The following is a 72,089-nucleotide window of genomic DNA, read 5'->3' as shown; positions in this document are numbered from 1 at the left end:
AAACTATTCACATATTCAAACTTGGTGGGACGTGGGAAAGAATAAAATAAAATTAATTACTCAACAGCATTGCGCATTCAAGCAATATAAACACAAACAAGCAAAACAAACATTGGAAAGGGACATCCGAGCTATGGAGCGCGATATCACCCAGAATTCGCCGCCCACAAAATCATACATAGAAAAAAAGAGACTCCTTTCAAACATGGTTCAACATGAGAATAAAGGTCTCATCACACGAGCGCGGCACCATTTTCTAAATGAAAATGATGTGTGTAATACTTTCTTTTTCCAAATAGAGAAAAAGAATGGAAACAAAAAAGCTATTTTTCAGCTCAGGCGTCATGACAACAGTCTCACACAAAATCAAGCTGAAATCCGCAAAATAGTACGCAACTTTTACACTAAGTTGTATACTACAGATAATATTGATATAGATGCACAGAATACCATCCTTGAGGGCCTGCCAAAGCTGAGTAATACCGACCGCGATGACCTTGATGAGCCTATTACGTATGGCGAACTTACTAACACCGTAAAGCAACTTGCGCATGGGCGAACTCCCGGCATTGACGGGATTCCGAACGAGTTTTATCAAAAATTTTGGAATCTTATTGGGAAAGACCTCTGTGACGTGTTCAGTAAAGCCACTGAAGAAAATGTGTTTCCACTTTCTTGCTCTAGAGCAGTTGTTACCCTACTCCCAAAGAAAGGTGATATTACACAACTAAAACACAGGCGACCTGTGAGTCTTCTTTGCAGTGATTATAAGATCTTCACTAAAACACTAGCAATACGTCTGCGCGGGATCATTGGTTCCATAATTCACCCAGATCAAACTTGTAGTATTCCAAACAGGCATATCCATGACAACATCAGTCTATTATGTGACAGCATTGACTGTGCTAATATGACTAACTCTCCCCTCGGCGGCATCGTGGCTCTAGATCAAGAAAAAGCATTTGACAGAGTAAATCACGCTTATCTATTCAACACACTTCATGCTTTTGGGTTTGGTGACAAGTTTATTTCTTACATTCATCTCATATATTCAAATGCTCAGTCCCTTATCTGTATAAATAGTGCTCTCACCCCTCCCGTCATGCTGTCACGTGGTATTAGGCAAGGTTGCTCATTGTCCACAGCCCTTTATGTTATTGCCATTGAGCCACTGCTCCATAAAATCAGAAATGATGGAAATATTAAAGGTTTAACAATACCGCATCTCAATAATGAACACTGTAAACTTACAGCTTATGCTGATGATATAGAATTTTTTATCACACATAAACAAGAATTCGCATCACTTGCTGCATGGTTGCGTATTTATGAACGCGCGTCAAATGCGAAAATCAACCTCGAAAAGTCGGAAGGTTTATGGGTTGGTAGCTGGCGCGACAACACGTTTTCTCCTCTCAATATTAAGTGGAACAACACCGGGTTAAAATTGTTGGGCGTTTTTCTCGGGAATGATAAAATGTATACCAAACAGAACTGGACTGAGTTGGTTTCAAAGATAAATAGAAAAATTGAATTCTGGAACCACTATGTTCACAGTATGTCCTATAGGGGGCGCTCTATGGTAATTAACAACATTATGTCATCCCAACTACTATACCGCTTTACTAGCCTAGTGCCACCCACTGATGTTGTTTTGAATATACAAAGGTCGTTACTTGACTTCTTTTGGCAAGGTCGCCATTGGGTTGCTGCTAAAACACTTTATCTTCCTCTGGAAAAGGGGGGACAAAATGTTACCCATCTCCCCACACGTATCAGCGCCACGCGACTTAATTATATTCAAAGATATCTTTATGGCAATACTGATCATTTCTGCTTTAAGTTCACTGACTACTTCTTCATCCAAGCAAGCAAAATGTCTTATACTAGGCAGCTGTTGTGCACCACGAATAGCCTTCCTTTAAAACTGAAGAGCATACCACCATTCTATCGTGAACTCCTTCAAAGCTGGAAGTCTGTAGATAAGGTGCGTAAATTTAATTACAATAATCCGATTGATATTTTTAATGAACCACTTTTTCACAATGCATTTATTAATCATCCTATTAGAAAGGAACCTTTTGCACTCCGTCACTTTGTGGACGCTGGTATAACCAAAGTCCGTGATCTGGTCCATGAAACAAATCGAACGAGGCTGGAAGCTTCAAACATCTCAGATAGAGTAAATATACATTCTGAACGCATTCTGCAGCTCAGTCTCAAGGTTATTCATGATTCCATGCCTACCAAATGGAAGGATACTGTGAACAATTATTTCAAACGAAAAAACAAGCGTGCTCATGCTCTCTCTCATCTCAGTTTTCATCTACACTTTTCTGATGAGCTAAATCTAGCGCTTTATAAACTTGAAAAAGGCGCAATATATAGTTCTCAGTACTAGTGGTCGTCAACAACAACCAAGAAACGTATGGTGTGACATACTTAGTCTGCCTGAAACAACTAAACCAAATTTTCAGGACTGTTATGCAGCACCAATTACGACGTATGACGGAGATATGCAGTGGCGCATATCCCATGGCGCCTTTGCAACTGGTAGTTTCCTTTTCAAAGCTCGGTTATCAAGCTCGGATAAGTGTATTTTTTGTGGCGAGGTGGATACACTTGAACACATCTTTATAGAATGCCCATCTAATAACGAGCTATTACATACTTTCAAAATAATCACATCTGGTCTGCTTCAAACAGGCTTTCATATGCCAATCTGGTGGTTTTTAATTCTGCCACCGCGTCGTTCTAAGGGTTTTCTTTCCCGACAGGCACAACAAATGTTTTGCCTATTAACGAGCATGGTGAAAGCTGCAATTCACACCAGTCGTCGAAACAAGAGGCAACAAAAAGGTGTCAGTGATTCTCTAGAAATTTTCAAAACGAGACTTATTTTGAGGATCAAAACGGAATATGAATACCACCGTTTTAAAAATCAGCTACCTAAATTCGAAACATTTTGGGCAGTGGACGGTGTGTTATGTGATATTCAGAATGATGCACTTCAAATTCATCTGTAAACCTAGGTTTTACTTGTCCACTTCGCTGTTTAGGGCTTTTGCCCTATTGAGTCATATCTAGTCTTCTTTTATCCGCTTTGGTAATTGTTGTGGTACTCCCTGGTTTCGTGATATTAGTCGTGTCAGAGGATTTTGTTCTCATGGTGGATATCAGTCTACACACACAAACACTGATTTGCCACCCTCTTGGCTTGTCATTTTCCTCAACACACTGATCGCGCAGGTGAACGCGGTGCTTTTCAGCGCTCCCGGTTTGTTACAGGTTTGGCCTCATGGCTTAGTAGTGTCGGTTTTCAGCTTTAAAACATATTTTTTATGTCCTGGGTACGACGTTAAAATTGCATCCGGTTGCGGAGTTTTTGTACTCGGGAGAATGAGGTTACCCTTTGCCGCAACTACCTCCAGGTCACCCTTGGGCAAGGTGTAGCACCTGTGAGCCTTGGGTGCCAACTTCCCACATAACAAGTTCGGTTGACGTCAGTAAGGGCATACGGTCGTAAAACTCCTGCATAAATAGATCCGCACAGGTGGACAATTTTTCATGTAAATATGTAGATAATAGTTTCAGTTGTACTTAGCATTTGGCAGGGGGGATCGTAACCTCTTGTGGTGAGAACCAGTGTGACTGGCCTGCCAACGGGGTGCTAAGGATTTCATTGGAAAAGTTATCAGTTACATCCGTTAATGTAATTTCGTTTTACATACCCGTAAATCAAAAATCACAATAACACTTTATTATCACCGTAAAGAAATTACAATCTTTTTTGGGCTCTGAGTAATAAAGTTAAATTAATATACATGAACACAAATTAATTATAATACGTATTAAAAAACAAAGAAAGTTACTAAATGCTTCTTTTCAAGTTTGCATTATCAATGTATTGGATTAGTGTTTTCAGTAAATGTTTATCTGATGCACTGATGATTGTCTTGAATTGTTTTGAATTTGGCTGTATATGTAATACGTATACGAATTTACGGCAGAATCCGCTATGATATTTCATGGATTATTTACTAGCTGCTAAATTGAAGGTGACTGAATGATTCTCAAAGACCAAACCGAACAAGAAGTCAATAAAAGACGAGAGATTTGCAGAGGAAAGCAGAAAAAATTCATTTACCATTATTGTATGTGATTGGTCTTGGCAACGTTTGGAAAATCGTGACGTAGCTCCGTCTTTGAGAATTAGTATACAATGGCTACAGTGTTTTGCCAGTATTGTACATTCTTAAGGGACAGTGGTCGTTTTGCCACATCTTGTTTAATATGCAGTCTGATTAAAATAAGATCTTTTTTTGTTTAATTATTTAGTCCCCGTTCGGACGAAGTCCGAAAACAGGGACTATTCTGGATATATAGTAGATTATATTTAGTAATCGTTGTTCTCTAAGTAACTAACAAAGGTTCTTTGTCTATAGCATAGAAGAAAATGTTTAAACATTTTATCGCCGACTTATTCATTAAATCATCGTATGATTCTTAATTTCTCCTATTTATATCAGCTTATTAATAATGCTAATAATATTGATATTTTGTATTTACCCACAAATAAATTCGCTCATTCTCTGTCTGTGTTGGTCTTACTCGTGACAGTGGCATGTTTATAGTCCCAGCTTGATCTATGTTAGATGCGTGAAGTTTTGGCGAGGGCTTGATAAATAGGATTTTCCGTAAATACGATATTCGCAACAATAAATTATGGCATTTTGTCATAAAGCTATTTAATCCACAGAAAAAAGCGTTAAACAACTGTCAGCATCCTTTATTTCATGTTTTTTGTCATATTACCTCAAACCCTGCAAATAGAAGTGTGCATGGAATCATGGGAAGAAACGATGATTGACAGGTCATATTTGTTTTCAACTCTGGAAGGACAGTTGAAATCTACCAGGTGTGCTTGTGATTTACATAACAACGGGTGTTTAAAACTTTGAAAGGACAATTGGAATCTACCAGGTGTGCTGTTATTTGAATAACAAAAGATGTTTATGAAACACTGAGTTGCATACATGACACACCAATATCTGTATCATATGGGTATTCTGATTGGCTCATGTGGAAACCCAAGTGGTGTCCCTGAATCTAGACCATTTAGGCCTATAAAAAGGCTACACTGAGGACAGTTTGGGTCCATCATTTCTACTGTGTACCCTGCGTGTAGCTACTGCGATATTGTGAGACAAATGAATTGAATAGAATAGAATATTGCTTTATTACAACGTTAAAGAAAATTTGACAATTCTTTTTTGGTTTCTACACATGTAGAAGGAAATAAAGTTAAAAAACAAACAAATACAGGCATCAATCATCATTTTGTGAGGCTTGTATGAACTGCTCTGCGATCTCCTGCTTTCAGCGGTGCCCTTTCAGAATAATAGCGTTCATCTGCAAGCAAAACTCCTGTATTTAGCCATTGACTGTCATCCATTTCTACATCCTGGAACTGTGAGTTATCACCAATGCACACTTCCCTAGGCAATCCCCTATTTTAGTGACTACATTCATTGTATTTTTCTCTGCTTATTTTGAGAGGTATCAAAGACAGGAGCTTTAACTCGATATTTTGGTGTATTTGTATTTCAATCCAGAACTATTGTCTTGTCTACCCATTCTAGCCTCTCAATTGCAATAAGCAGGCCTTACACTGTGACAGTATTTGACGAAAACAGCATGGTATTTTTTACCTGTAAATGCGAGGATACTTTGAGGTGGATAGAGCCAATAGAACAAATAGAATAACACAGCAAGCGACGGTCTATTTTTGCACACACACTTTCCTCCTTGAGTTGTGTCGCATACGACTTGTTTACCACTTCCGTGTCGCTGAGAATGTTCTAGAACCGTGCTGTGTCTGGGTGGAATATTCTAGATTTTTTTTTAGAAACTGGTTGAATAGGTAATAGAACACTGTAGGAGGCAATAGAAGGTAATGGAACATTCTAGAAATTTGTAGTAAGTACCAGACTCATTATGTATGCTGATGTAATGGTCTATTTATAGACAGTGTGAGTATATATAGGGGAGTTGTGCAGCACTGAGTTCAGATCAGAGATCTCGTTGAATTGTGTTGGAGTTTAAGTATCCAGTTATTGGAGGTTTGCAGAGTATAATAATACCAGTACCAGTTGAAACCTCATCTGTTGGCTCTGTGTTCGTATTTTATCATCGCCGCCAGGGAAGTCTTTCTGTTACTGTTGCCATTTTGGTATTTGAACCATCACACCTGTACTATACCAATTACGGTAATATTACGTTGCATGTGACATCTGGAGGCTCGTTCGGGAACAGTGAAGATATATAGAAGACAACATGGCCAGCGAGATGAAAGATATGTCGAAACAAGAGTTGATGGAATGGGCGGATGAACTGGGAATGACTGGAGAAGACAAAAGGAAATTTATTTTGGAGCAACTGAGTTCTCAGCGGGCTGACAGGCAAGCGGCGAGGGAAGAGAGAAAGGCAAAAATGGAAATAGAAGCAGAGGTGAGGAAAATGGAGATTGAGGAAAGAAAGGAAAAGTTCCGGCTGGAAGCGGAAGCAGAACAGCGAGAAAAGGAAAGGGAGATTGTGGAAAGAAGGGAAAAGTTACGATTGGAAGCGGAAGAAAAGAAAAGAGAATTTGAGTTGAGGAAATTAGAGCTGCAAGCAGCAATGCCGGGGTTTCAACAGGCTGATTTTGGTGGTCAACGAAATGTGGTCAGTGATGCACAGTCACCAAAGTTGCCTGCATTTGTTGATGGTAAGGACGAACTTGATAGTTATTTATTTCGTTTTGAGAGGTTTGCAACGAATGCGAGTTGGCATAGAGATGGATGGGCCACAAAATTGAGTGCGCTGTTGACTGGTAGAGCACTGGAAGTATATTCTAGGATGTCCGACACTGATGCAGTTGACTATGATCGGGTGAAGGTGTCGCTGTTGACAAGATACAATTTCACAGAGGATGGGTACAGGAAGCGATTCCGTGAAATTAAACCTGAAAGTTCTGAGAGTCCTGACCAGTTAATTGTGCGGCTTAAGAATTATTTTGCTAAATGGGTTGAGTTGTCAGGCACTGCAGCAACATATGTTGGTGTTACCGACTTGATGGTGAAGGAGCAGTTTATTGGTGCCTGTACAAGAGATCTTGCAGTTTATCTTAAAGAAAGAGCACCCAAAGATTTAGATGAGTTGGCAGTAATAGCAAAGCAGTACCTAGTGGCACATGATCGACAGTTATCCACGAAGGACCAGGTGAGGCATAATGATAAGACTGCCATTAGAAATACTGATGTGGGACAGGGTAGTAGTATCCGGTGTTTTGTATGTCAGCACAATGTCCATCCCGCGTTACTGATGTCAACCATGACAAAGGTAAACAGTGCCTTCAGTGTGGTGACATAGGACATGTTGCTAAGTTCTGCCGTAGTGGACAACACAAGGGTCAAGAAAGAAAGAGTGTCAAACCCAGCACTACTACTGGTGCAGCTGCAGTGGTTAAAGAGGAGTCTAATATCAGTGCTAGCTGTGCTGTTCAAATTGACAGTGATGTGCCTAAAACGATTGAGAAGGACCATTTGTTGTTAGCATCGGGGGAGCAGTTAAAGGTTTTGAATGGTGCATGTATGGAACGGAACGGAGTGGCGTTCTGGAGGACAGGACTTTGCCTGTGGGTCAAGGGAAGGTTGGTGACACAGTTGTGACCATGTTGAGAAACACTGGGTGTAATGGCATTATAGTCAAGAAGAGCTTGGTACCAGATAACCAGTATACAAAAAAGATGGGTCATATATTGATGGTTGATCGTACTGTAAGAAGGGTTCCAGTTGCCATGGTGGAAATTGATACGCCATATTTGAGAGGCACGGTTGAAGCATTATGTGTGCAGGACCCAATCTATGAGTTAATTGTTGGGAATGTGCCCGGAGCAAGACCACCAGATGACCCGGATCCAGTGTGGAATGTGAGTGGAGCAGTAACAACCAGAGCGCAAGCGAAGAAATCTGGTAAGGTGAAGCCGCTCAAAGTGTGTGATGTAAAGACTGGAGCACATGTAACAAAAGACAAATTAGTCGAGATGCAGCAAGCAGACACATCGTTGAAGAAGTATTATAGTAAGAGAGAACCAGAAGTGAGAGGGCACCATACAACCGAGTTCCAGGTATATGGAGGATTGCTATATCGTGTGTATCGGGATCGTTCAGTTCCAGGAGGCAAGACGGTACGTCAAGTGGTTGTGCCGAAACTGTTGAGGACTCGTGTTATGGAGATTGCACATGATTCAATATTTGGTGGACACATGGGGATAAAGAAGACAGAAGACCGGATTGTGACTAGCTTTTATTGGCTTGGGCTACATCAAGATGTTACCAGTTTTTGTAGGTCGTGTGATGTGTGCCAGAAGACTGTTTCAAAGGGATCAGTTGTGAAGGCCCCATTAGGTAAGATGCCTTTAATTGATATGCCATTCAAGCGTGTGGCTATAGATTTGGTTGGACCAATTACACCAGCCAGTGACGGGGGTCATCGATACATCTTAACTATGGTGGACTATGCTACACGGTATCCAGAGCCCGTTCCACTTAAAAATATAGATACAGAGACTGTAGCCGAGGCGTTGATTGACTTTTATAGCCGATTGGGGGTTCCAGAAGAAGTACTAAGTGACATGGGGATTAAGTTTGTGTCAGAATGCATGCAAAAAGTATCAAGATTGCTCAGCATTAAGAGACTGACGTCTACGCCCTATCACCCCATTTGTAATGGACTGGTGGAAAAGTTTAATGGTACTTTGAAGAAGATGTTGAAGCGGTTGTGCCATGAACAACCAAGGCAATGGCATCGGTATATTAGTGCTTACTCTTCGCATATAGAGAGGTACCACAGGAGTCAGCTGGTTTTTCCCCATTTGAGCTGTTATATGGTCGAACGGTTAGAGGCCCAATGAAGATCCTTAAAGAGTTATGGACCAAAGAAAGCGATACTCCTGAGATAGTTAATAGTTACCAGTATGTGTTTGAGTTGAGAGATCGGTTAGAACAGACTTTAGAGATTGCTCGAGAGGAATTACAAAAGGCACAGAACCGATACAAGAGTTACTATGATCGTAAAACGAAGAAGCGAGTGCTTAAGGAAGGAGATAAGGTGTTAATTTTGCTGCCAACTGACAACAACAAGCTATTGATGCAGTGGAAGGGTCCTTATGTCGTGGAGCAGGTAATAGGTGAAAACGATTATCGAGTGAGGGTAGGTGACAAAGTGAAGACGTATCATGTAAATATGTTAAAGTTGTATGTTGAGCTGGAGACGTCACCTCAACCAGATGGATGTGAGACAAGTTACTCACCAAATACGGTCATAGACTTGATGAATGCTGTGCGTGCAGCTACAGCGGGGTGCAACAAGTCAGATGAAGAGAATGCTGTAGACGAAGATGATCTTCTAGAGTTAGGAACTTGTAAACCCAAGGAGTCAGGTAAAGTTGTTCAAATTGGTACAGACCTGACAGAACACCAGAGAAAAGAACTGGTGGGTTTAGTCAATACTTATGATAAGGTGTTTACTGACCAAGATAATCAGTCATAAGATTGACCTGACAAATGATACACCAATACGATCTAAGCCATACTCACTACCATATGCAATAAGGGAGAACCTTAGGCAAGATATTGAAGATATGTTAAAAATGGGAGTAATCAGGAAGTCTACATCACCCTATGCTTCACCGGTGGTGATTGTAAAGAAGAAAGATGGATCGAATCGCATATGTGTAGACTATAGGAAATTAAATAAGGTCACTGTAACCGACCCTGAGCCAATGGTAACAACAGGGAACATATTTCAGAGGCTACATAATAGTAAGTTCCTGTCAAAAATTGATTTAAGTAAGGGTTATTGGCAGATACCAGTAGCTGAAGAAGATATACCAAAGACAGCATTTGTTACTCCCGATGGAACTTATGAATTTTTAAGGATGCCATTTGGAATGAAGAATTCGGGAGCTACTCTGGTGCGGGGAATCAGGAAATTATTGTCAGGTATGGAGGGGGGTTGGAAGCTATATAGATGACCTGATAGTTTATTCAAGCTGCTGGGATGAGCATGTTCAAGTATTATCTGAGTTGTTACGAAGACTGAGGGCAGCGGACATAACAGCTAGACCATCCAAGTGTGTTCTGGGTGCAACATCAGTAGAATTCCTGGTCATGAAATTGGACACAATTGGGTGAGTCCGAGTCACGACAACATGGAAAAAATTCGAGAAGCGCAAAGACCAGCGACCAAGAAAGGTGTCCGATCATTCTGTGGGCTGGTCAATTACTACAGAGACCACATCCCCTTATTCGCAACTATTGCAGCACCCCTGAGTGATCTACTAAGGAAAGGACAACCCAACAAAGTTGTATGGGGAGAGGCCCAGGAGAAAGCATATAACACTTTGCAGAATCATGGTGAGAAGCTTCATCCAGTTGCGTATGCAAGTAAGAAGTTATCCGATGCAGAAAAGAAATATTCAACTGTAGAAAGAGAATGTTTAGCCTTTGTATGGGGCGTGAATACATTTCGCCTATATTTAGCTGGTGTGGAGTTCATTTTGCAGACGGATCATAAACCATTGTCTTACCTGGATAAAGCCAAGTTTGCAAATGACCGAGTGATGAGATGGGCGATGACTCTGCAAGGATATAATTATCGTGTTGAGGATATTCCTGGACGGGACAATGTGGTAGCGGACTACCTGAGTAGATTGATGGACTGAGGAACTTTTGAACAGTATGGTAGAATGTTATTCGTTTATGATTATATTTCATATTTTATTATATTCTACTGTATGTGATTTTCGAATTTATGTACTCAGAGCTTTATTCAGTTCGATTTGATATATTGTATTGTTGTTTTATTTGAAATTGTTATCATATTCGTATTATTGACGTCGTTGCTAGTCATGTAATATTATATGTTATAATATTCTTGAGAGGGGAGGCATGTCGCATACGACTTGTTTACCACTTTCGTGTCGCTGAGAATGTTCTAGAACCGTGCTGTGTCTGGGTGGAATATTCTAGATTTTCTTTAGAAACTGGTTAATAGAACACTGTAGGAAGCAATAGAAGGTAATGGAACATTCTAGAAATTTGTAGTAAGTGCCGGACTCATTATGTATGCTGATGCAATGGTCTATTTATAGACAGTGGAGGTATATATAGGGGAGTTGTTCAGCACTGAGTTCAGATCGGAGATCTCGTTGAATTGTGTTGGAGTTTAAGTATCCCGTTATTGGAGGTTTGGAGTTTTACCGCGTTATTGTACTTGATGTTTGCAGAGTATAATAATATCAGTACCAGTTGAAACCTCATCTGTTGGCTCCGTGTTCGTATTTTATCATCGCCGCCAGGGAAGTCTTTCTGTTACTGTTGCCATTTTGGCATTTGAACCATCACACCTGTACTATACCAATTACGGTAATATTACGTTGCGTGTGACAATTTGTTTCTCGCTGTCACGTGACAATACATACACCAGAAATGTTCGATTTTCCTGTAGTATGTGGTAGATGTTCAGCCCGATCTACTAGACGACGTACTTTAGAAGCAATAAACATCTCCCTTATGGTACTTTATCTTATATAGCATTAAGTTCAACATGACTTATTTCCCTTTGGAAACAGAGGGCGCTGATCTAGTACGATGATCAGAGGTATATGTGGAGGTGATCAGACATCCCTGGTTCAAGAAGTGGGCTTTGGTTTCGACAATTAACGTTGTTGGTAATCGGAATAATTATGCTAGTGTTGCGTGTTGCCCCAATTACACGTGAACTATCCTGGTTGTGTTAAATTATATCGGGTAACGACCGTTGCCAGGTCGGGGATAAGTAATTAATGTCTGGTCCCCTCCCGTGTGATATAGATGAGTCATCATACCACAAGCGCGTGTGGTGACGTCATCTTATTAGTAACTACATCGATCCATGAGATGTTACAATGTCACGTCTAACACACACTACCATGTTCTAGAAACCAATCAACGATGAATTATTTTATTAAAACGTCATGAATATATATACACATTCATATATATATATATATATATGCGTGACTTGGATACGAAACTGGTCATAGGCAAATGTACGTTATAGATTATGTAACTTTCGTTTTCTGTTCACCGGGAGGAAAAATAAAGAATGGAATGTCCCGCTCTTCATTCTAATGGATAACCTTGATCTTTATGTACTCTGTTGTATTCACATTTTGGGAAGCTAAATACAACCATGGCAACTGTGAATGGAAGTCGTCTATTTCTTTTTCTTTTACAGAGAACTGAAATGTGATGCAGTGAAAAGAAAATGGAATGCAACTCGAATTTGTTAATGGCGCGCATATTGCGTGGCCAATTTATTGGTCAGATGCCAACACGTAAACTGTTGGATCATGTCGTTATTTGTGGGGGCGTTTACGGTTTATCAACCAGCATATATCCCGATTTATCCCTCCTCCATTCCGACAGCGCTCTTCTTTATTTATAAGACGAATATGCGAAATATCGAAAGAGCATTTATAGTTAATAGTGATTGTAACACGAAAACATTATATGACTATATGACCCACGAAGCATATTACTAAACCATTTTATATTACCATTCAGATGAACCTTCTGTATGGTTCAGAAGGATCATGTGACAAAATATGCAATTAAAAATTTGGTCTGAGGGGGAATAGAAATATTGAACTAGAAATAATAATAAACGAAAACGAAGTGTTCATTTATTACATGAATTGGGAACCACTTGACAACTAACTGGCTATTGGGGAAATTTAATTATGTTATGCCAGATCATATTTGTATTTACTTCATTTTTGTTTTTGTTTTTTATCTTTAAATACCGATATGTAATGTATTTTGGTGTATGCGTATATAAATAAATTAATAGATAAATAAATTAATAAAAAAAAACGAAATAAAAATATTATTCCAAAAATATGGATATTTTTAAATATTTCCATTATATAAGTCTCTCTCTTACCCGTCCATCGTTTTTTGAGGCCAATTGTATGCAGATATTTTAAAATAATTCAAAGTGTGATTTGCCCATCGCATGTCACAATCCTCAATTTTAATTGTAAAGATAGTGCATGAGTTTATGTACTGCGTGGTTCTGTCAATATCCATATTCAATAACCCACTAGTTCATTTATTCAAGAACGCGCGTATGACCGGCACCCGAACTACACGTCACCATGGTAACCAACTGATGTCATGCCCGGATTATGTACTGTTGTCAATATTGTTGATACCCACTGTACTAACTATAAAAATGGCGGGGCTCTTTGAGGCGGTTTTAAGACGGAAGCAATGCATTGAAAAAAATTTTCCACCTGCCTACATCCTTGTCGACGTCTGCATGAGTCATACGGCCGTCGCGACGGAGACAGTTTATAGCAATTCCTTCATCTCGTACATTATTAATCACGACGCCGCTGACGTCAATGTGACGTCATATGGCCACAGCCACGTGATAGGATCGATTACGTTGGCTGCGGATAATGACCCTTCGTTCACCTTCGCGTCAATTGAGTATCGGACAGTACTTGGCAGCCAGCCAATTTTCTCTACTCCAAGCGATATTTTGAGTATAAACACAGCTGAGCGGTGAGGCGTGTGTTTTTTTCTCCCAGTTTTAATTTGGTGCGCACGTGTAGAAGGGTGGCACGAGGTGCAATGAACTCGATGTCTAAGTCTATTTAAGTGTTACCAACATCCAACCTTTTGTTACCATGGTAACATATTTTGAAATATAAATTCGCTACTTTTGATAAAACCCTTGTCACGTAAAGCAAATGCATAATAACGTCTACGTGTACTGAATTTCTGTAAAAGCGCATGCGCTCTCTGTTCGGGCGGTTATATTTAGCCATAATCGTAGACTCATATCACACCGGGATCGTGTGCTATTAAATCCGAGCAACAACATATAACAATACAAACAAAATAATATCACACATCTGACAAAAGATAAACAATTGAACCCAAAGACATTATTCTAGCAAAAAAAACTCACATATAGTGTTTTCAAAAACACAATGAACCAAGAACGATATATAATGCCAACAAACGGTAAACAGCTCAGAATAATGGCACAATACACTGCTGTTATAAATAAGCCAATGACGGCATTACAAACTAGTACTGCAGTAGAGGTGTGGCAGGTCAAATTAAGAGAAATGTAAAAAAATTATCCAAACTGAAGTCATGGAAGTCAGGGCTTAGTGGAATTTCTCAAAAGCAAAACATTTTTTTTTGTAAATTACTAATTTGAAAATCAGATTACTTTGATTCATAGAATCACTGTGTACTTGACCTCTGACCTCGACTGCTGTAGTCAAATATAAATTGGAAATGCTACAAGAGATTGTTTATACAAAATTTATTAAAAAGTTATTCTTGCAGGATGAAGTTCTCGGGGAAATGTTTATCTTTTATAGTAAAACATTTAAGAATAAAAAAGGATTCAATCTTTTTTCGAAATATTGAGGTCACAATGTCATTTTGGTATGTTACTGGGGTTGTATAGTACCAATGATGTGAAGTATTAACTCAGGTGAGGTAGTATAGTACCAATGATGTGAAGTATTAACTCAAGTGAGGTAGTATAGTACCAATGATGTGTAGTATTAACTCAAGTGAGGTAGTATAGTACCAATGATGTGAAGTATTAACTCAAGTGAGGTAGTATAGTACCAATGATGTGTAGTATTAACTCAGGTGAGGTAGTATAGTACCAATGATGTGTAGTATTCCCTCAGGTTAGGTAGTATAGTACCAATGATGTGAAGTATTAACTCAGGTGAGGTAGTATAGTACCAATGATGTGAAGTATTAACTCAAGTGAGGTAGTATAGTACCAATGATGTGTAGTATTAACTCAAGTGAGGTAGTATAGTACCAATGATGTGAAGTATTAACTCAAGTGAGGTAGTATAGTACCAATGATGTGTAGTATTAACTCAGGTGAGGTAGTATAGTACCAATGATGTGTAGTATTAACTCGGGTGAAGTAGTATAGTACTAATGATGTGTAGTATTAACTCGGGTGAGGTAGTATAGTACCAATGATGCGTAGTATTAACTCAGGTGAGGTAGTATAGTACCAATGATGTGTAGTATTAAATTAGGTGAGGTAGTATAGTACAAATGAACTGTAGTATTAACTCAGGTAAGGTAGTATAGTACCAATGATGTGTAGTATTAACTCAGGTGAGGTAGTATAGTACCAATGATGTGTAGTATTAACTAGGGTGAGGTAGTATAGTACCAATGATGTGTAGTATTAACTCGGGTGAGGTAGTATAGTACCAATGATGTGAAGTATTAACTCAGGTGAGGTAGTATAGTACCAATGATGTGAAGTATTAACTCAAGTGAGGTAGTATAGTACCAATGATGTGAAGTATTAACTCAAGTGAGGTAGTATAGTACCAATGATGTGTAGTATTCCCTCAGGTTAGGTAGTATAGTACCAATGATGTGTAGTATTACCTCAGGTGAGGTAGTATAGTACCAATGGTGTGTAGTATTACCTCGGGTGAGGTAGTATAGTACCAATGACGTGTGGTATTACCTCAAGTGAGGTAGTATAGTACCAATGATGTGTAGTATTAACTCAAGTGAGGTAGTATAGTACCAATGATGTGTAGTATTAACTCAAGTGAGGTAGTATAGTACCAATGATGTGTAGTATTCCCTCAGGTGAGGTAGTATAGTACCAATGATGTGTAGTATTACCTCAGCTGAGGTAGTATAGTACCAATGATGTGTAGTATTACCTCAAGTGAGGTAGTATAGTACCAATGATGTGTAGTATTAACTCAGGTAAGGTAGTATAGTACCAATGATGTGTAGTATTAACTCAGGTGAGGTAGTATAGTACCAATGATGTGTAGTATTAACTCGGGTGAAGTAGTATAGTACTAATGATGTGTAGTATTAACTCGGGTGAGGTAGTATAGTACCAATGATGCGTAGTATTAACTCAGGTGAGGTAGTATAGTACCAATGATGTGTAGTATTAAATTAGGTGAGGTAGTATAGTACAAATGAACTGTAGTATTAACTCAGGTAAGGTAGTATAGTACCAATGATGTGTAGTATTAACTCAGGTGAGGTAGTATAGTACCAATGATGTGTAGTATTAACTCGGGTGAGGTAGTATAGTACCAATGATGTGTAGTATTAACTCGGGTGAGGTAGTATAGTACCAATGATGCGTAGTATTAACTCAGGTGAGGTAGTATAGTACCAATGATGTGTAGTATTAACTCAGGTGAGGTAGTATAGTACCAATAATGTGTAGTGATAACTCAGCTGAGGTTGTATAGTCCAATGCTTTGTAGTGTTAACTCAGACGAGGTCGTATAGAGAAGTATATTCAAATTTTAGGTTGTTGTTTGCTGAAGGGTGTCGATGGCCTTTCTAAGTACAGCCACGCACTCATTATTATATGTTGCAAACCATATCGAACAGTGCATGTGTTTAGTCACAGTGAACAGAAGGCATGTCATAGATCGTGTAGTATGTCATGAGTTATGCAGAGACTTGTGACCACAAACACAACTGTGTTATCCGCGTTTGTTAACAAATATAGGGTTTTCTTACGAGCGGCCTCAATTGGGCCTTTCCAGGAAGTAGGTCAATATCACGAGCTCTGCCTCTAGTGGCAGGGCAGAGAGAAATTACGAAGCTTTAGTCGTGAACTTGAGACGTTCCCTTATTTTAGGAATAGGGACAAACTTGATAAATCAGCGCCTATTGTTGTGTGTTATTGTGACTGTTGAAGCACACTCCCATGTCTCTGCTATGTGACCCACCCTCGACGATTATTATTTTTTTTTTATTCAACTGCCTTGGTATACTGCCAGTCACTCTAACATCGGAGTATAAGCTCTGTTGCTCATGCCTTGGTTCATGTTCTGTTGTTCAGCGAATCCGAAAGCACTCGCATACTAGTGTATTGTACGACTCGGCTAGAGACAAACGAGAAAATGTTCATAATATACACAACTGCCAACAAAACAAATTAATTCTTTAATTACAAGTGCCACACATGCAAGGAAAATTGAATTTTAAAAGGACAGACTTCTGTGTTGTTAACATATCTACGACTGAGAACACATTGATTATTCGTGGTGTTTCCAATTTTGCTGATTTGGGTTGTCCGCTGAAATGTATACACCATGGATGGAGGGTACTACCTTCCATGGATCCACGCAGACTTGTGAAATAACAGTGGAAACCATTGTGTTGTAAACAGTGCCAGTGGAAATAAATGATTTTCCAAACATCAAGAAATAATTATTATTAGACCATTTCATTGAGTGTTATCTGTGCTGTAACCCTTTTCCATATTTCTGAAATAAAAAAAAAATCAACGGAGGAGGATGCTAACTTGAATAAAACGATCATCGGGCACGTTAAAATGTAGAAATAAAATGTGAATAATTATTTTTACAAATCCAACCTATAGATACTAAATTGGTTTGAACATAAATGACATAACTGAAAAACGAGACCCCTCATATAACAACAATAGGGATAACATGACTAACGGTTCGACCTGTTTGACCATATTCAGATCGATTCGTACGCCATCGGTATATCACTCCAATTTTAATATTACGCATGAGGTAGACAACAGCGCTGTGATCGAAGACGAGCTGCCTCGCCACTATGGCACCACACTGCATTTTTCGATGGCAATGTTCAGCTGATGGCTGTTCGAAATCCGTAATTTCTTCGACTATCGTTATCGACTCAGTTAATATTTATGAGTACTCGGGCTACAGGTGGCGTTAAGGAGGGATTTGCGTTAATTATATGTTTTCATTCGAATTTTCATTAGAGCCAACCGTGCGTTGTTAGCTGTATTACGACTCTCGCTATATATCCTTTTTCGTTGGAAGTTCGAAATAATACGTATCACTACTTTTTTTAATATATTGAATACAACTTCATAAAGAACAGCGTATGTTTGCAGCGATGTTATAAGCATTGCGTACTATGATGTGAATTAAAATAATTGTCAACAAATTAACATCATCATACAAACTTGCCTTGACTCGCACATTTCCTATTTTACCAGGGGGTAAACATTCTCAGAAAAAATAACCCCCGAAAATATGTTAATAATATTATGTGGAACGAGAAAAATTACACGAAAATATTTTATAATACAGACAATTATTATGATAAACTATGTTCAGAAAATATCGCTATCAAAGATCGTCGCCTTGAACTGCCGGTGGACTGCAATGCATGCATAATATATGATTGTGGCGTGCACAGCTTGTCCATAACATGGCGATGTAGTCTGGCAAACCTTTGCCATTCACGAATGCCTACCTAGTGATATGCAAATGAGCATAGTCGGCTGAACATGTAAACATACCTGTGCAGTCTACTGTCTAGCGACTTGACCTATTACGGAAAACTACCGTTATTTTTTGTATTTCTGTAAACCAAAGTGTCTTAATATAGCGACAATATTCTAATATTTTATAAATACGTAAGGTTGGTGAAAAACTCGGAGATAAGTGTGATATTTGTTGGTGGTTACGTTTTTCATTTAGGTGGAACAGTGGGGGTGCTAAATGTTGAGGTAAGAGCACGTCTAGCCGATATTGTATATTCAAATTAGAGTGGCTGACACACAGACAGGCATTAGAGGACAAGCATTTTACAGTGTGGTTTGCTTTTCCTGCCTATTACTAACGTATCTACGTGTATTTTTGAGGTCAGCCTGTTCTAGCTTGAACGGATCGGGACGAAAAATCAGCGTTTTCCCGGCCTATAAGCACCGCCACCTGGGTTAGGATGGAACCAGTCCAACCCCAGGTATTCAGTCCAAGTCTGAAAAAAGTGCTTAAAAATTACCAAACTGTGGCGATGAGCACTTTACAAGGGCCGAGCGGATTGCCAGCCCGATGGATAGACCAAGCCGTAATCCCTACTTCACCCGACGACGAATCATATAACAAGGGCCAGGGACTGGAAATGAAAAAGACAACCGTAGAAAAGTATTTAGAGGAGGCTATTTTCCACCCTCCACCGTTCCCTATTCAACAAATTCCAGTTTTGACGCCGTTGGATCAATCGCGAAGTGAACGCAGCGAAACCATATTGGAAGGTGAGACCATTTCGTGTTTTATCGTCGGTGGAGAGAAACGGTTATGTCTGCCACAGATCCTGAATAGTGTTTTAAGGGACTTTAGTTTACAACAGATCAACTCTGTATGTGACGATCTTCATATATATTGTTCTCGCTGTAACCCAGAACAGCTAGAAGTGTTGAAAATTATGTCAATTTTGCCGTTTAGCGCACCGTCGTGTGGACTGATCACTAAAACTGATTCCGAGCGGCTGTGCAACGCATTGCTCCACACTGTCGCTGCTGACGATAAAATCGTCGATAAACCTACGACTTCGGAGAACAGTTATAAAGTTCACCACGAATGTTTCGGCAAATGTAAGGGCATTTTCACCCCAGAACTGTACACTTCTTCACATGCTAAGTGCATCATTTGCGTCGATTGTCAGGGCATGTTTACCCCGCAACGGTTTGTGTGCCATGCACATAAATCTCTCGAAAACCGTACCTGTCATTGGGGGTTCGACTCGGCTAACTGGAGAAGTTACTTGCTTCTTGCCAAAGACCAAGACATCGATAAATATCAGGATGCGTTGGAGGAGATGAAAGCCAAATTCGATTTCGTGGGACGCTACAAACGCAAACCGGTAAGTGAGAACAATAAAGAAAAGGTGTCAGACGACTGTCTGGCACGATTTTCTCAGTCAAGTGCAAATTTAATTATTCTCCAGAATTTCACGTGTTTTATTTATTTCTCTAAATAAAATTATTCATATTTTCGGTAAGCATCACATTTGAAGTTTTAGTAACATGAATGTTTTAGGACTTGTTGGTTATTTTTGGCAGTGCGTTGATTAAATATCTCATAAGTCGAGACCAGTGCTAGGACCGGTTCACACCTTTTTTATTATTTGTTCAAGGCTCCATTTTTGACTCGCATTTAAATCAGTAAGCTGTTTAGTTGTCTAATTTTTGGCGGTTAATATACAAGACGAATACTGCCATAGGTTTTCTTGCTTTCTTCTGTCTCGGTCCCTTCCTTTGCCACTAGCACTGCGTGAAAATAGTTAAAATTCCGCGTAAGGATAAACGTGCTGGCACTATTAAGTTCACAAGTTCAACTTGTCCTTCATTTCAATCTGCACTACAGAGTGCATATTGATCTGGAGTCCGTTTTGTGACCCCACACACAGTTGTTTTCGTCAGCTAGCTACGCTTTTCAACAAACACACGTAGACTGTCATGTACCAGTAGTTCGTACGAGACAATCAGTCGCGACAACACCGATACGTCAGTCGGAATTTACTGTATGTCTACATTTTAAAACATGGCTTGAGAAATTAAAATGTTATCAGGGCACAGTGACCTAGGCATACTTTAATATGGAATCACTAATGAATTGCCTGTTTTTTTTTATCTATTATAATTTTTATCATGGTTTCATTGAATTGGGGAATACATTTCAATTTTATAACAGTGACTATATTGACATGACAATATTTTATAAAATTATCATAACAATGTTTTTATTGGCACATAAATTTAGAATTTAAGACGCAAGTCATGTGTGAATATTGGTACATTATTATATTTAAGTCTTGCAGTTACCATGGAAACAATTCACATAGTAAGGAAGGAAATTCCTATATTTCACTACAATAATATATTTGAGTTTATTTTTTTAAACTGATTGAACAAATTGTAGATTAAATAAAATAGGTGCATATTCTGGGTGTATGAATTATTACCACTAGACCACCAACAATTTTTTTCAATGCAAAACAGTGTTTTGCATGTAAGGTTGAGTAAGGTCAGTTAGTGGGAATGTCTATTGATAAGTGTGTGTATCAAGTTTCCTTGTGTTACATAACCACTGCTATTCAGAAGGAATGTATGAAAGGAACTAGGACTAATTAGTGTGTCTGTGTTGTGTTATTCACCTGCAACTGATGGCCATTGAGAGATACTTTTTATGTTGTATTTTGTCAGGTTGGAAAACGTTTTGTGCGTAGTTTAGGTATTGTTGTCACGTGCAAATATTTAAAGAGTAGACTCCCACCATTCATTGCAGCTAAGAAAGCTTGTAGTTCCAGAACAAAAAAATTAGGGTAAAACAAAATAAATAAATTTAAGTGATCTGTACTGCTGACTGATATAACAAATAGTTCAAATAAATTTATTTTGGTTGTATTTCTTTTAATCTGGTGGTGGTGAGGGTTGGGTGGTGTGTGTCTAGTTGTTTTTAAATTTCAGTCATACAGGTAGCAGCTTGTAAGAGCCACCTTGTTATGACATTGCTAATATAATAAGATTGTCAAAAAATATTATCCAAATAATATTGATTGGAAAAAAAATGTTTATGTAGATATAATTACTCTATGATTTTGATAAACAATATTACTATAATAATCAACAGAGAGTATTAACATATACTAGTTTTATGTGCATCAGCCACAACCCTTAACAATGCTGGGACTGGGACTTTGCTAAATAGGAAATATTTATAAGGTTATTTGTATTAATAATAATTTTTCTATACCCCTATGTTGTGACCATCTGGTTATAATTTGCAACTAAGCACTATATCAAGACATACTTTGTATCAGCAGCCATTGTAACAATATAATATTCATGGTATTTTGTAACCTTGCACCCAGTAATCTACCAAAATGACCTTGTGCCCTCAATATTACAAAAAGATATTAAATCATGTTTATTTTTGAATATTTTACCATAAATGTATAATCTTACCTACAGCAGTAGAGGTCAAATCTCAATGGTTGCAGTGTTCTCCACAATCCAAAATAGCTGGTGGGTGGCCTAATTAGCAAACATTTGCATATTGATTTGCATATCATTTACATACAGCATTCTAGCATTTATGTCATGAACTGCAATACACACTAAGTTATTTGCTATTCTCTTTTTAATTTAATTGAAACATGTTACAATTTTTTGAAATACAAACAGATTGGTCACTATCAATATTTACGAAATGCAAAAATCGGTGATTTATACGTTCGCAAATTATTCTGCGTTCATGAAATGCAATTCGAGTAACCAAGAGCAAGTGCAAAACATAATTGAGTTATAATGTAGAAATTAGGGACGAGGTGATTTGTCCCTGAAGCCAAAACGGACGATAGCATTTTTATTTGTGGCATCAGTATTCACCCCGTGCCGACGGACGGTAAGATGCATTTACGCATGTACGGTCACGATACGTTGTGTTTTCACACGTTGTTTTGGAATTCAAGAACAAATTCTAGCAATCGGCAAAATAAAAGAATCTGCTATCTTCTCGAAAGATTAGACATAAAAAATGGATAAATTGAAAAAAGTACGCGGAAAAGATAACTAAAATATTATTCAATTACAAATACTCGCGGTAAACTAATCCGACAGCCATGTTTGATGTTTATTACCGCTTTCCGAATTCAGTACACGAACACCCAGAATGCGCTGTTCCCCTATGAAACTTAGATACTAAATCGTTACAGCGCCAACAGCGGTGGGTGGCCGACGGTCGTTGAATGGGGGTAGGCCAAAAGGTCAACAGTTTGCCTTCTCCATGCTGTTTACACGATGAAAATCGAGCGAACGTTGTAAATACGGCTAGAATTTTAATTTTTGTTCGAGTTTACATGCAATCTGCTAATATATTTATTTATTTTCTGTGCATATACATTTCGTTCATATTTACTTCTTTCTTTCGTGATCGGAAGACAATTATTAAAAATACAGCTGTAAATTGAAACCACTGTAGTTGCGTATCGTGAGCATTAAGTGGCAACAATGTCGGGCGACAATGAATTCAGGCGAGTGACACATAACTGCTTGCAGACTTCCAGTGGTCATTGTTTATGTTTGAACTCTTGAAACAATAGCAAAATAAAGGGTTGGGCAACTACTCTTTTGTTTCGGCTTGGGAAGAACAATTCAAGCTTTTTACAAATAATTTCAGCTGGATGTACGTTGGTGGGCGAGGGCCGCCCGCTTAAAACCCCTTGTGGAGAACACTGGGTTGGCGTGTGTTGAAGGTGGCCCTATTTCATCTCAGCCATGGGTTGGCGTGTGTTGAAGTGCACAGTGGCTCTGTTTCATCTCGGCCATGGGTTGGCGTGTTGAAGTGCACAGTGGCCCTGTTTCATCTCAGCCATGGGTTGGCGTGTGTTGAAGTGCACAGTGGCCCTGTTTCATCTCGGCCATGGGTTGGCATGTGTTGAAGTGCACAGTGGCCCTCTTTCATCTCGGCCATGGGTTTGCGTGCCGTGTGTTGAAGTGCACAGTGGCCCTGTTTCATCTCAGCCATGGGTTGGCATGTGTTGAAGTGCACAGTGACCCTGTTTCATCCTAGCCATGGGTTGGCGTGTGTTGAAGTGCACAGTGGCCCTGTTTCATCTCAACCATGGTTTGGCGTGTGTTGAAATGCACAGTGGCCCTGTTTGATCTCGGCCATGGGTTGGCGTGTGTTGAAATGCACAGTGGCCCTGTTTCATCTCACTGTACTTCGTCAAGCCTAGGGCCTGAGCATGTAAAATCGGGGAAAGTAAGGGGTGGGCTTATACTTGAGGACCACTTCGGAAAAGGTAATTATAATGTCTTTTTAAAGAAAAATGCAAAACTCTTTTACAATGAAGAAACAATCATGTTCATACAAATACACACATTTTATTACAATACGATTTACATACCGTCTGAATTTACGGTGTAAAAATGGGTTGTGTCTGTGGGAAACAGTCAAAGGCAAGATCTGTATTATTATCTTGTTGACACTATGCAAAAGTGAATTACTGCGATGTTAAAATGCATCTGTAGCATTGATTTTGATAAAAAAACAGTGATTTTTACCCTAAAAACTAGTGATTAGCAATTTTCAAACACAATGTAGTAAATAAAAGCACGAACCAAACTACAGTACCAATCACGATTTTTATGCAATGAAATACCATTTTACATGAATATTTAAAAACGCCCTGGGCTTATAATCCGGAATGACTTCAACTCATTAAATGTATGAAAATAGAGGAGAGGGCTTATACTCAGGGAGGGGCTTATGATCAGGGAAATACAGCATTTGCAAACATATTTACAAATCTTTTGAAATACAAACAAATGTTATAATTTGCATTCATGGAATAAATGTTAATATTTTATGCAATGTTCAGTTTGTGGCCAGTGATTTGTTCAATCTCAAAATATTTCGCAATCATGAAATGCAATGTGTTCAATTTACAAAGGGCAAGTGCATTTAACATATTTCAGTTATAATGTAGAAAATATAGGAGGTGATTTGTCCATGGAGCCCAGTGTTCTCCCCAGGAATTTAAACCACTGTGGCGGCCAAATTTGCATATGATTTGCATATCATTTACATAATAATAGAGATTGACCAAAGCACATTTACACCCACATAACAAACAACATATATTTTCAAAAACAATTTGGCACATATTTATTTTCTTCATACAGTGTTATAAACACTATTCTTTTGGGATATTAATGAGCTCAGTCACAGTGCAAATATTTTTTCTATTGGAGTCAAAATATTACGTTTCACAATTTAGAAGAGTTTGAATTTAAAAATGAAAAATTGTCAAATCGAAATGGAAATGCTGCAGACTATTAAAAACAAACAAACAAATAAATTGTAAAAGGCTAAATGAAACGCATTTGAAACGTTTCAGCCAGGAATATGTTCTCGACTTCCATGATCTTATTTACTGCAAAAACATTCTCCTTCAAAAAATTGTTCATTATTCGTACCATCAGCTTCTACAACGTTTATATTTACAGTAATGAACGAACAAATAAAACTTCCAAACGATCATCAAAGTTACGACGTGACTTAACTTACTTCGCGATGTTATATACCGGTTATACCAATAATTCCTCTTACTCAGTCATGCCATGAAAAAATTTTACTTATTTTTTTATATGAAATAAACGTAAAATTTGAGCGATTATTTTTGATCACTCGATCGATTCGGTGAAAAACACATACCGCCATGATAATTGTGACGTACTAGTTGACCGGCATGTGTCCTTTGACCCGATGGGTCAAAAACGCCATTAACCAATCAGAATACCGCATGGTAATGCCGGCAGAACCCAAAGTTTTCCGAATGGTAGTGATCATAAAAATTACATTGCGGAAGTAAAGCGATGTTGTAGCACGATGTGTTGGTATAGATTTCAGATGAAAACTGCATGATGGTTTTCGAAATAGGTGATAAGCAATTTTTAAAAGGTAAAAGAAGTCTTGAAAGAAGAGTTTTTACGTGATTCGCAATGATAAAAGTTCAAATGTATTTTACCCAATCACGCAATAAACACGTTTTTTTTTTGAGTAGCGTAAACAGATCGTGAACTCCGCTTTGCCCATGTTATATCGGGGTGGAATTGATTTTGAAAAAAATGTTAGCTTTCAATCTAAAGACTGCGTCGATCGTTAAAGTATTTACTTACGAACAAAGAGGTGCTAATTTTACAAAATTAACTTGTATTGTTTATAAGCCACTACCACATCGTGCGACTACGTCTATTTACAAATTATAATCCACGACTGGCAGGATGCGTGTCGGTCGGTACGTCAGACAATAGTCTTGGTCGGAAGCGTGGCAAGATCCCTGATAGCTACGTATTTCTTTCTATATTTCGTAATACAGTTCACAGGATGAACAATGAAAAAAGCACTGTGGCGGTCTTACTAATCAATGTGGCGGCTCGAGACCACAGTGGCGGGCAGGAAAAGCTGCGTGGCGGCCCCGCACACAAATTGAATGCTGGAGAGAACACTGGAGCCAAAACAGATGATTTTTGTTATTTTTGGCATCAGTACAGTACATCAGTACTTGCCTGTGTTGACATACGATATGATACATTTATACATGTACAGTCAGCTACAACATGTTGCATTTTCATACAGAGTTGTGGAATTTAAGAAAAAAAGTGAAGAATTAACATGGAAAAGATAACTTAAATATGTATTCAATTACAAATACTTTTGGTAAACAAATCCGGCAGCCATGTTTGATGTTTTTTAACACTTTTCGAATTCAGTACGTAAGTGCCCAGAATGCATTGTTCCATATGCCACTTGGCCACTAAATTGTTACAGCACCAACAGAGGTGGATGGCCAATGGCCTCTAATTGGTTATGTCAAGAGATCATCGATTTTTTACGATGAAAATAGAGTGAAAGTTGTTGGGGGGCAATGAATTTTACTTTCACGATTGTCTTGAATACATTTGATAACAGCTTGCAGACTTTCAGTGGTTATTGTTTATATCTTGATTCTTGAAACAATAGTGAAATAAAGGGTTGGGTAACTCCTTGTTTTGGCATTTTTTTTACAAATCAATTCAGCCAATTGTACGTTGGTGGGCAGTAACTAGGCAGCTGTAACACTTCTTGTGGAGAGCACTGATTACTAATATGGTTGGATGTTCAAACTTTACACATACATCATGTAAAACGTTTGCATGTGCATCTTTTTGAGAAACTGTTGTCATTTTTGTGCTAGAATTTGCATTACGAATGTCATGGACAAAAGGAAGGAATCACACAAATAAGCCGGCTCCAGTTAAATAATTATTTGATAGTCGAAGTCCGAAAACGGGGACTTATGTTTTGACCTCCGTGTTTGGCGTGCGTGCGTGTGTGCTTGCGTCTGTGCGTGCGTCCGGACCTGTATCTTAGAAATGCCTGAACCAATCATAATCAAACTTCACACATACATCAAACATAATATCATACATATGCACGTCAATTTGTTTCACGATCTGATTCAAGATGGCCGAATGGTGGCCATTTTTGTGCTAAAAATCATCAAAATCAAGCATTTCTCGGCTGTTTACAGATGGATTTTGTTCAAACTTGATATTTACATTAGACGTTATGAGACCTTGATGCAAATAATTTTGTTTTTCAGATAACATTCAGCCATTTCGGCCATTTTGTTTTAATGAATGAGCTTCTAGACCCATATTTCCAACTTGTTTTGACTGATTATGTTCAAATTTTAAATATTCATTATACATCATGTCATAGATAGACAGATATATTGGTTTGACGATCCTATTCAAAGTGGCCGAATGGTGGTCATTTTTGTGCTAAAAACTTGTTTTATTTTTTAGATTGGGTACTGAATGTCTGACTAGTGGCCATTTTGTTTTAATGAATGGGCTTCTAGAGCCATATCTCTGACATGCTTTGACTGACTATGTTCAAATTTCATATATTCATTATACATATATTCATAATGGCTGATTTTGTTTTAATTAATGCTGTTCCAGAGTAATATCTCTCAATACTCATTTGACGATCAGATACAAATGACAATCATTTAAATGTTAAACGATCATCTTATTCCTGACATGTTTATATTCCAGCTATATTACTATAAACAAAACTTTATATCTTAAATTTGATAACTAACGGGGACTGTGCCATGCATGGCTTTGTTTTTTTACAGTTTCACTTTGTTGGATAAAGCAATTCTGGAAATTTTGTGTTAAATCTTTATTTATATCATCCATGCACATTAGTGAAATTTGATTCTAACTCATCAGTAATGTCATTGGCATATACATGGAATGTAGAAGGTATCCATGGCAGGGGTTTTTCCATGGAAAAACTGCAAGAGGTTGCTTGATTTCATATTTGACATGCTCATATCAGATGTGCAAAAGGTTTGTTCGCCACTCTGGTCGGCCCCGACCAGCACTCAAAATTAGTGACCACCGACATACTTCCTGTCTGTCATGGATTATAATTTGTAAACAAACTATACGGCAAAGCGACTAGTCAATTTTGTCAAATTAGCACCTCTTTGTAAGTAAATACTTTCTGCGATAGACAGTCTTTAGATTGAAAGCTAAAATTCTTTTTAAAATCAATTCCACCTCGATATAACATGGTCAAAGCAGAGTTCATGATCAGTTTATGCTACTCAAAAAAAAAATATACTCACTCACTCACTTACTCCATCCGTAAAAACTCAAAAACATAATTTGCGGTCTTGATTTAATGGGATCAGTGTTCTCCCAAGGCCTCTGAAGCCTCATGGTACTGTGACTCTTGGACACATGCCCCTGATGCTTATTGCTTTGTTTATAAGTGTTAAAGGCACAAATTTAAAACATTAATTAATCGAAAGGTAATCTGCCTTTGTTAGCAATACAAAAACAGTGGTAAGAACTGAAGTCTGCAAGAAGTTACCAAGTTTTTACCAAGTGCAGCATTCCTAAATCTGAAAACAAATACAAGTACCGGTAGTAATAATTACCGTAAAAACTCCAAAATTTGACCGGTTTTAAATAATTGGTGTTAGATATGTGACGTGTTTTTAGAGTCAAAATTAAGTTGCATTTTCGGACGGTCGAATTTTTCAGAATAGAAATCAGCAAATGAAAAAATGGGGATGATAGACAGTGTGCTTCATTAGTTTTTAAAAAATGCAATGTCCGTCAATTGACGTAAACTTCCCCATGTTTCACGGTAAAAGCAAAGGTCGTGGCCGAGTTGTAGGCTAAACAACTCAAAATCAAAACAAAGTCATCAATCAGTGAGTATTATGACAAGGAAAACAAAACATCAAGACGCAGAGAAGAGGTCAGCACAAAACTAATAGGTCAAAAGACAAAGCTGTCTCGCACTACCAAGGAAAACTTGCGAATGTTCGAAGTACAGGTACCCATTGAACAAAAGATACATGGAAGTTTAGCAAACTATCTCCCCGACCCAGTGCAATGTATCCGGTTAGAATCAAAGCTCACGTGTCCCTTATTTGAGGGACCAGATTCTGCCGTAAATTCGCCCTTGGATTAAAAAATAAAATGGGATTTAAGAAAATAAAATGGGACTTTTAAGGTGTATTTTGGCGTCATTTTTCGGACATTTCAATAATTCCTGACGGCTAAAAAAGTTTTACCGTAGTCATTGACGTCTATTCAAGAGTATGATTTTTATCGTGACTAGCGTGAACGGGTAAGCTTCGTTTCGACAATGAGCTGTTATCACTGTAAACAATGTTAAATTATTCGTCAAATGCCCAGTTTATTTTTTAAAAACAACTAATTTTTTGATTTAAAAAAAAATCATGCCGTTTTTGCATCAAAATCCAAACCAAAAGATCGTACTACAACATCAATCTCTTCTTGACTTTTATTTGTATTTCATAACAATTCAACGAATTTATTTTGTGTACATTATTATAATCACTACTATAATCAACAATTCAGAAACGCAGCATGACCGGATTTTGCAACCATGATCATTTGCTTCTATGTAGAAGATGTGTGTTGTGTTCGTTTTCATTTGAAACTTCGTTTAAATTTAAAATATACTTTCGTTACCAATAAAATAAAAATCTCTCAGTCAATCAGAAACCCGGATTCATGCCTTCGGGGAAAGTCCCGTTTGGACACTCTCATCGTTTTTTTTTTTTCGTTTGGGGGAAACCCAAAACTGGTCGCAATTTTTGAATGAGTCGGCAATTTTTAGTCTAGTCGAAAATTTGGAAGTAAATAAAAATACCGAAACCCGACAAATAATTAGGTGCCCGATTTTTTAGAGGGGTCGAAATTTTGGAGTTTTTACGGTATGTGAAAAAATAAGTCTCACAAATGCAGTGTATGTTGTGAAGATCCATTTCGATTTGCTGCAAAGCAGTTATTTGCAGTTTTTTTTTACTACTCAATCACCAGTGACACAAATTATTAAAAACTTTTCAAATTTATCCAAAATCGAGAACAAAATAATGATAAACCAGTTAATTCCATGGATAAACATATTTTACTGACCATGGCTATAACATATGTATTGCTGTTGTTGTCTTTTTGACTCCCGTGTGCGAAGCACAAAAAGGGAGTCTTTGCAGTTAGTGTGTCTGTCTGTGTGTGTGTGTCTGTTCCACTGATATCTCAAGAACCATACATTGATTTTTAATGAAACTAGGTGCATAGATGCTCTGGGCCAATGCGCAGATTTGATTAGATTTTGGTAAAAAGCATGCATATTTAATTACCTAATTTGCATGATAATTAGCTGATTTTTAGCTGTTCCATGACTGTTCAACTGATATCTAAAGAACCAATCATTGGATTTTGATGAAACTTGGCACACAGATGCTCCAAACTAATGCGCAGATTTGATTAGTTTTGGGTAAAAATCTGTGCAATATTAATTACCTAATTTGCATAATGATTAACCAATTTTCGGCTTTTCCACTGATACATTGTATCTCAAGTACTAATCATCACATTTGAATACAATTTGGTACACAAATGCTCTAGGACAATAGACAGGCCTGATTAATTTTGGGTTAAAAATTGTTCATATTAATTCTCTAATTAGTCCCCGTTCAGGCGCAGCCTGAAAAGGGGACTTTATAACTCAGGTTATGTCCACTTTTCCGTCTCCAACATTTTCTCAGAAATTCTACAGCAGATACCAGTGAAACATGGCAGGTTGATGAACAAGTCTCTGCTGAGTATGCACGTAATTTTTTTTCCAGATCTGAAAATCCCAAGTGGGTCTTTTTCACGATTTTTATCAAAAATTACCTCTCCCGGCAACATTGACAGAACGTCTGCGCATGCTCAGAATAAATTAATTACTGTAAAATACTTTATTTTTGCTTGCAACATTTTTTTGCTATTTTCGCTGAAGGAATGTTTCAGTTAAAATAAAATCCAGCGAATATACCCTTTTCTTATATTTTACAGTCAACTTGTCAAAAATCAATGAAAATAAATTCAATACAAAACGCCCAGAAAAAGTCTTTTCAGCGAATGATAATCCTGCTGAAATAAAATATTTTACAGTAGATTAGATCTGTGAGTAAGGCTGCTGTTATTACGGCAAGTGATTTCTCCATTGCGTGCAATTTATTATAGTACTGTTTATATACATGTTGTATGTGTTCTGTTCAGCTCAGTGGTCTCATTCACTAGTTACTAGAAGAACTAGTAACTTTATTTGATTTAAAGAACTTCAAGAAGGCGGCATAAGAGACGTGTATGCAAAGGTAAGTTCTCCAGTTTCAACAAAATTGAATGTATATTGGGGTACGATTGGTGTACATTCCGTGACGTACGGACGTGAATATTATGATGATTGCCAGCTTTATATTCTTGTGAAAAGCCAAAAAAGCAAACAATTGTCTCCAATCTACGAAACTAGTTCGTAAACTGTCAAATTATTGTACATGGGACATAGTTTTCAACTAAATCGTTATCCGGTCTTTTGCTTGTGTCGCGATTTCCGAAATATCCACAACTCGGGGTGGGGGTGTCTCTGTGTCGATCAATTTATTCATTATATAATAGTAGGTTGCCTATGATTATATTCGTCTTTTTTATGTTGTGAGCATTAAACTGTTAGTTGTAATGAAGATTTTGCCGATCTCCTGTGATTCAACATGGCGGATGTACAGTGACAACACGTGTATGGACGGTTGGTCGAGTAGTCTGCAACGGACCATGAAATCGCCCGGCGTTTTTTCGGCATTTTTTTTATAAATATTTTGAATATTTCATTCACTCCTGACGCCTAAAAGAGTCTAATTTATATTTTACCGTAGTCATTGACACCTATTCAAGAGTATGATGTTTATTGTGAATAGCCTGAATGGGTAAGCTTCGTTTCGACAATGAGCTGTTATTTCTGTGAACAATGTTGAATTATTCTTTGAATGCTCAGTTTATTTTTTGAAAACAACTAATTTTTGGATTAAAAAAAAAATAATGCCGTTTTCCCCGTCAAAATCAAAGCATAAAGATCTTGCTACAACATCGGTGAATCTCTACAGTACCGCGTTGCATTCACCACGAGGTCACAGAACTGTCATTAACATATTTAAATGAGCCACGTGTAAATGGAAACATGGCGGATATTGTATGGTATGGAGCATTTACTTTCAACCGAAATCATTCGTTTACGATGAAACTAAGTTGAATATTACTTCCAATTCATAAAAATTCAGCGAATTAATTTTTTGTGCGTTATTATAATCATTACTGAATAATAATCAACAATTGCAATACTTCGAAAACAAGTAAGTTATTCACTTGCGAAACACGGAATGACCAGATTGTGCTACCGTGATCATTTGCTACCGGTACGAACCACTAAGCAATGTATTCGTGTTTGTATTTATTCGAAACTTCTTTTAGAACATATTTTACTTTTCGTTATCAACAAAATTATAAAAAAATAATGCATATTACATTATGTGATTTTTTGAGGGGGGGATTCAATTCCAACATTTCGCGGTGCCTATGAACCAAAGGCCTTTCACTCTTCTCTGAGTGTGACACCTAAACCAGAGGTTTTATGGTGTATAAACTGGCACTAAATGAAAAGGCCGTTGAACCTTATTCAAATTTATAAGTACATGTTATTATGTATTTCATTATGAAAACTGACTAAATTAAATGTGATCTTATTTTTAATTGTTTGAACAGAATGATTTATATCGGTAATGACGTTTTCATCCAATATTAATTGTGCAATTGTTAAAATGCCTACCTACACATTTATTGTTTTTGTTTCTGAAATAGACATTTGTAAAAAAAAATAAAAAAAATCATGCTTGATTAAAATTCAAAAAAAACCAAGATGTAGCCATGTAGCCCCTTTTCTGTTATGTTTCCAACTTCTTCCAAAGTAAAACTGGCGAAGCCTTGTAATTGCCATACAATCATCATTTGTGGGAAAACTTGTATGTTATTGAAAATCTTTATTTTGTTGTCTGTGAATTAATATAATATTTGAAATGGCGTAATGGTGCAAAATATTCTCAAACAATCGGTTTTCTGGTGGCACTACACTGCGCATTTATGCACAGTCAGTATCCCAATGCGCGATCTCGGCTTACTAAGTGATGATGGTGGTTGAAATGAAAAACTGAATACGAAAATCCAGTAACATCTCAAATGAATTTCCGTCTGCTGTGAATGCATGTTTCGTTGCATCAAATGAATAACCCAATTTTATGATAGAAGCTTGCGATCTTGTGCCATACAGGGTCAAGTGATTGAGCAATAAAAAACATGGTACCAAGTGCTGGCTGAAGGTTTATCAATCTTGCGTATTGTCTTGTTCTTTTCCAATCCTGCATTTCAGTTACTAGAATTTATACTAAAAAAAATTGTTTCTGTTTTTCTTCTAATAATTCAGCCACTTTCAAAAACAAATATTTTTGCATGGTCGAAATGCAAGAAGAATACAAAACTACTGTGATTGCATAGCGATACCTGTAGGGCCATTGTCAATTAGTTCACCTGATCAACACAGCGTTATACATAGGGCTGATATTGAATCACGGAGAGTAAAATCTTGTGATACTAATCTCTAGAACCACTCAGATTGGTACATATGTCTTATGAACCCACATGTGTATATCTTGGACAATACTCATTTTAAACTTTTCTTTCTTTTTTTTTACAGTGGTGCTGTGAACTGCTTCAATTTCGCAAGGCAATTTTTTCTGGGTTCCTACAACATGGAGTGTCAGGGACTTTATTGAAATGTTGTACACAAATTTCATAAAATCCTGAATGTATCTAGAAGTGAAAATTAAATGGTTTACAGTATTTTATACCCATTAATAATGATTGAAATGCAATAATATCACTGCACTAAAAAGACTTTGAACAATTATTGTTACTTCTCCATTGAAGGTTATGAGCAGACCAACCTTTATCACTACTGGCCTTCTTAATTATTACATGTACTTGCTCTGAAAACATAGCTTTTACAATTGTTTAAATTAACAGATGTTGTTCTATGTACAATGAATACATTTTAAATAATAAACCTTACTGTGTTAACAAATTGTATTTGACAACATGAGAATGATTCTGATGCCCAGTGGTGATGTTGAAACAAACCCAGGTCCTGGTAATATACTAAGACTTGATTAACAAAGAAGTCTTGTACATCAAGGTTCACTCAGATTTATGAATGCAGTTTCTTGAGCAAGTATACATGTATGACAAATAGTTTTGTTGCACTTGTGTACTCTGAGATTCTGAACATGGGTCAGTGGAAGTTTTTAGTTGTCAGTACAAAACTAGATTATGGGAAATCACTTTATGATGAGTTGTACCCACAAAGAGTACATATTTATTCACCTGTTTGCAGATGTTCCTTGTACTACCTGTACTTTATAATCAAATAACAGGGACTGTGACATTTCATGTCTTGTTAGCATAATAATTCATAATTTTTTTGTTCTCTTCTGGTCATATTAGTTACCTGATTTACATAGTTAGTTTCAGCTTTTCCATCAATATCTCATGTACAAGTAATTTTTGACTCCCATGTGCGAAGCACATAATGGGAGTCTTTGCAGTTAGTGTGTCTGTGTCTGTGTGTGTGTGTGTATGTGTGTATGTGTGTCCGACTGTCCCACTGCTATCTCCAGAACCATACATCGGTTTTTGATGAAACTTGGTGCATAGATGCTCCGGGCCAATGCGCAGATTTGATTAGGTTTTGGTAAAAATCCATGCTCGTTAATTACCTAATTTGCATGATAATTAGCTAATTTTTAGCTGTTCTATGACTGTTCCACTGATATCTAAAGAACCACTCATTGGATTTTGATGAAACTTGGTACATAGATGCTCTGAACATATGCGCAGATTTGATTAGTTTTTGGTAAAAATCTATGCATATTAATTACCTAATTTGCATGATAACTCGCTGATTTTTAGCTGTTCCATGATTGTTCCACTGATATCTAAACAACCACTCATTGTATTTTGATGAAACTTTGTACATACATGCTCTGAACTAATGCTAGGTTTTGATTAGTTTTTGGTAATAATCTGTGGATACTAATTACCTAATTTGCATAATGATTAGTCAATTTTCGGTTTTTCCACTGATATCTCAAGTACTAATCATCACATTTCAATGAAACTTGGTACATAGATGTCATATGACACTGCACAGACCTGATAGTTTTTATGGTAATATCAGTACATATTAATTACCTAATTTGCATAATTAATTAATTTTCAGCATTTGATATAAGTAGTGAGCATTACATTTCAATGAAACTTGGTACTTACATACTCAAGGACTATGCAGAGTTTGATTGTTTCCGATAAATATTTGTGCATATTAATCACCTAATTTGCATAATTAGTTAATTTTCAGCTTTTCCACAGGTATCTCAAGTACTAATCATCGCATTTCAATGAAACTTGGTACATAGATCCTTTAGGACTATGCAGAGACCTGATTAGTTTTAGGGTAAATAATTGTTCATATTAATTACCTAATTTGCATAATTAATTTTCAGCTTTTCTACTGATATCTAAAGTACTAATCACATTTCAATGAATCTAGAATTATGCAGACCCAATTAGTTTCTGGTAAATATTGGTGCATATTAATCACCTAATTTGCATAATTAATCAACTTTCACACTGATATCTCAGGTACTAAACATCACGTATCAATGAATGTACATGGATGCTGTAGGACAATAGACAGACCTGGATAATTGTGGGTTAAAATCTTTACATATTAATTACCTTATTTGCATAATTAATCAATTTTAAGCTTTCACACTGATATCTAAAGTACTAATTATTCCATTTCAATGAAACTTAGTACAAAGATGCTCTAGGACAATGTACAAACCTAATTAGTTTGGGGTAAAAATCTGTTCATATTAATTCCCTAATAAGCATAATAATTCATATTTTTTTGGTTCTAATCACATTTCAATTAAACTTGGAAACATGGATTTTCTGTTACATTGCGCAGACCTCATTAGTTTTACACTTAAATCTGTTCATATTAATTTTCTGATTTGCATAATTAGTTTTTAGCTAAGTAATTTCAAATTATATTTAATGTGTCTCCAATACTCTCTCAGCACATGGAAGTTCTTTCTAAGCTTTCTTTGATTAATTAATTTTTAATGTGTCTTTAATACTCTCAGCACACGGGAGTTCTTTGTAAGCTTTCTTTGATTTTATATTTTTGTTGTTGTTTTATAGATTTAACTTAATTTATTGACCTGATCAGTATCACAATGTTTGTTGTGAGGAACTGATTATTATGCAAATCAGCCATATTTTTATGCAAATCAGTCATATTTTTATGCAAACCAGCTATATATTTATGCAAATCAACTATGTTTTTATGCAAATCAGCAACATTTTAATGCAAATCAGCAACATTTTTATGCAAATCAGCTATGTTTTTATGCAAATTAGCCGTGATACATGAAGTTTGGGGAGAACACTTTGGATACAAATTTTTTTTTCTTGTACATGAATAATTAGAATTATTTTTGGTTGATGCAATAAATAGTGATTCATTTTCATACACAGGCATGATATGAACTAGAAAACGACCGTTTAGTGTGAATTTCATTCAAAGACATTTCAAAAATAACAATGTGACATCCAAGATAGGCGTTCAAAAAACTAGGTTTACTTGTTATTATATTATATTATATATGTTATTATTATATTCAAGTTAATTTTTTAATTAATATTGATGCAATCATAAATTCAAAATTACTCACATGAGAGCTTCGTCAATCTATCCAAGCAGCTATCCAATCAAACCCAAGAATTCAGCATCAGGTGACTCATGGTATCCATATATGGTAGTGAATAATTTTCTACTTACAACCACCATGTTGACTGAGGAAATATTACAGTCTATATACATTGTTTTAAGGCAATTTTTTTGCGACTTGCCTGTAGTCAAGTTTATATCATGGAAAAAATAGATTGAAATTTTGTTGAATTTGTTGTGATATGTTGTAATCTCCCGTTAGGATAGTGAACAACATTCCCAACTAATTTTTTAAACGTGATGCATTCATCAAGGGATATCAAGTTTTGCAACTTGTTTATATTTTTTTAATTTGCCTGATATTAATGATTTCCATTTATGTTTTGCATAAAAAAAAGTTAGAGCATGAATACAAATTTAAATCTTTTTTTTCAGCACTGCAATTAATAGGATAATAATTATTTTATTTACAATGAAATGGGTGTAAATGAATATTTAGACACTACACATTCATATAGTTTTTATGGTAAATAGTTTCTTTAGCTGGAATTTGAAGGGCATCTCTAATAGAAGAGCACATAAGCCAACAATTGACCATAGGACAATCTCTATAGAAAACAAATTAGATTTAAGTATTCTGTTTGTAGCTTTGTATTAAAATAGTGCCAGCCACTATATGTAGACTTAACAAACAAGCAGAATACAAATTGGTCATTGAAGCTATATGCTATTGTTTGTGCATGCTGCATTTAGAAAAATCAAAGAATAATAACTGGCCTAGTTTTGTTCAAATCTTGGTTTACAGGTTATCTATCTCAATAGTGTACTTTGCACTAAATCCAAAATATAAAACCTTTGTGGCAACCTGCCATTTCAGTGGTACGATACTATAATTAGTGCAGTGAACTTTGTGTCTCATCCTTTTTAACCATACCTCTGAACTGCTTTAAGGCCAAACAAAATAAAATATGTTGTTTTGATGTCTATGCACTTAAAAAACAAGTATGTTGGATTTTAGATTTCTTTACAATTAATACTTCTGAATTTTGCACACTTGGTCAAAAACATTGTAGATGGGTAATACATTTTAGCGAGGGTAAGTTATCAAAACCACACATATTTTAGAAAGGGTGCAGTTGCTATTGATATTAGATTTGTTCTAAAGCTCCATTGATAGTTTGTAAATTTCACAGTTGTCTTTAAATTTATTGAAATGGTGGTGAATATTATCGATGTAGAAGTGGAAATGATTGGTATGCAGATTATTATTGTTGTTGGGTACAAAGAGATTATTTTGTATATTATATATATATATATATATATATATATATTATTATATATTATATATTATATTAGGTCAGAGGTCAACCAAACCGACATCACTTGGTTGTTGCTGATTAATGTATGTGTGTTATAATCTACATTTTATCAGCCACAAGTTCTTATACATGTACTTGGATTTTATGACAGTGTAAAGACGTGGTGGCTAGCGCATAAATGAAAGGAAGAGAAGCTAAATATTCATCTCATATGATGCTAACTTTTAAATCTTCGTGAGCTTTTACAAACTCTCGAAAACAGACATTGTCAACACTATCCACCACGTCTTTACACTGTCATAAAATCCAAGTACATGTATAAGAATAGGACGTCCTGCTAGCCCGTTCGCTTCGAAAATTGGAATTGAGATTTCTCTGCAAGTTTCGTAAAATGGTGGCTGAAACTTTCTAGAAATGAAATTGAACCTGAACTACACTGATTGCGGCATATTACACAGCATAACTTGGTGATTTTGTTTAGAAAACGAGTAAAATACTTACTGTCGCTAACACTGCTTTTGGAGGCAGCCATGTTGTGTACGGGCGTACATCAAAATCAAAATATGTTCAAAGCTTGAGTTCTCGATGTCAAAACTAGCGGATTTCATTCCTGCAGCTAAGCTTTTCCTGACCAAGCTATGCTGCACTGTGTCAAAGCTGTGATTTTCATTAAAAAGCTACACTTTCATTGGTACCCCTGATCAAAGAATCAACAGATTTTAAGTCCCGGCATTCAGAGTTCCCACTTGTGCGATTTTTTTACTTCAGTCATCAAATTACATACTAATTTGCATATTTCAACAGTAGGACACTTCTTCACTTCTTTCCAGGGTGGGACACTTGTTTATAGGGTGGGGCACTTGTTTACAGAGTGGAACACTTGTTTACAAGGTGGAACACTTGTTTACAAGGTGGGACACTTGTTTACAGGGTGGGACACTTCTTTACAGGATGGGACAATTTTTTACAAGGTGGGACACTTGTTTACAGGGTGGGACAGTTTTTTACAGGGTGGGACACTTGTTTACAGGTTGGGACACTTGTTTACAGAGTGAGACACTGCTCTACAGAGTGGGACACTTGTTTACAGGGTGGGACACTTGTTTACAGGGTGGGACACTTGTTTACTTGGTGGGGCACTTGTTTACATGGTGGGACACTTGTTTACATGATGGGACACTTGTTTACATGATGAGACACTTGTTTACAGGGTGGGACACTGCTTTACATGGTGGGACACTTGTTTACATGGTGGGACACTTGTTTACATGGTGGGACACTTGTTTACAGGGTGGGACACTTGTTTACAGGGTGGGACACTTGTTTACTGGTTGGAACACATCTTTACAGGGTGGGACAGTTCTTTACATGGTGGGACACTTGTTTACAGGGTGGGACACTTCTCTACATGGTGGGACAGTTTTTTAGCTCCGCTGTTGACTTTGTCGAGCGGAGCTTATCATATGAGTGATTGTCCGTCGTCCGTGTCAATGTTTTACTTTTTCGACTTCTTCTTGAAAACTACAAACCTGAATCCTTTGATACTTGGTGTATATGTACCTTGGGTAGACCTCTCTCAGATTTGTTCATTTCATGATCATATCTTCAATTCTCTAATTTTGGTGAACATTTTTGGTAAAAAGGGATATTTTCGACTTCTTGTTAAAAACCACAAGTGCAATTGCTTTGATATTACATATATAGGTACTACATGTGGATCTCTTTCAGATTTGTTCATTTTGTAATGATATCTTTAGTTCTCTAATTTTGGTGAATATTTATGTCATTTTTGGTAAAAAGTGATATTTTCGACTTCTTGTTAAAAACCGCAAGTCCAATTGCTTTGATATTACATATATAGGTACTACATGTGGATCTCTTTCAGATTTGTTCATTTTGTAATGATATCTTTAGTTCTCTAATTTTGGTGAATATTTATGTCATTTTTGGTAAAAAGTGATATTTTCGACTTCTTGTTAAAAACCGCAAGTCCAATTGCTTTGATATTACATATATAGGTACTACATGTGGACCTCTCTTAGATTTGTTCATTTTGTAATGATATCTATAATTCTCTAATTTTGGTGAATATTTTTGTCACTTTTGGTAAAAAGTGATATTTTCAACTTCTTGTTAAAAACCATGAGTCCAATTGCTTTGATATTACATATATAGGTACTACATGTGGACCTCTCTCAGATTTGTTCATTTTGTAATGCTATCTTCAATTCCCTAATTTGGGTGAATATTTTTGTCATTTTTGGTAAAAAGTGATATTTTCGACTTCTTGTTAAAAACCGTAAGTCCAATTGCTTTGATATTACATATATAGGTACTACACGTGGATCTCTCTCAGATTTGTTCATTTTGTAATGATATCTTTAGTTCTCTAATTTTGGTGAATATTTTTGTCATTTTTGGTAAAAAGTGATATTTTCGACTTCTTGTTAAAAACCGCAAGTCCAATTGCTTTGATATTACATATATAGGTACTACATGTGGACCTCTCTCAGATTTGTTCATTTTGTAATGATATCTTTAATTATCTAATTTTGGTGAATATTTTTGTCATTTTTGGTAAAAAGTGACATTTTCTTCTTGTTAAAAACCACAATCATTTATGGTGAAAAATGAAATTTTTGAATTCTTGTTGAAAACACGTCCCATTGCATTGATACTATGCATATTGTTTATTTTCTAATGATATCTTCTGTTCTTTAATTGAAATGTGCATTGCTAACAGCGGAGCTATCTCAGCCGAGAGGCTGCTTGTTTAAGCCTTCTATTCTCGATGTTTTTTGAGACTGAGTAAAGGTTGATAATAGATGAAAGGGGGGGGGGGGGGTTCATGTTTGTGTTAGAATGTTTGAAGTAGATGAAAACAGAGTAATCTCTGTTTATAATACCCAACAATGCTGCTTATGTAGTATTGCATCCAGTGGATCAGGTCCAAAAGTTGTGAAAACAACTTAAGGCAAAAAGGGTAAACATGTTTTTCAGAAATGTGTTCTGTGATGTTGTCTCAACCAGATTAAACCTGTTTGTAATATCAATTTTCTAACTAAATGAAAAATGATTTTTTTTATAAGTGTAATTTTAACTTTCGAATGATCACAATTTTTTAGTCCTGTTCGGACGCAGTCCGAAAACGGGGACTTATGTTTTGACCTCCATGTGTTCGTGCGTGTGTGCGTCTGTGTGTGCGTCCGGACCTGTATCTTAGAAATGCCTGGACCAATCACAATCAAACTTCACACATACATCATACATGATATTATACATATGCACGTCAATTTGTTTCACGATCTGATTCAAGATGGCCGAATGGCGGCCATTTTTGTGTTAAAAATCATCAAAATCAAGCATTTCTCGGCTGTTTACAGATGGATTTTGTTTAAACTTGGTATATACATTAGACATTATAGGACCTTGATGCACATCATTTTGTTTCACGATCTGATTCAAGATGGCCGAATGGCGGCCATTTTTGTGCTAAAAAATCCTACAAATCAAGCATTTCTCAGCTGTTTACAGATGGATTTTGTTCAAACATTTGACATTATGGGACCTTGATGCAAATAATTTTGTTTTTCAGATAAGATTCAAAATGGCCTACTGGCGGCCATTTTGTATTAATGAATGTGGTTCTCGTGCCATATCCCTGACTTGTTTTGACTGATTATATTCAAATTTTAAATACTGTGGAATACTTTATTTTCACTGGAATTAATTTTCGCTGAAAAGGCTTTTTGGGTGTTTTGCTTGGAATTTATTTTCACTGATTTTTCATGAGTTTAATGTGAAATATAGGGAAAAAGTATATTCGCTGGATTTTATTTTCACGGAATCATCCCTTCAGCGAAAATAGCGAAAATAAATTCCAAGCGAAAATAAAGTATTCTACAGTTTTCATTATACGTTGTGTCATAGATAGACAGATATAATCAGGGTTCTCCACGAGGGGGTTTTACAGGGCGTCGCGCCCTGTTATCTGAAATTGGCGCCCTGTTTAAATTGTCAGCGCCCTGTTATATTTCCTGTGCGCCCTGCATGGTCCCATACAAAGAATTGTGAGGTGATAACACCAACAAAAAGAAAACAGAAAAGTGCATTACCGTACCCATATTTTTACTGCCAGGGTGACGTCAAATATATAAAATCGTTATCGGTAAAACCATTCGTTAAACATAAGGTCTATGGTTAAAACCAAGTTCACGCCGTGACTAGGTAGCGGCAACATCGTCACCGCCGAGTGGAACAAAGGCAGCAACCGGGCAGCTATGCACTTGCATGATCGGTAAACGACCAGCGCAGCCGACGTACCATCACAGACATTGCTGATCACCAAGAAGTCCACACGAATGCTTGCTTGAACATGTAAATGTTTACATTTAAATGTCACTATTTAAAGTTGAATTTTCTTTAAATCACGATTTAAAAACCCCGGTAAAGCGGCCATGCTTTCAACTCGCATCATAAGTGGAAGAAATAAATTTACTTGTGTTCTTTTGGAACAAATATTCTGATTGGTTGTTTTTCGCGTCAATGCGTGGCTTTGGCCAATCAAAAGCATCGTTACATAGTATCAGGGTGCACACAGTAAAATGAACTGTTTCCGGGTCATAGCTGTTTTCAACGAAGCAGACATCAACAAACTTTCGATTCGAATGAAAATTATTCTTTTAAATATGTATTTTGTTTTTTTATACCTAATTCTATTATTTTTGATAGTAACTGTTAACTGCAGATCGAAAATCTTCTATTGTGTATATTTTATGACGTTTGATCACCTTGGTTTTTGATGCCATTCAAGCAAGTTTTTTAATGAACCAATTACGAACGTTTGTGCGACATATATTTTATTTTGCTTCGTCCAAATAAATATAAATCATCAATATAAATTTTTGCTAATAATTAAATAAAGCATGTATGTATCTATTTGGGAAAATAAATTAACAAACTTGTTACGTCTTTTTCTGGACACGATCATTACTTGTAAACAACTGATGTCGCCGCTTGAGGAATCGTGCAGCTAAAATCAGCTGATTGTACGTGCTGACGTTTACTTAATAATAGCTCTTCAAAATTCCTATTCATTTTGTAATAATAAATATATATTATGCATATGTAATAATATGTAGATTAATAGATTTTTTGGTTTCTATTTTTCAACATCCTTGCCAATGATGCACGTTACAAATGTGCCACGCCCACTTCACATTGGCGCGCCCTGTTTAATTTTCAAACCGTGGAGAACCCTGATAATGGTTTGACGATCCTATTCAAAATGGACAAATGGTGGCCATTTTTTTGCTAAAAAATCATCAAATATCAAGCATTTCTGGCATTTATGGATGGATTTCGTTCAAACTTGGTACATATATTAGACATTACAGGGTCCTGATGCACATCATTTATTTTTCAGATCGGATTCAAAATGGCTGTCTGGCGGCCATTTTGTTTTGATGAATGGGCTTCCAGACCCATATCTCCTACTTGTTTTGACTGATTATATTCAAATTTTAACTATTCATTATACATCGTGTCATAGATTAACAGATATATTTTTTTGACAATCCTATTGAAAATGGTCGAATGGTGGTCATTTTTGTGCTAAAAAATCATCAAATATCAAGCATTTCTGGCATTTATGGATGGATTTCGTTCAAACTTGGTACATACATTAGACATTACGGGTTCCTGATGCACGTCATTTTATTTTTCAGATTGGATTCAAAATTGCTGACTGGCGGCCATTTTGTTTTAATGATTGGGCTTCTAGAGCCATATCTCTTAAATGCTTTGACTGATTATATTCAAATTTTATATATTCGTTATACATCATGTTATATATATGTACATGTATTCAAAATGGCTGATTTTGAATGCTGTTCCAGAGCAATATCTCTCAATATGGACAAGTACTTGTTTGACGATCAGATACAAATGTCAATCATTTTAATGTTAGAAAATCATATTCCTGACATATTACTATATTACTATAAACAAAACTATATATCTTAAATTTGATAACTAACGGGGACTGTGCCATGTATGGCTTGTTTGATTATTAGATGTTTGTGGTTCATGTCAGATTGATGATAGAATAATTCCCCTTTTGTGTTACAATAAGTTTCATGTTTATTAGTTCCCATTTCGTAAATATGTTTGTCCGATGCTATTTCTCGGACATCCCTGGGCAAATTTAATTTAAATTTGGTACAAAGACAAGTCACAATGGACTTGTATACATATACCGGCAATCTCTTTTTCTTTTTAAATAGATATGTTTGTCAACAAAATAGTTAGTAAAGCTATTGTTGTTTAGTTCATTGATATTAAAATTGTGTTTGTAGCAGACAAAACCTAGGTAGATAGCGTTCTGTGTACAAGGCATATACATGGTAAACAGTGTTTCGTGTATGAGGCATACACATGGTACGGTAGATAGCGTTCTGTGTACAAGGCATATACATGGTAAACAGTGTTTCGTGTATGAGGCATACACATGGTATGGTAGATAGCGTTCTGTGTACAAGGCATATACATGGTAAACAGTGTTTCGTGTATGAGGCATACACATGGTATGGTAGATAGCGTTCTGTGTACAAGGCATATACATGGTAAACAGTGTTTCGTGTATGAGGCATACACATGGTATGGTAGATAGCGTTCTGTGTACAAGGCATATACATGGTAAACAGTGTTTCGTGTATGAGGCATACACATGGTATGGTAGACAGCGTTCTGTGTACAAGGCATATACATGGTAAACAGTGTTTCGTGTATGAGGCATACACATGGTATGGTAGATAGCGTTCTGTGTACAAGGCATATACATGGTAAACAGTGTTTCGTGTATGAGGCATACACATGGTACGGTAGATAGCGTTCTGTGTACAAGGCATATACATGGTAAACAGTGTTTCGTGTATGAGGCATACACATGGTATAGTAGATAGCGTTCTGTGTACAAGGCATATACATGGTAAACAGTGTTTCGTGTATGAGGCATACACATGGTACGGTAGATAGCGTTCTGTGTACAAGGCATATACATGGTAAACAGTGTTTCGTGTATGAGGCATACACATGGTATGGTAGATAGCGTTCTGTGTACAAGGCATATACATGGTAAACAGTGTTTCGTATATGAGGCATACACATGGTTCGGTAGATAGCGTTCTGTGTACAAGGCATATACATGGTAAACAGTGTTTCGTGTATGAGGCATACACTTGGTTCGGTAGATAGCGTTCTGTGTACAAGGCATATACATGGTAAACAGTGTTTCGTGTATGAGGCATACACTTGGTTCGGTAGATAGCGTTCTGTGTACAAGGCATATACATGGTAAACAGTGTTCCCAATTAAGGCAGACCTGTGGTTTTAAAGTTGAGAACTTAAGACTTAAACTTATTTTTTTTGGGCCAGTTTATGAATTTTGAATTTCAAAAACATATTTAGTGACAAATTGTATGGTTCTCCAAAAATGTTATATTACAAGTAATTTCTGTCGTTTACAAAAATAATATTGGTGCAATTTTTTTGAGTTCGAGGCAAGGTAGGCCAAGCTTGCTTTATGCATCAACTCTACATTGTTAATGGCTATAACACTGATATTAGAGGACAAGAGTTCTCAGAAAAACACATTTTGATGTGACGGCAATATCCTGTTTTGACTGGGTGCCTGGGGTGGTATATTGAATTGCAGAAAAACAAATTCTGCTTTTCATGGTATTAGAAAGTGGATATCTTGGACAGAGTTCATTGAACATTGATTAATTCTCTAATATTAGTGAATATTATTAGTATAAAATGTGTTTTTTTTAATTTTACTTCAAAACAGCTAGCCAATTTGCTTCGATATTTTATATGTAAACACTTTGAGGCAGATTAATGTATAGATGTACATTACCACATTTCTTCAGTCTTAACCCAGGGACCACAACATTTAAAATTTGGGAATGTAAGGGGTGGGTGCATACCCAAAGATCATGTGCAACATTTTTAGGAGAAATATTATGTCCTTTGGGGGAAAATAACATTTGCAAAATGAGTTGTGTTGACGTTGATTTCTTACAATAAAGAAAAAACAAATTTTCACAAAAATACTCACATCTTTAGCTTATGTGTGTGATAAGCTGATTTTTATCAAATTTAGTACATAGGTACGTTGGGGGATAATGTGGAGACGTGATTAGCTGTATGCCACATGCATATTAAGTATCTAATTTGCATATTAATTATCTCATTTCAGTCTATGTATGCAATATCGTCTTATCTTACTAATGCCATTGTTCCTTCACTGACTGTTGGGAATTTTTATTTTTTACATATTTTTTTTATAAAACAACATTTATTGGCTCGGTATACATAAGGGAACTTTGCATATTTGAACTTGGATGTTATTATATTTACATACCGTCTGAATTTATTATGTAAAAATTATTGCTGGTCTGTGGGAAAACAATCAAAGACTAGATTTGTCTTAATGTAATGCTTAAATGTATTACAGCGATGTTTAAACTACATTCTGTTAGCACTGATTTTGATGACAAAAATAACAGAATAGAAAGATTGTGAGCTACATGTATGTTGCATTGTAAAATTTATTTGAGGTTTTCATGCAGTGTAACATATTTTTTATGCATTTACATTTTATTAAACAACATATTTGTATTTACAAGATTAAACCCATTGTGGATGTCCCATAAAAACATCTAGGGTGTATACACAGAGATGCCCTCAAATTGTGAAATGTCTAAAAAATAGTGTGGGTTTATACCCACAGAGAGAGATATGACCAGGAAAGTATGGTGAACAAAATTTAGGAAATGTGCAGTATAATTAAACAAATTATACGTGTTTGTTTTGGTATATTTGCAGGAAATGTTCTAATACTGGTGATAGATAATTGTTAGATTAATTAAAATATATAAGGACCATGCTTCATAGTGTATATAAAATATGTTCTTCTTTATTTTGTTATTTATAATTATTAAATTTAATAAAAGTATCTGCATTTATGATGTGCATTTACTTTATTAATTCAACAGGACCTGCTCTTAAAATTCTGTCTTTAGGCTAGACAGGCAGACACTAGCAAAGTATGTTCATAGTTTAATGGCCCTGAATGCTATGTTGGATGTCTGCCAATTGAAATGAAATAAACAAGTTGGTGTAATGTGCAGAGCATATTTAGGTCACTGAGGTCAGAAAAACAAGCGGGAACTAGAGGAAGAGCAACAGGTTGGCTACTCTGGCAATTTGCCAAGATTAGCTATCTGAAATAGTACTGGATCTATGATGGCCTAGAAACATATTTTTTAGCTCCCTGCAACAGCGGAGCTTATCATATGAGTGATTGTCCGCCATTGTCCGTGTCAATGTTTTACTTTTTAGCTCCACTGTCGACTTTGTCGAGCGGAGCTTATCATATGAGTGATTGTCCGTCGTCCATCGTCCGTCGTTCGTGTCAATGTTTTACTTTCTCGACTTCTTCTTGAAAACTACAAGCCTGAATGCTTTGATACTTGGTGTATCACAATCACAAAAACCACAATCATTTATGGTGAAAAATGATATTTTTTAATTCTTGTTGAAAACAGCAAGTCCCATTGCATTGATACTATGCATATTGTTTATTTTCTTATGATATCTTCAGTTCTTTAATTGTAATGTGCATTGCTCACAGCAGAGCTATCTCAGCCGACATGCTGCTTGATAACCTTTCAACTCATACACAATGTCATACGTTGCCTTGTTTTTAATAATAATAATAATAATATGAATGACAAAATGTATTAGGGGAGAAAAAGTCTGTCAGTGTGTCTTCGTTCATGAGTATGAAATATTGCACAAGTTTGATTGTTCTGTGTGTACCATGAGATATTGACAAAGTTTTGCTCCAATTTTTAGTCCCCGTTCGGACGCAGTCCGAAAACGGGGACTTATGTTTTGCCCTGTGTGCGTGCGTGCGTCCGTCCGTCCGTGCGTCCGTCCGTCCGTCCGTGATCACCTGTATCTTGAACATGCATGGACCGATTAAGTTCAAACTTCACTCATACATTACACATTATATGGGACATATGCACATGCATTTTTTTCATGATCTGATTAACGATAGCCGAATAGCGGCCATTTTAAGGCCGAAAATGCATCAAAATCGCACATTTTCACCATTCCGGACCCGGATCTCAGTTATGCATGGACGGATTTTGTTCAAATTTGGTACATACATTAAACATAATAGGACCTTGATGCACGTCTTTTTTTTTTCTTGGATCGGGTTCGAAATGGCCGACTGGCGGCCATTTTGTTTTAAAGAATTCAGTTCTGGATCCGTATCTGAGACATGCTTGGATTGATCGAGTTCAAACTTCACACACACAAGGTACATCATGTCACAAATATGTATGTGCATTTGTTTCATGATCTCTTTAACGATAGCCAAATGGCGGCCGCTTTAAGGCCGAAAATGCATTGAAATCGCACATTTTCACCATTCCGGACCCGGATCTCAGTTATGCATGGACGGATTTCATTCAAATTTGGTACATACATTAAACATAATAGGACCTTGATGCACGTCATTTTTTTTTCCGGATCAAGTTCGAAATGGCCGACTGGCGGCCATTTTGTTTTAAAGAATTCAGTTCTGGATTCGTATCCGAGACATGTCTGGATTGATCAAGTTCAAACTTCACACACACAAGGTACATCATGTCACAAATATGTATGTGCATTTGTTTCATGATCTCTTTAACGATAGCCAAATGGCGGCCGCTTTAAGACCGAAAATGCATTGAAATCGCACATTTTCACCATTCCGGACCCGGATCTCAGTTATGCATGGACGGATTTCATTCAAATTTGGTACATACATTAAACATAATAGGACCTTGATGCACGTCATTTTTTTTTTCGGATCAAGTTCGAAATGGCCGACTGGCGGCCATTTTGTTTTAAAGAATTCAGTTCTGGATCCGTATCCGAGACATGTCTGGATTGATCAAGTTCAAACTTCACACACACAAAGTACATCATGTCACAAATATGTATGTGCATTTGTTTCATGATCTCATTAACGATAGCCAAATGGGGGCCGCTTTAAGGCCGAAAATGCATTGAAATCGCACATTTTCACCATTCCGGACCCGTATCTCAGTTATGCATGGATGGATTTTGTTCAAATTTGGTACATACATTAAACATAATAGGACCTTGATGCACGTCTTTTTTTTTTTCCGCATCAAGTTCGAAATGGCCGACTGGCGGCCATTTTGTTAAAGAATTCAGTTCTGGATCCGTATCCAAGACATGTCTGGATTGATCAAGTTCAAACTTCACACACACATGGTACATCATGTCACAAATAGATATGTGCATTTGTTTCATGATCTGCTTAACAATAGTGGAATGATGGCCATTTTAAGGCCGAAAATGCATCAAAATCACGTATTTTCACAATTCCAGAACCGGATCTCAGTCATGCATGGATGGATTTTGTTCAGATTTAGCACAATGTGTTGTACATATGCAGGTGCATTTCGGTCATGATCTGCTTTGAATGTATATGTCACTCAAATATGAACGGAACGGGGACGTGTCATTGACAATGACTTGTTAAATTTTGAATTGAGTATGCTTGACAGACCAGGAACAGATGGGATATGCTTTAAACACTTAACTAATTAGAGTGAGTAAACATTACTATCTGTGTGATAAATCATCAAAACCCAAAACAAATATTATTTAGACATTTTAATTTGGTATTAATACTTCCCATAATATTTTTAGTGCCAAAGTCAACTTTGGTGACCTTTCTAAAAATAAAAATGATCAAGGTCTATCAAAACAAATTACTGTGGAAGTAGAAATTATTTGTGTGGTTTTAATTTCACGAATTTCGCGAGGAGTCCAAAACAGCGAATTTAAAACCACGCGAAAATGTTCTTTTCCGCGTTGGAATGTAGAACACAATACAATACCCAAGTCAAAACAACACCCACTCCTGATCTTACCCACGATGTTACAAGTTTTACCTTAATCATTGACACCTATTCAAGAGTACGATGTTCATTGTTTTTAGCGTTAATGGGTAAAGCTTCGTTTCGACAATGAGCTGTTATCACCGTAAATAATGTTAAATTAGTCTTCAGATGTTCAATTTATCTTCGAAAACAACTAATTTCTTGATTAAAAAATAATCATGCCGTTTTCCTATCAAAATCAAAGATAAAGATTGGACCACAACATCAGCAAGTCTCTCCCGTGTTGTGTTCAATAACATTAACATATTCGAATGAGCTATGGTAATTTGAACACGTTGGCATCATCCAGCATTTTGATTGGTTGTTTAGGGAGTTGATCTATTAAAGACATTTACATGCGATCGGAATCATTCGCTTACGGTGAAACTAAGTTGAATTTTACTTGTATCGCATCCAGCATTTACATGCGATCGGTCAATACGATACGATATCCGCCATGTTTTTGACGGCACACGTGACGTCTTTATTGACCGGATAGGTCAAGTCGCTAATTAACCAATCAAAATGCTGGATGGTGCCCATGTGTCTAAATTACATAGCTCATTTAAATATGTTAATGACAGTTCAGCGACCTCATGGTGAACGCAACTGCAACACGGAAGAGATTTACTGATAATGTAGTGCGATATTCTGGCTTTGATTTCCATGGGAAAACAGCATGATTTTTTTTTTAAATCAAGAAGTTATTTGTTTTCGAAAGATAAACTGAGCATTGAAGTAGAATTTAACACTTTTACGATGATAACAACTCATTGTCGAAAACTTACGAAACACAGACGTATTCAGAAAGAGTATTGACAGAGGTTGCCGCCAGAACAAAAGCAGTTTCATTGCGTGTCTGACATCTTATCACCGCTGAACAATAAATAGGTGTGAATATTTTTAGGCACGTTGTCGAAACAAATGAATAGGACTAGGAACAATGCCGCTTTGGACCAGCTGGTTGAAGTCAGTCATGGTCTTGTTGAATCGGGGGTGCGGTTACTAATAGGTACTTTTCAAGTTTTCAATTTTTCTTTAGAACTCTTTAACCCCGAAGCCGGAATTAGGGGTGCGGTTATTATTACGGATGCGGTTTATATTAGGACTTTAACGGTAACGGCAACATTTCAAATGATAGTTTTTGTATAACTTTCTGATACCTGGACGCTGGAAGTAGTGTCGCGTGAGTATCAGATTCCTCTTTGGTCTCCTCCTTCTCTGACTCTTCACCTTCCCTCAGGTCTTTTGCCGAGGGACGAGGTCAAGGCGGAGACGATCCGACAGGAAGTAGCAAGCCTTCTGAAAAAAAAGGGCGATACGCCTAGTGGGGAACCCCAGTGTATCACCAGGGTTCTATTCCCGCATCTTCCTCATTCCGAAGAGTTCGGGGGATTGGCGTCCAGTCCTAGTCCTCAGTCGGCTGAACGGGTTTGTGGAACTCAAGCGCTTCCGGATGGAAACACGTGGGTATCAGATTCGGCTTCGGTACTTCTGTCAGTGCGATTGGACATGCAGCCGGTATCTCAGACTCCCATTAGAGGGCAAAGTCTATGAGTCTACCGCCTTCCCCTTCGGGCTGTGCATGGCACCGTATGTCTTCACTAGAGTGCTAAAACAGGTGACCCAGCTGCTATTCCGGTCGTCGGTCTATCTGAACCCATATCTTTTTTATTAAATGTTGCCAAGTCCAACCCAATACTGTCCCACAGCCTGGTTTTTCTGGGTATGTAGTTCGACACGGAGCATGGGCGTGGTCGCCCCTCGCAGGAGCGATGCGGCTCTCTGGTAGAGCTCGCCAGCCCACTCCGGTCGACGGGTTCGATGTCAATGCGCGAACTGATGCAGCTTTTTGACAAATGACTTCAGTTCGTCATCTGGTTCCGTTAGCAGCTCTCTGGTCTCATCCGATTCAGAGGTGCTCACTGGACTACAGAATCCACATGCGGAACCTGACATTCAGGGTTCAATCGTCGGACCAAGCGATGACGACCCTCCTTTGGCAGAAGGACGCATGGTATAAGAAACGGGAACACCCCTAGATCTGACAACTCCCTCACTGACTCTCATTACAGATGCGTTGCCCCAGGGAGGGGGCGGCCATCTGAGGGACCTTCAGGTCCAAGGGGATGTGGCAGTCCGCGTATTTGGACTGCCACATCTATTGGTTGGAGTTGCAGACCGTCCTACTGTCTGCAATTTTTTTCAGGAAGTCGCACACCACCACAAAGTCCTGCTTCGTACAGACAACACCTCAGTAGTGTCGTACATCAAGGAGGGGAGGGACACGTTCCCCCACATTGTCGAAGCTAGCAGAGGAGATTCTCCTTTGGTGCCTGGATAACCAGGTTGAGCTATCGGCTTACAACTTTCCGGGGATACGCAACAGCGGCGGGCGCCCTGTCGAGACGTATTCGGTTCCAGAACACCGAGTGGCAGTCCCCCCCCAATGGGTGGCGGACCGGCAGTTTTGTCTCTGGGACGGGCCCCAGGTAGTTCTGTCCATCATTGGAATGCCAAGCTCCCGACGTACGTGTCACTCTTCCCGGAGACGACCGCTTTCGTCACGTACGCTCTAACGATCTCTTGGAGTCGCAGGGACACTTACGCTTTTCTCATTTCCAACTGGGCGCCAATTGTTGGAGAAGCTGTGACTCGAGCCCACCTGTCTTCTGACTTGGGTGGCGCCCTATTGGCCTGTGAAGGTCTGGCTCCCAATGTTGCTGGAACTTCTAGTCGAGTCTCCCGTGGGGTTGCCGGATCTTCTGGATCTGTTGTCCCAGCCGGACGGCACTGTACCAATGAGCCCCGCGCTATTCCATATTCGCGCGTGGAGGCTATCAATAAACTCGTGCAAGCACTAGGCTTTTCAGTGGAGTTGTCCAAGTTCCTCACTTTGACAGAGTCGGATGGCACCAGACGTTTGTACGATTTCAGATGGAGACCGTACATTGATTTGTATGATGGAAGGGAGATTGATCATCATATTTTGAAGACTCGGCTGGGCTTTCTTGCCAGGAATCCCAGGGCGTGACCGAGAGCCGACCGTCATCTCACGCCGCACTTGCATAGTGGGCAAGGAGGACCGTTTGGGACGGATTCTATGCCCGGTCTGAGCTCAGGTCCAGGGTCCAGTGGTGACAGGTCAGACTGTGTTCGCTGACCCAGCCCGCACCACCAAGGGGACCTATGCGCGAAAGTGTTAGTGCGTTAGTGCCTTCAGTCAAAACCAGCCTCCTTTGCTCAACGTTACCGAACCCTAGCAATATACTGTTTCAATGCATTAAAATTGTTGGGGGCCCTATTTATTGTTCAGTGGACCGGCTTTAGTAGCCTCCCTAAATTGGGGGGTCTACCTTCGGCACCCAGTCCCTGAAGAGTCACCTAATTGGTTTTATCCTGGGACTAGACTCTTTGTCGGTGAGTAGCTTTAGATTTCTCAGTTTTGTTTTTGGACCTTCTTTTTTGAGGTCGAAAAATATACATTTCAGCCGTCGGAGCTTCCCCACCTCCGGTGAGTGCTACTCTGCCTACGAGTAATAAATGGAATTTATTATTTCCACAGACTTTCTGGTAGGTGATGTAGTAAACTATTAGGGTTGTACAAACCCGTTTGTTTACCTAATCATACCTACCAGAAAGTCCGTGGAAAACCCGCCCACCTCTCCACAAGCTTCCGGCGGCCCGTTGTGGCAGCGGAAACATTGTGGGAATATCGGATCACACCTTGTATGTGTGTATATATTCCCTAACAGTTTCCGATTGGGGGTGTAATCTGTAGTTAAGCCTACGAGTAATAAATGGAATTAATTATTTCCACAGTCTTTCTGGTAGGTATGATTAGGTAAACAAACGGGTTTGTACAACCCTAATATTCACTTTCTTGCAAAATAAATGATGATGGTTTAGTTGATAGAAAATATTTGCTAATAACATTGAACTATAATTTTAAATCAAGATCTATGTTTTATTGCAGTCTCCAATTGACGAGCTTTGTGCAAAAAAAGCTAGGGGAAATGGTCTGTGTCGCAAAGTAGTAGGACATGATGCTATAGTGACATCAGGAGTTTGGTTAGGTGGCCCACATCCAGTTGTCACTCCAATTCATCGACTATCTGCATTTCGCCCATGGTCTCCAGCAACATTGGCAAAAGAAGCTAAAATGAAAGAAATGGAACAGGCAGCGCTAATGAGGGACAGGTGAGAATTGCTTACTAATCTTATTTTACTTGGTAACTGTTACTATGTGTCATAAATGTATTATTGAAATATTAAAACAATCACAATTATGCCTCTAGTGGTTAAGTGACACTGCCCATAAAGGTGGCTGATTTTATGAGGACTAGTAAAAACAACAGCATGCTTTTACACTGGCCTACTATCCCAAGAGCACCTACAGTACAGTTCTCGCGAAAGCTTTGGCTTCACTTCAGCTTCACCTTCGCTTCAGCATCGTATCATTATGGCATTGTTATGGCTTCAGCATCGCATCAATGTCGCGACATTAAAAAGTTAGGCGGTTATGGCTTCGCTTCATTATGGCGACAATGTGGCATCAGCATCGCTTCATCAAACAAAGAAGTACAGAACTCATTTCGCCCAACCTCTAGCCCGCTTCCGCTTTTCAATTGCTCGCTTTTGCGACCGCTTGTTGAATTTCCGACTGTGCAAAAATTCGGACTACTAACAATTTTCTGGTTTTCATAGATCACGGTTACTAGTTCAGTAACTGTGCATAGATGTTGAACAACCGTCAAAAGTTCAAATACTTTTTGTTTCAACTATCTATAATTATATGCACGCAATCTGACCCTTTGACCTAGATTTGGCTGGGATTGACTATTTTATTTTAAACAATATTCTGACGTTACGCACTGCTATACAAAATGTATTTCAACAGAAGTACGACATGGTTGTCCGGGTTTCTTTTCCTGACTGTTGAGTTTACGATTTGTATAATTATTGTTATTTCCCCCAAGGAGAACACAAGCCGAAGGACCATGAAGCTAAATAGAAGTCCCACGCATGGACTGAGTGAAAGAAAATATTTCTAAGGCTAAAATAAAACCTAATATCTCTTTGTGTATTTGTCAATTTTGCTTATATTTGGTATGACAGTATGTTCGTAAATATCTGGAAAAATCTTGTCTTTCGTTAATAATTTCATTTGTTTGAAATGTCTACCGACCGTGTCCCAATAATTTGTTTAGAATATCGATCCCCGTTGGTTTCTCCAAACGGTCCCGACGTCCATTATTCAACACAATCAGCATTTATTTATCGTAATTCATGGGGATCATGTACCGTAATTTGCGGGCTGTAAAACCAAATAATTAAACAAGTACTATTTATTATATATATATTTTTTACCTTGTGAAACTACAACACAGCGTAGAGTTGTCGCGGTGAAACAGTTGCCTTGAAATCGATGAAACTTCAATTATCCACTTCTCGCCTTGAAATAAAATAAAAAAATTTGAAGAGCATCGGGAGATAAATTATTAACCAGTCTTACCAATCGCTAGCTTTATTTTATTCAAATCCATAAAATTCACGAGTTTTTGACATTTGTTGGCAACTTCTGCGCTAAAAATGGTTGAAAATGTGGGTGTGGTTCTCTCGCAAATTCCCGTTGATAATACAGACAAATATGGTTCTGTGACCCAGGTCGTGCTCCGATCAGGTGACTTTCAGCAAATCAATGATGTTGTAACAAAGCATATTTGACGCTAATTGAAGGGTCGTCGTATCGTCCAATCTCTGGCGTTGATTCACTGTGCTGTGACAGGCTTCACAATCATTCACTGAAAAACATCGGTATATTTTGACAAACGGCTGGGATTTGACCTCAGTTCAAAAAAAGAAAAACTGGGCTGAGATACAAATCAGTTTTGCAAGTTGGGAAATAAGGTAAACCAGATTGGGGTCGATGATATTCAGTATCAAAGGACTTCCGTGTGTATAATGAGTTTCAAATTGTTCATCGACTGGTCACCAAATATTTACGGCTACAACTAAATGAACATTTAGCCCAATAAATTATTTCTGCATGTCAAGTGCTATTCGATTTGTTACCAGGCCTGTAGCTCTTTTTTATTCGAAAATATTTTTTGTGAGAATAAATACGTATAGATCGAGCTCAGGTCACTGATCGTAACTTAATTTTGAAAATTGGATGTAAAATTTTACCAGGCCGACACCACCACAACCATCCAATCATAGTTGGAAATGTACGCACTTGTTTTGGAACTTTGTATCAAGATGGCAGGCGACAACGCCGATGCACCAGGCGGCGTACACGTGTTTTGCATGTATTAGTAGTCCCATCGAACTCGGCTAAAACTAAACGAAACACAGAAAAATACCACCAAAATGATGAATCTGAATCTGTTCTCTTACCAGCAAATAAAATGAACGAAAATAAGGTAATTTTATAACAAGAACAGTTTCATTTCGTATAGCAAATTGTGTTGTTTCCGAACGACGATTGCATCGTGTGATTTAAATTTATCACGTTTTTCCTTGCAGTCAATATGACACTCGTCACCTTGCAGATTGCAATGTACTTCACATAGTTTTTGGTACCCAATACTCGCAACATTAAATAATTAAACAAGATATCTGTTTAAAATTTCATTTTACTATTGGTCATATTATTTTATTCCCCTTACCGGTTTGAATTTCAAATCGATTACATATCGAACTTCTGTACATGTGTTTTTCTCTACTGCCTTTCCATGTGAAAACATTGTGGTCATACTCATGTCACAATACTTTGAAGCTGATGCCATGTTGATGCCATGAGACAACGAAGCTGAGGCCACGATGATGCCATAAAATAAGAGAGGCGAACACAGCTTCAATTTTCAATGACGCGAAGCTGATGCCACAATGATGCTATGTTGAGGCGACAATGAAGCCATGCGTAGGCAACAATGATGCCACAAAAGCCAAAGCTTTCGCGAGAACTGTACTGTATTTTTTTGAGGACTAGTGGAAAAAACACCAGGTATTGAGGCTGGCCTATGGGTAGCTTATTTTGTAAGGACCGACAGGAATATTTTGAATGCAGGTCTGAGTGGCTTGTTATTTCATCAAATTGAAAAATCCAAATTGGATTAAAGGCAGGAGAGTATGTCACACATGTATGTCACAATTGCCAAAGTTCAGACCATATCTGTGTTTGGCATATTCAAGTGATTTATTTTTGGGCAGACCACTGAAATTCTAGGACAAGTTAGATATTTTGGTCAACGTCATCAACCGCAAACACTCACTGTGTATTCTGTTGAATGACATCATCAGCACCCCTGTTTTGACATTACTGTGTTAGTGACCCACAACTAGAATTATTGAATATAGATTTTAAAAAAATTATAGAAACGTTTGACACTTTATGGTGTATTTTTGGTTCATTTCTCTGTAGTCGTTTTGTCGCACCACCATATTTAAGTAGTGGACCGCCAATATTGTTAAACCCTGATAGGGTGATACCTCATACTACAATGACAAATGTAAGGTTAGTATTACGTCCACCTCATACTACAGTGACAAATGTAAGGTTAGTATTACATCCACCTCATACTACAATGACAAATGTAAGGTTAGTATTACATCCACCTCATACTATAATGACAAATGTAAGGTTAGTATTACATCCATCTCATACTACAATGACAAATGTAAGGTTAGTATAACATCCACCTCATACTATAATGACAAATGTAAGGTTAGTATTACATCCACCTCATACTATAATAACAAATGTAAGGTTAGTATTACATCCACCTCATACTATAATGACAAATGTAAGGTTAGTATTACATCCACCTCATACTATAATGACAAATGTAAGGTTAGTATTACATCCACCTCATACTATAATGACAAATGTAAGGTTAGTATTACATCCACCTCATACTACAATGACAAATGTAAGGTTAGTATTACATCCACCTCGTACTACAATGACAAATGTAAGGTTAGTATTACATCCACCTCATACTACAATGACTGTTCGGTCCAAAATTGTGATTCTCCACCAAAATGTTGACAAGATAAATATAATTTGTCATTATTTGTGTGTAGTTTTGTGTCTTTTTTAACTGAGTCTTTATTTTATTTGTGCTTTAGATTTGATGCTCACTACCAGCCTAATGTAGCATTGGCACCAGCAGCAACTCAACGGAAACAAGCTGCTGTACAAGATGACAAATTAAAGATAGAAAGTATGAGTGAGGAAAACGTTGCAAAGACTGAAGAGAAAAGTGATGATGTTGATCTGAAAAATTGTGAAATGAATGAAATTGAGAAAGAAGATGATGCAGGTAAAGAAAAAAATCATGAACGCTTCACAACCTGTTCTGTATTGTATTGTATATAGGTTCTATGCAATTATACTTTGTATTTCAGTCAGTGATGGGCAGCCATGCTCACATATTTACACCATGGTTTTGCCAGTAATTTGACTCATGGTTTGATCTGTGGTTTAACTTTAGTTTGACCAGTGGTAGAGGGTATTTTTGAATGATACTTTCTACCAAAATAATGCACTAGCTATATTTCCTGTATACAGCTGTCTCTCTGATCAGATTAATTCATTTTGAATGTGTGATTGCTTGCAGCATCTTTGGCAGTGATGACAGTACGTATAAAAGAGGAACCACAATCATCAATAGAGATGACAGTGGACAGCACAGTTGAACAAGAAATGGAGATAGTCAGAAATGCACTAGAAAATAATGCATTGGATAGCAAAGAGGCCAAAGAAAAACTACTGCATGAATTAGCCAAGTTGAGAATAAAACAAGAAGAAAGATTGAATGCTGCTTTGGTAGCAAAGAAGAGTCTTCAACAGGTATGTAGCCACCTAGCAATTAAAATATAAATGTGATGGTGGAAGAGATAATTATCTGTTGATAGATGATGGTCACAGTATTTGAGACATACTCATGTGTTAAATGACTGCAATGCATCTTACCTTGCCTAGATAGATGATGGTCACAGTATTTGAGACATACTCATGTGTTAAATGACTGCAATGCATCTTACCTTGCCTAGATAGATGATGGTCACAGTATTTGAGACATACTCATGTGTTAAATGACTGCAATGCATCTTACCTTGCCTAGATAGATGATGGTCACAGTATTTGAGACATACTCATGTGTTAAATGACTGCAATGCATCTTACCTTGCCTAGACATACTGTAGAATTAACATTGAATAGAAACATCCAAGCATATCTCGGAATATGTATGCGCCTTGACTTTTCTTTGCATATTCATTCATTCATATTTCATTGCATTGTTAGTACCATGACTTTTCATTGAATATTCATTAGATTGTGTGTGCCATGATTTTCCATTGTATATTCATTAGATTTTATGTGATGTGCTTTTCATTGAATATTCATTTGATTGTGTGTGCCATGTTTTTCCATTGTATATTCATTAGATTTTATGTGATGTGACTTTTCATAGCATATTCATTAGATTGTTTGTGGCATGACTAAAAATATGTTATAAATTTTTTCATTGAAGGAGTTAGAGTTCCTCAGAGTTGCAAAGAAAGAGAAATTGAGAGAAGCCACAGAAGCCAAGCGGAGCTTGCGAAAAGAAATTGAAAGATTACGAGCTGATCATGAACGCAAATTGAAAGAAGTAAATGAATCACGTCATCGACTGAAGAGGGAGTTGGAATTGGCGCGCAGTAAACGCTGTGATAAGATTAGCGAGATAAGCAAGTCGAAAGCCAGATTGAAGTCACAAGTGGAACAACTACGAAACAAACTTAATGAGGTTGAGAACGAGAAAGAGAAATTGAGTGCTGAACTTGAGAATGAAAAAAAACTACGAGATGGTTTAGAAGTAAAGACATTCAGGGAAAATGAAGAAGAGGTAAAAGAAGAAGAAAAGGAGACAAAGGTTGTTGATAAAGATAATGAGTAGTTTGAGACAAGTCTTTGAGTTCTCTGGTTTTAATGCCACCATGTATATTAGTTTCCACGGTAACACATATACAGATTTTGATGAGATCCAACATGGCTAAGCTGAATTTGGTTGCTTAGCTATCAGAGAACTTGAACACATGTTCCACCATGCTGTGTTTAACTACTGCATGCTGCATACCGTGAGTTAATGTCAGGGATTTCAAAATATTTTTTTTTATTGCCAGATTTTTAGATGGTTTGACAATATTGACTGTTTATTATGTAAAGATTTCAAATTATAAATTTATACATTGTAGATGGATGGTGTATAGAATAAATATATAGCCATATTTTTTTTCACTTTCTTTAAATATTATTATATTATATTATGATGTTACAGTCATATTTAAAGCCATGTTTTTATAGAGATGTAGATTTCCTTAAATCTTTCACTTTGTCCTTGTTTGGTTGTATCTCTTTTTTGCAATTTTTGTGTCATACCTTTTTCTTCCAATACAGCCAAACAATTACAAAGAACTAGTTGTAAATCTCAAGCTCAGATCATTTGTAGATAGCTTTGTAAGAAGGAGATGCCATTTGTACAAAAACTCTGGTTAAGATGCGCTTTGCAACATCTTGATAGTTTGTTTGTTGGCCATTCAGGTGTTATTTCACTTTGAAACTGGCTTGTGAACAATCTAGTTACAGGTTAAACAACACTGTTACAATGTGTTGGATCAACATGATATAGAAACAATGATACATGTTGAATATTTACTCAAATAAACTGTCAAAATGTTTGTTTTGTAAATTATCAATATAATTACTTTGATGTACAGTTTACAGCCACTATTAGCTGTATCTATGTATGTAGGAGAAAATAAATTACAAACAAATGCATGTAAATGGGGTGGGGTTGAGGGGGGGGGGGGGTTGCTACTAGCCCTAGAGCATGTTGATTTGGTAACAGTTTTGTTAATGGCTGATAGCTGTACATGGAAAACTTGTACCAGGAACAATGAGTGTCAGTGTATTGGCACACTGTTCTAACATTGATGTCACCACCAGTGTATTGACACACTGTTCTAACATTGATGTCACCACCAGTGTATTGGCACACTGTTCTAACATTGATGTCACCACCAGTGTATTGACACACTGTTCTAACATTGATGTCACCACCAGTGTATTGGCACACTGTTCTAACATTGATGTCAACACCAGTGTATTGGCACACTGTTCTAACATTGATGTCACCACCAGTGTATTGGCACACTGTTCTAACATTGATGACAACACCAGTGTATTGGCACACTGTTCTAACATTGATGACAACACCAGTGTATTGGCACACTGTTCTAACATTGATGTCACCACCAGTGTATTGGCACACTGTTCTAACATTGATGTCACCACCAGTGTATTGGCACACTGTTCTAACATTGATGTCACCACCAGTGTATTGGCACACTGTTCTAACATTGATGTCACCACCAGTGTATTGGCACACTGTTCTAACATTGATGTCAACACCAGTGTATTGGCACACTGTTCTAACATTGATGTCACCACCAGTGTATTGGCACACTGTTCTAACATTGATGTCAACACCAGTGTATTGGCACACTGTTCTAACATTGATGTCAACACCAGTGTATTGGCACACTGTTCTAACATTGATGACAACACCAGTGTATTGGCACACTGTTCTAACATTGATGTCACCACCAGTGTATTGGCACACTGTTCTAACATTGATGTCAACACCAGTGTATTGGCACACTGTTCTAACATTGATGTCAACACCAGTGTATTGGCACACTGTTCTAACATTGATGACAACACCAGTGTATTGGCACACTGTTCTAACATTGATGTCACCACCAGTGTATTGGCACACTGTTCTAACATTGATGTCAACACCAGTGTATTGGCACACTGTTCTAACATTGATGACAACACCAGTGTATTGGCACACTGTTCTAACATTGATGTCACCACAAGTTTATTGGCACACTGTTCTAACATTCATGTCACCACAAGTGTATTGGCACACTGTTCTAACATTGATGTCATCACCAGTGTATTGGCACACTGTTCTAACATTGATGTCACCACCAGTGTATTGGCACACTGTTCTAACATTGATGTCACCACTAGTGTATTGGCACACTGTTCTAACATTGATGTCACCACAAGTGTATTGGCACACTGTTCTAACATTGATGTCATCACCAGTGTATTGGCACACTGTTCTAACATTGATGTCACCACTAGTGTATTGGCACACTGTTCTAACATTGATGTCAACACCAGTGTATTGGCACACTGTTCTAACATTGATGACAACACCAGTGTATTGGCACACTGTTCTAACATTGATGTCACCACAAGTTTATTGGCACACTGTTCTAACATTCATGTCACCACAAGTGTATTGGCACACTGTTCTAACATTGATGTCATCACCAGTGTATTGGCACACTGTTCTAACATTGATGACAACACCAGTGTATTGGCACACTGTTCTAACATTGATGTCACCACAAGTTTATTGGCACACTGTTCTAACATTGATGTCATCACCAGTGTATTGGCACACTGTTCTAACATTGATGTCACCACTAATGTATTGGCACACTGTTCTAACATTGATGACAACACCAGTGTATTGGCACACTGTTCTAACATTGATGTCACCACTAGTGTATTGGCACACTGTTCTAACATTGATGACAACACCAGTGTATTGGCACACTGTTCTAACATTGATGTCACCACCAGTGTATTGGCACACTGTTCTAACATTGATGTCACCACTAGTGTATTGGCACACTGTTCTAACATTGATGTCACCACTAGTGTATTGGCACACTGTTCTAACATTGATGTCACCACCAGTGTATTGGCACACTGTTCTAACATTGATGTCACCACCAGTGTATTGGCACACTGTTCTAACATTGATGTCACCACTAGTGTATTGGCACACTGTTCTAACATTGATGTCATCACCAGTGTATTGGCACACTGTTCTAACATTGATGTCACCACTAGTGTATTGGCACACTGTTCTAACATTGATGACAACACCAGTGTATTGGCACACTGTTCTAACATTGATGTCACCACCAGTGTATTGGCACACTGTTCTGACATTGATGACAACACCAGTGTATTGGCACACTGTTCTAACATTGATGTCACCACTAGTGTATTGGCACACTGTTCTGACATTGATGACAACACCAGTGTATTGGCACACTGTTCTAACATTGATGTCATCACCAGTGTATTGGCACACTGTTCTAACATTGATGTCAACACCAGTGTATTGGCACACTGTTCTAACATTGATGACAACACCAGTGTATTGGCACACTGTTCTAACATTGATGTCATCACCAGTGTATTGGCACACTGTTCTAACATTGATGTCAACACCAGTGTATTGGCACACTGTTCTGACATTGATGACAACACCAGTGTATTGGCACACTGTTCTAACATTGATGACAACACCAGTGTATTGGCACACTGTTCTAACATTGATGACAACACCAGTGTATTGGCACACTGTTCTAACATTGATGACAACACCAGTGTATTGGCACACTGTTCTAACATTGATGTCACCACTAGTGTATTGGCACACTGTTCTAACATTGATGACAACACCAGTGTATTGGCACACTGTTCTGACATTGATGACAACACCAGTGTATTGGCACACTGTTCTAACATTGATGTCACCACCAGTGTATTGGCACACTGTTCTGACATTGATGACAACACCAGTGTATTGGCACACTGTTCTAACATTGATGTCATCACCAGTGTATTGGCACACTGTTCTAACATTGATGTCACCACCAGTGTATTGGCACACTGTTCTAACATTGATGTCACCACCAGTGTATTGGCACACTGTTCTAACATTGATGTCATCACCAGTGTATTGGCACACTGTTCTAACATTGATGTCACCACCAGTGTATTGGCACACTGTTCTAACATTGATGTCATCACCAGTGTATTGGCACACTGTTCTAACATTGATGACAACACCAGTGTTTTGGCACACTGTTCTAACATTGATGTCACCACCAGTGTATTGGCACACTGTTCTAACATTGATGTCACCACCAGTGTATTGGCACACTGTTCTAACATTGATGTTACCACCAGTGTATTGGCACACTGTTCTAACATTGATGTTACCACCGGTGTATTGGCACACTGTTCTAACATTGATGTCACCACCAGTGTATTGGCACACTGTTCTAACATTGATGTTACCACCAGTGTATTGGCACACTGTTCTAACATTGATGTCACCACCGGTGTATTGGCACACTGTTCTAACATTGATGACAACACCAGTGTATTGGCACACTGTTCTAACATTGATGTCACCACCAGTGTATTGGCACACTGTTCTGACATTGATGTCACCACCAGTGTATTGGCACACTGTTCTAACATTGATGTTACCACCGGTGTATTGGCACACTGTTCAAGCAGCTCAGGTAAATTTGCAGTCCAGTAAAATAGTGTTTTCTGTTTAAAAGTTTGTTTAATACAGTGGTGTTCAAACACGCATCACTTCCACCATTTTTCTTAAATTACCTACTTTTTTTTCAAAAAAAAAAATGATTGGAAACTCTAAACAGTTAAGTTTGTTGTTATTTGGACCAAATTGGTAAAAGGTAAAAATAATTACCAAAATGATTTATTAAAATTTGTTGCTTTCTTTACTCATAAAGGATGAGTATATTTTGATTGAAATATAGATTATTGTGGAATTATACAATTCATGATAAATGTAATGTTTATCCAACAATTAAAAAATGCAAAGTTAATAAATAGTACTAATAAAAACTTCCCTAATTCATTCAATTGGAAGTGAAACCACTGGATTAATGTGTAAATTGTACACAAAACAGCACTTGATGAGAAAACCCCATTTTTAGGCATTTTGAACGCACACAGATGCACACACTCTGCCAGGCAGATTTACTTGCTGACAGATATTACATATAAATATCACTGTTTTTAAATTATAACAAATTGCATTAACTTTTTATGCATTTTATTGGTAAATTTTGTGTTTCAACAAATATGGTATTTCCTTTTGATAGATCTATGTAATGTCAAAATTGATCTTGAGAAGTTGAAAATAAGGCAGAATGTAGAAACATTTAAAATGTGGATTTATTACATTTTTAATATTTACTACAAATCTATGTAAATTTTGAGTATTCCATGGTAGTTATTTTTGTCTCATGTTAAGTATTTAAACTGGTGAAGATAACAGTCGAGGACATTGATTTAATGTTTAATCCATATTAACAATTAACCCCTACCAATCAAAACTGACTTCTGGAACTACTTTAAACCACTTAATTGTTGCTGCTCCATATTTCAGTGATTTGATCATTATGGCATTTATGAGAACAAAATTATAGAAAAGTCACTGATACTTGTATAATATTGTCATATAGGAAATTCACAAAAAAATGTGATATTAAAGCAGTTTACAGCTTTTTGCAGTACTTAGTGCCAAACAAACCTTAATAAGAACAAAACTTTAAATCAATAATTTCATGACAATCATCTGCACTTATATGATGAGCTGTTTATTTTCATTATTGCAAAAATTTCAAAATGGCTGCCACTCACTTTGCAACACCTTCTAATATCAGCAAACTAAATGCAAATCAATACAAAAAGTATACAAATAGTTGCCATGGAATATTCAGTTGCGTAAATGCTGTAATTGATGTAATTGTGTCTGTCAAAATTTGAAAAAAATATGTTTAAGAAAAAAAAACATTCTTTAAATCCTAATTGTACTCTTCGATATTAGCTTTGATATTGCAGGCAAGTATATTGCTTGTGTTCTTTCATAATATTGGCAAAATAGGACAGATGGCTGTTTTTAGTAAGTTAATTTGTTACCAATAATTCAGGGCTAGATTTTACACAATATTTATTATATATACATTTGTTAAAAGCAAAATCATACGACAGTTGGCCAGTATCATTTAAGTATATTTATTATTGTTTGTATTGTGCTATTTCTTCACAGTCCAGCTTATCATTTAGTTAGGGACTCGCATGTATGACTCCCTAGCCTGTTCATTGTAATAACATTACACAATTCTGTTATCAACTGATCTACATTGAGGGCGCTATTTGTTTTATTGCATTTTGCCATTTCATTGCTGTGATCTGTTAAATATTGGTCTACAAATGACAGAATGCCCTCAGTTTCGACCATGCTAGGAATTCAATGTTGTGTAAACCAGTTAAAAAGCAGGTTTGGTGGTATTCAAATTTGCTCAGATCTAGCAAGCTTTTTAATTAAGGTTTTGCTTCTTGTCCTATCATGGAAATTTGAACTTGTGTGATGTTGCAGGTTTAATTTTTTTGATTTGTATTCAGATTATTTAATAATACAAGAGTGAAATGTATGTTAAATGTTCATCTTTTATCTAATAATGATTTTGAATACATGCATTAAACTTTTATTGAATTAACAAATCATCATTTGAATCAGAAAACAACAGTTTTCCCAGATGTGCCACATTCTATCGGTACAGCAAAAAAAAATGCTTGAGGAAGAGGTTTCAAACTGACAGGCTGTGTGATGAGAACCAAAGCCTTATTTTTGTCCCAAGGTAATCAAAGTAAAAAAGAAAAGTGAAAATTCACCTTTCCCTCAAGTAACTACATACCACAAACAATTCAGATATATAGAATCTTCCTACGAATGCCACATACCTCAATTTAAATGATTACATAAAATCTGCATTGTAGCAGAAACTCAGGTATATGCATTGTATTCAGTTATCCACACAAATGTACATTAAATTATAATTTATAGTTGTTTTGGGGCATATTTATCATTACTGTATTATCTATATATAACTTAGATTATAACAATTTCCATTTATGGATCTGCTTGCAGCTGTATGTATTATTATGATTTATATGTTATGTGGGTGATTTGGAATTGGGTTATTTAATTAAGCAGGCTTTAAACTTCTTTGCACCTCTTATTTTCTGGCTATGTCCATGGGTAGGTATTATTAGTTGGAGTGACAGACCTCTAGTGACCTAGTATCGCTTGCGGTATCAACCCTTCTTTTCCAACTTTATCAACCATGTTCCTATTTTGCAGATCTGGTATTTTTTCTGATGATAATGATCAATCTTGTTCTGTTTTGATGGTAAAGCCAGAATGATAACTACCGTAAAATCTGTATTAGAAGCCACATCCCTAATAGAAGTCGCACTCATTTTTTTTGAACAATTGAGAAGAAAAAAAAATCACAATTTCTCATATGTGTAGATGCTTGAATAGAATCCACATTCCCTCTGTAGTATTGTACCAATTTAATAGAAGCCGCGGTTTCTAATACAGATTTTACAGTAATGTGTTGTATAATTTGGCTACTATTCATTATTGCTCCTATTTAATACAAGATCATTATTGTCCTATGTTTATACCATGTCATTATTTTCTCATATTTAATGGGAGGGCATTATTTTTCATATCCATATCATTTCATATTTCAATTCGAAAATCATGGTTCACAATCATGAAAGTTATGTCCAATTCTCACCAGGTCATTATTGTTAAAATCACATGGGGATAGGAGTTAGGGTTGGGTCATTATTGTTAAAATCACATGGGGATAGGAGTTAGGGTTGGGTCATTATTGTTTATAGTAGGTGATTAATGGTCTATTTATTTTGTAGATGCAAACAGCTTTCATAGTGTGTATATTCTGCATCCTCCCAAGATCCAATAAATGTAGCATCTGTCCATAGTGGACGATGGTTGACAAGTATTTCAAGTTTTTTTCTTTTTTTGTTACTGTGTGTGAAGTACATATGTGGAGGTGTCTGATATCTTGAAAACAAATTCTCAAATTTTAATGAAATTTGATACACAATTCTAATCATCTTGATTTTTGGTTAAAATCTGTGCATATATACCACGTTTGCAAATAATATAAATTAACTGTGCTGCCCTTTGTAGAAATACTGCATTCTCATTGGTGACTAGTACAACATGCAAACCTATTATCAGATAATAACTAGGCAGTTCTCCTGCTAAGTGCATACATACAAGATTGTGTGTGTGCAACTCGTCAACATTTTGCCACATTGGTTCCAATTTAATTTGGTCATTTTGAAAACTGTGCGAGTGTTCGCATATTGTTTGCTCATGAACTACTATGCATAACTACCCTGTCTATTTCAAACTACCACAAATCGAGTAGTTGCTGTGTCTCAACCATTATTGCTCTGTACTTGCTTTGTTATTAGAGACTTTCCCTGTATGTAAGGGTGGAAATATCATTACATATGTTAGGCAGATCACAAATGGTACCGAAGATACAGCATAGAGTGGAGAAGATTATCGATGCATACAGATTAACCATATTTATGAATTATAAAGTAATCACCTAATTAGAATATAGAAAAAAATATGTGATAATGATTCTTTAAATGAATTTAAAGGCAGGTGTAATGTATGTACAACTATGTACAGCAACACAGAAAGTTATCCATGCTGTATAACCTGGCCTTTTATTAAAAAACTCATGTCTATCGCTAGCTACTATTGTCATGATTAGATTACATGTAGTTAGTGCACATCCCTCCCTATTTTGCTGAATGGTTTAGCCATTAGAACAGTTCTAGTAGGTTTTTGTTATTAAATTCATTGAAATTGAAAAGTTATTGAACAAAATATTAAAAGCCGCTCTCTATAGCTCTTTTTCTCTGAAGGTGGTCATACTGCATTGGACATTTAGTCTACACTCATGCCCATACACAGGCTCCATCCCATCCACAGGGACTTGTCAACTGACAGGAGTATCCCGAGGTTGGAACAGTCAAAACTACAGGTAAACACGAGTATCCTGAGGTTTCACCAGTCAAAACTAGGGGTAGACACAAGTATCCCTAGGTTTCAACAGTCAAAACTAGGGGTAGACACAAGTATCCCAAGGTTTCAACAGTCAAAACTAGTGGTAGACATGAGTATCCCTAGGTTTCAACAGCCAAAACTACAGGTAAACACGAGTATCCCAAGGTTTCACCAGTCAAAACTAGGGGTAAACACGAGTATCCTGAGGTTTCAAAAGCCAAAACTAGAGGTAAATATGAGTATCCCGCGGTTTCAACAGTCAAAACTACAGGTAAACACGAGTATCCTGAGGTTTCAACAGCCAAAACTACGGGTAGACATGAGTATCCTGAGGTTTCAACAGTCAAAACTAGTGGTAGACATGAATATCCTGAGGTTTCAACAGTCAAAACTAGTGGTAGAGATGAGTATTCCGAGGTTTCAACAGTCAAAACTAGGGGTGGCCATGAGTATCCGGAGGTTTCAACAGTCAAAACTAGCGGTAGACATGACTATCCCGAGGTTTCAACATTCAAAACTAGAGGTAAACACGAGTATCCTGAGGTTTCTAAAGCCAAAACTAGAGGTAAATACGAGTATCCCGCGGTTTCAACAGTCAAAACTACAGGTAAACACGAGTATCCTGAGGTTTCAACAGCCAAAACTACGGGTAGAAACGAGTTTCCCGAGGTTTCAACAGTCAAAACTAGTGGTAGACATGAGTATCCCGAGGAGGTTTCAACAGTCAAAACTAGGGGTAGACACGAGTATCCTGAGATTTAAACAGTCAAAACTAGTGGTAGACATGAGTATCCCGAAGAGGTTTCAACAGTCAAAACTAGGGGTAGACACGAGTATCCTGACGTTTCAACAGTCAAAATTAGTGGTAGACATGAGTATCCTGAGGTTTAAACAGTCAAAATTAGTGGTAGACATGAGTATTCGGAGGGTTCAACAGTCAAAACTACGGGTAGACATGAGTATCCTGAGGGTTCAACAGTCAAAACTCGTGGTAGACATGAGTATCCTGAGGGTTCAACAGTCAAAACTAGTGGTAGACATGAGTATTCGGAGGGTTCAACAGTCAAAACTACGGGTAGACACGAGTATCCTGAGGTTTCAACAGTCAAAACTAGTGGTAGACAAGAGTATCCTGAGGGTTCAACAGTCAAAACTAGTGGTAGACATGAGTATTCGGAGGGTTCAACAGTCAAAACTACGGGTAGACACGAGTATCCTGAGGTTTCAACAGTCAAAACTAGTGGTAGACATGAGTATCCTGAGGGTTCAACAGTCAAAACTACGGGTAGACACGAGTATCCTGAGGTTTCAACAGTCAAAACTAGTGGTAGACAAGAGTATCCTGAGGTTTAAACAGTCAAAACTAGTGGTAGACATGAGTATCCTGAGGGTTCAACAGTCAAAACTAGTGGTAGACATGAGTATTCGGAGGGTTCAACAGTCAAAACTAGGGTTAGAGACGAGTATCCCGACGTTTCAACAGTCAAAACTAGGGGTAGACATGTGTATTCAGAGGTTTCAACAGTCAAAACTAGGGGTAGACATGAGTATCCTGAGGTTTCAACAGTCAAAACTTGTGGTAGACTTGAGTATCCCGAGGTTTCAACAGTCAAAACTAGGGGTAGACATGTGTATTAAGAGGTTTCAACAGTCAAAACTAGTGGTAGACATGAGTATCCTGGGGTTTCAACAGTCAAAACGTGTGGTCGACACGAGTATCCCGAGGTTTCAACAGTCAAAACTACGGGTAGACATGAGTATCCTGAGGTGTTAACAGTCAAAACTAGGGGTAGACAAGAGTATCCGGAGGTTTCAACAGTCAAAACTAGTGGTAGACATGAGTATCCGGAGGTTTCAACAGTCAAGACTAGTGGTAGACATGAGTATCCGGAGGTTTCAACAGTCAAAACTAGTGGTCGACAAGAGTATCCGGAGGTTTAAACAGTCAAAACTAGTGGTAGACATGTGTATTAAGAGGTTTCAACAGTCAAAACTAGTGGTAGACATGAGTATCCTGGGGTTTCAACAGTCAAAACGTGTGGTAGACACGAGTATCCCGAGGTTTCAACAGTCAAAACTACGGGTAGACATGAGTATCCTGAGGTGTTAACAGTCAAAACTAGGGGTAGACAAGAGTATCCGGAGGTTTCAACAGTCAAAACTAGTGGTAGACATGAGTATCCGGAGGTTTCAACAGTCAAAACTAGTGGTAGACATGAGTATCCGGAGGTTTCAACAGTCAAAACTAGTGGTCGACAAGAGTATCCGGAGGTTTAAACAGTCAAAACTAGTGGTAGACATGAGTATCCCGAGGTTTCAACAGTCAAAACTAGTGGTAGACATGAGTATCCTGACGTTTCAACAGTCAAAACTAGTGGTAGACAAGAGTATTCGGCGGTTTCAACAGTCAAAACTAGTGGTAGACATGAGTATCCGGAGGTTTAAACAGTCAAAACTACGGGTAGACATGAGTATCCTGAGGGTTCAACAGTCAAAACTCGTGGTAGACATGAGTATCCCGAGGAAGTTTCAACAGTCAAAACTAGGGGTAGACACGAGTATCCTGAGGTTTCAACAGTCAAAACTATAGGTAGACATGAGTATCCTGAGGTTTAAACAGTCAAAACTAGTGGTAGACATGAGTATTCGGAGGGTTCAACAGTCAAAACTACGGGTAGACATGAGTATCCTGAGGGTTCAACAGTCAAAACTCGTGGTAGACATGAGTATCCTGAGGGTTCAACAGTCAAATCTAGTGGTAGACATGAGTATTCGGGGGGTTCAACAGTCAAAACTACGGGTAGACACGAGTATCCTGAGGTTTCAACAGTCAAAACTAGTGGTAGACATGAGTATCCCTACGTTTCAACAGTCAAAACTAGGGGTAGACATGTGTATTAAGAGGTTTCAACAGTCAAAACTAGGGGTAGACATGAGTATCCTGAGGGTTCAACAGTCAAAACTAGAGGTAGACATGAGTATCCTGAGGGTTCAACAGTCAAAACTAGTGGTAGACATGAGTATCCCGAGGAGGTTTCAACAGTCAAAACTAGGGGTAGACACGAGTATCCCGACGTTTCAACAGTCAAAACTAGGGGTAGACATGAGTATCCTGAGGGTTCAACAGTCAAATCTAGTGGTAGACATGAGTATTCGG

The 72,089-nt window shown here is 37.4% G+C and overlaps 1 protein-coding gene across 2 annotated transcripts; it reads left to right on the top strand.

Annotated features, from left to right (window-relative positions):
- Positions 1–18,727: 18,727 nt before the first annotated feature.
- Positions 18,728–60,593, top strand: LOC102803588 (ski oncogene-like). Of its 2 annotated transcripts, XM_085508599.1 has the most exons (6): positions 18,728–19,793; positions 54,031–54,254; positions 57,481–57,573; positions 58,188–58,381; positions 58,679–58,911; positions 59,597–60,593. In XM_085508599.1, the coding sequence occupies exons 1-6, from the start codon at positions 18,873–18,875 to the stop codon at positions 60,002–60,004; spliced, it is 2,073 nt and encodes a 690-aa protein (XP_085364725.1). In that variant the 5' UTR covers positions 18,728–18,872; the 3' UTR covers positions 60,005–60,593. The 2 variants fall into 2 exon arrangements, with proteins under 2 accessions (XP_085364725.1, XP_085364726.1); XM_085508600.1 differs by lacking the exon at positions 57,481–57,573 and having other exon boundaries at positions 18,729–19,793.
- Positions 60,594–72,089: the final 11,496 nt, after the last annotated feature.

Source organism: Saccoglossus kowalevskii, chromosome 15 (assembly GCF_978046115.1).
Source record: "Saccoglossus kowalevskii chromosome 15, keSacKowa6.1, whole genome shotgun sequence".
NCBI lineage: Eukaryota > Metazoa > Hemichordata > Enteropneusta > Harrimaniidae > Saccoglossus > Saccoglossus kowalevskii.
This window is presented reverse-complemented; position numbering and strand designations above follow the sequence as displayed.

Excerpts from the sequence above, each read along its gene's own strand:
- LOC102803588 (XM_085508599.1), top strand. The coding sequence starts at position 18,873 with ATGGAACCAGTCCAACCCCAGGTATTCAGTCCAAGTCTGAAAAAAGTG. Across the intron at positions 19,794-54,030 it reads GACGCTACAAACGCAAACCG|TCTCCAATTGACGAGCTTTG; the intron begins GTAAGTGAGAAC and ends GTTTTATTGCAG. Across the intron at positions 58,382-58,678 it reads TGAGAAAGAAGATGATGCAG|CATCTTTGGCAGTGATGACA; the intron begins GTAAAGAAAAAA and ends GATTGCTTGCAG.